Source organism: Oncorhynchus clarkii, chromosome 10, assembly GCF_045791955.1.
Source record: "Oncorhynchus clarkii lewisi isolate Uvic-CL-2024 chromosome 10, UVic_Ocla_1.0, whole genome shotgun sequence".
NCBI lineage: Eukaryota > Metazoa > Chordata > Actinopteri > Salmoniformes > Salmonidae > Oncorhynchus > Oncorhynchus clarkii.
In genome coordinates, this window is record NC_092156.1 from 9,134,506 (window position 1) to 9,206,594 (window position 72,089).

At 42.0% G+C, this 72,089-nt stretch overlaps 2 protein-coding genes and 1 pseudogene across 2 annotated transcripts; 2 read left to right on the top strand and 1 right to left on the bottom strand.

The window, feature by feature from the left end:
- Positions 1 to 15,080: 15,080 nt before the first annotated feature.
- LOC139419418 (T-cell immunoglobulin and mucin domain-containing protein 4-like) lies at positions 15,081 to 22,510 on the top strand. The gene is made up of 7 exons (XM_071169365.1): positions 15,081 to 15,175; positions 15,283 to 15,621; positions 15,767 to 15,841; positions 15,974 to 16,035; positions 16,134 to 16,221; positions 16,304 to 16,340; positions 21,526 to 22,510. Exons 1-7 carry the CDS (start codon positions 15,127 to 15,129, stop codon positions 21,659 to 21,661), a joined length of 786 nt encoding a protein of 261 aa, XP_071025466.1. The 5' UTR covers positions 15,081 to 15,126; the 3' UTR covers positions 21,662 to 22,510.
- A 311-nt stretch (positions 22,511 to 22,821) lies between these two features.
- Positions 22,822 to 27,305, top strand: LOC139419419 (hepatitis A virus cellular receptor 2 homolog; annotated as a pseudogene).
- Positions 27,306 to 61,311: 34,006 nt separating this feature from the next.
- LOC139417983 (early growth response protein 1-like) lies at positions 61,312 to 64,738 on the bottom strand. The gene is made up of 2 exons (XM_071167033.1): positions 64,085 to 64,738; positions 61,312 to 63,694 (listed from the first exon to the last, which is right to left on the bottom strand). The coding sequence occupies exons 1-2, from the start codon at positions 64,293 to 64,295 to the stop codon at positions 62,409 to 62,411; spliced, it is 1,497 nt and encodes a 498-aa protein (XP_071023134.1). The 5' UTR covers positions 64,296 to 64,738; the 3' UTR covers positions 61,312 to 62,408.
- Positions 64,739 to 72,089: the final 7,351 nt, after the last annotated feature.

The following is a 72,089-nucleotide window of genomic DNA, read 5'->3' on the forward strand; positions in this document are numbered from 1 at the left end:
CTGCTGAAGAAAAGCAGGCCCAAACCATGATGCTGCCACCACCATGTTTGACAGTGGGGATGGTGTGTTCAGCTGTGTTGCTTTTACGCCAAACATAACGTTTTGCATTGTTGCCAAAAAGTTCAATTTTGGTTTCATCTGACCAGAGCACCTTCTTCCACATGTTTGGTGTGTCTCCCAGGTGGCTTGTGGCAAACTTTAAACGACACTTTTTATGGATATCTTTAAGAAATGGCTTTCTTCTTGCCACTCTTCCATAAAGGCCAGATTTGTGCAATATACGACTGATTGTTGTCCTATGGACAGAGTCTCCCACCTCAGCTGTAGATCTCTGCAGTTCATCCAGAGTGATCATGGGCCTCTTGGCTGCATCTCTGATCAGTCTTCTCCTTGTATGAGCTGAAAGTTTAGAGGGACGGCCAGGTCTTGGTAGATTTGCAGTGGTCTGATACTCCTTCCATTTCAATATTATCGCTTGCACAGTGCTCCTTGGGATGTTTAAAGCTTGGGAAATCTTTTGTATCCAAATCCGGCTTTAAACTTCTTCACAACAGTATCTCGGACCTGCCTGGTGTGTTCCTTGTTCTTCATGATGCTCTCTGCGCTTTTGACGGACCTCTGAGACTATCACAGTGCAGGTGCATTTATACGGTGACTTGATTACACACAGGTGGATTGTATTTATCATCATTAGTCATTTAGGTCAACATTGGATCATTCAGAGATCCTCACTGAACTTCTGGAGAGAGTTTGCTGCACTGAAAGTAAAGGGGCTGAATAATTTTGCACGCCCAATTTTTCAGTTTTTGATTTGTTAAAAAAGTTTGAAATATCCAATAAATGTCGTTCCACTTCATGATTGTGTCCCACTTGTTGTTGATTCTTCACAAAAAAATACAGTTTTATATCTTTATGTTTGAAGCCTGAAATGTGGCAAAAGGTCGCAAAGTTCAAGGGGGCCGAATACTTTCGCAAGGCACTGTATTACTGTATGTGGGTTATTGATTGAAAGAGACTGGACAACCCAAGGGGCACAAAGGAAAAAAGACTAAATTAGAAAGAAACACAGGAAACCACCCCTAAGGCACAACTTTGCCCGCAGCACTGTTGTGCTGTCTCTACACATCCAGACGTTCCTGTCTGTCGGCCCACATATTCTCATCCACATCACACCGGATATTTTCCCTTCCAATGCAACGTGGAAAGAATCTTTTGGAATGCCTTATCCATCCTCTGCAGGCGTCTACTGTGATGTCCTCACATGCTGCATCCATTGCAGCCAGCAGGGTCATCTGTGTGTGCGGCTGACGATCGTACATCTTCCACCTCCATGCTGAAAATAACTCCTCAATTGGGTTAAGGAATGGTGAATAAGGTGGGAAGAATTCTATGAGCATCCTGGGGTGGGTCACAAACCATTGCCTTATGATGTTTGATCGATGGAAACTCACATTATCACAAATGACCACATACTTTGGCAAATCCTCTCTAAACAGATGCCTCTCATCATCAGGGATGAGAGCCCTGTAGAGAGTCTCTAAAAAGTTGAGTAGATGCTGGGTGTTGTATGGCCCTATAAGGGGGATATGGGTTAGGACACCATGCTCCGAAATAGCAGCACACATGGTGATATTTCCTCCCCGTTGGCCTGGCAAATCCACAGTAGCTCTGTGACCGATGATATTCCGACCCCGCCTTCTGCATTTGGTCAGGTTGAAGCCAGCCTCATCCACGTATACAAAGTTGTGAGAGGGTTCACTTGATTCCAACTCCATTATACGCTATATCCCAGAACACACAGTTGCATTTGTTTTGGTAAGGAAGAGTGACATAAAATGTACATATATTGCATGTTCCTTCCACAGCAATGGAAATGTGTGCAGTCTATGCTTACTGTACTATGTATCACTATAAAATGTTGCTGTAAAGTAGTTACATAGATATATGTTTTACCTGTACATACTGGTACCGTAGCTCCTTAACTCTGTCCTCATTCCTTTGGAATGGTACACGGTACAGCTGTTTCATACTCATCTGGTTTCTATGCAGCACCCTGTCGATGGTTGAGATGCTAACCGTATGGATGTTTTCAAAGACATCGTTGTCTTCTATAATGGTCCTTTGTATTTCCCTGAGTCTCATGGCATTGTTTGCTCGGACCATGGTGCAAATAGCCTCCTCCTGTTGAGGTGTGAAAAGGCGTCCTCTGCCACCGGTTTGAGGTAATCTTGCAGTCCTATGTGGGGAAAAATGCAGTGATGCATCGCACACTTTCACATAGACAAAAACTATGCGAACACACATTTTACTGTAAAACATACAGGTGGGTGCATGTAAGGTGCAGTATGTATCTGTATAGAGTATATTTCTGTATGCTGTGAAATACAAGTGTACTACTGTAATATGAAGCATTGTAGGAAGTATACAGTATACTGCTTATATACAGTAACAGTGCACTGTACATTGGTGGACATACCTGTTCTCTCTTCGAAACGTTTTAACTATTGAGGACACGGTTGATCTCCCAATATTCGGCTGCACCCTTCGACCCGCCTCAGCCATTGTAAGGCCATGATTGACAACATGGTCTACAATAGTGGCCCTTATGTCATCAGATATGCGCCTATGTCCTCTTCTGCCTCTTCCTCTATTTTGCCTTCCACCACGCATCCTTGCTCCTCTTCTTCCTCCTCTTGGCTGTTGACCCTGTTCGTTTCCTGGTCCATCCATTATTGGAAAATTGCAACTCTGTGTTGTGGTCTGTCTATATATGCTTGCCAATTGATTCTTCATGAGATGCACCTTTGAGCAATTCAGACAACTGGTTGATTGTTGATGGAACCAACACTTTACATTCCTTCATGAGTGAGGGTCAATTTCACCTGCACGATTCATCAATTCAGGTTTTTGTACAAAAGGTCTAATAGAAATGTGTAAAACTATGCTTGACAGTTTATGACAAATAGTTTAACAATTTTGCATGTAAAGGCTTATGCAAGGAACTAATGCCTAGATGTTTTGAGGGGTAAGACTATTCAACAGAGAACCATCTACTTACTATATATTGATCAACATGACATGAGCAATTGATAATGTGGGAAAAAGCTGACACTTGTACATTATCAATTGCAATTTGTTTAAAGGAATAAGAAATTGCTTTAATGATGTGCACAAGTGACTAGATTATTTGGAATTTGTACAAGTAGTATCAAGAATTGCACTTTTGATCTAAGAAATGCACCAAAGCAACTGAGAAAAACTGTAATTAGTACTAAACACCAGTCTCAACGTCAACAGTGAAGAGGCGACTCCGGTATGCTGGCCTTCTAGGCAACAGTACATCTGTTAGAGAACCCATCACTATTGCAGACCAACAGTACATATGTTAGAGAACCCATCACTACTGCAGACCAACAGTACATCTGTTAGAGAACCCATCACTATTGCAGACCAACAGTACATCTGTTAGAGAACCCATCACTACTGCAGACCAACAGTACATCTGTTAGAGAACCCGTCACTACTGCAGACCAACAGTACATCTGTTAGAGAACCCATCACTACTGCAGACCAACAGTACATCTGTTAGAGAACCCGTCACTACTGCAGACCAACAGTACATCTGTTAGAGAACCCATCACTACTGCAGACCAACAGTACATCTGTTAGAGAACCTATCACTACTGCAGACCAACAGTACATCTGTTAGAGAACCCATCACTACTGCAGATGAATGGTGTACTACCAGGAAGTATGTCAGTGGTACATTGTACTGGCATAATAAGTGGACTTAATAGAGGAAAAGTCACAAGTATGCAACTACCTAATAAAACAAAACAAAAATATGAGGACAAATGATTGAATTAGCCAATGATCTGAAAGAGAGAGAGAGAGAGAGAGAGAGAGAGAGAGAGAGAGAGAGAGAGAGAGAGAGAGAGAGAGAGAGAGAGAGAGAGAGAGACAGACAGACAGACAGACAGACAGACAGACAGACAGACAGACAGACAGACAGACAGACAGACAGACAGACAGTCTTTTATTTCATATCTTGTTATCCAGGAATGTAATCAGATTAGTGGGACTAACATTCGGGAGAGGGCAGTTTCATGGTGTCCAATCCTACAGTCTACATCACAAGGAGAGGAATAAAGGGACATGTTGTTGTGGATTATTTTCATTGCCAGCAATATTCTTGGTTGTAATGTCTCTGGTTACTGATCTCTCTCTAGTTGGAGAAAGGCGTTTTGTAACCTGTCAAATTCTAAATGCCATTGCCTGTCATTGTGCCTTTGAGCAAGACACTTAGTCCCCCACAACAACACTTTGTCCTGACTGTTACATGGTGCTCCTCTGTCCAGATGAAACTCTGACACATCATGTGGCCTTAGTCTTCTTCATTAGGTTAAACTGCTGATACAGATCCCTTTCAAGATAATAAAGTCTCAAGTTCTGTTTACGAAAATTGCGTAATGTGTTTCTTCAAATTTTATGTTATTAGCAAGAGTTAGAGTGTGACTGCTGCATGTGTTTCTCGTGTGTGTGTGTGCGCGTGTGTTTCTTGTGTGTGTGTGTGTGTGTGCGTGGAGCAGGGGGCTTCCACACTGGGCACCAATGGAGGAGTTGTTGTGGTGGACTAAGTGTCTTGCTCAAAGGCACAATGACAGGCAATGGCATTTAAAATTTGATACCACAACCCTGCGGTTTCCAGCTCACTTCCCACCATATTTTTCCCCTCAGACCTGGGTTTCGAACCCTCCAGTTGCCTGCTCGCCGAGCTCTAACCGCTAGGCTACCTGCTGAAGGCCACTCAGGAAGTGTGACCTTCGTTCCAGCCCAATAACAGCTGACTTAGGGTTTCTGTGATGCTTACTGCTGAAGCAAGAGAAAGGAGAAAAGACAGGACCAGAGCAGGGATATATATACTGGGTCTGCTCCAGGGCTTTGTCCATCTAACCCTCTCAAGTGATTTTAATTTAAGAAATCTGTTCCCAAGTATTTCCCACGCATTATAGAGAGATAAGTGATCGTATACACGTGTAAGCAAGGTTTTAAATTATTATGTTTTAGTCAAACATTACATCTGTTTGGGCTTCTTGCAGACAATTGGCCGTCTACTAGAAGTTATTTGTAATTATATTCCGGCCTCCTGACCATCCACTCGAGAAAACAAATCTAGTTGAGGATCCTGAATGGAGACTATAGGGTCCTAACGGTTGAATAATTGCTTGGCATAAAATGGTGAAAACAATTTCAATCCCCAGACTACAGAGGAAGGAAGTTCACATAACAGCCCCAATGTGAAATGACATACAGTGGCTGGTGTAAAATACACCAGGTTTAATTAACAGATTTTTACTGATCAGTGTGTTCTGCATAGTACCATGCTGTACAGTGTGTTCTGCATAGTACCATACTGTACAGTGTGTTCTACAGTGTGTTCTGCATAGTACCATACTGTACAGTGTGTTCTGCATAGTACCATGGTGTACAGTGTGTTCTACAGTGTGTTCTGCATAGTACCATACTGTGCAGTGTGTTCTGCATAGTACCATACTGTGCAGTGTGTTCTGCATAGTACCAGGCTGTACAGTGTGTTCTGCATAGTACCATAATGTACAGTGTGTTCTGCATAGTACCATGCTGTACAGTGTGTTCTGCATAGGACCATGCTGCACAGTGTGTTCTGCATAGTACCATGCTGTACATTGTGTTCTGCATAGTACCATGCTCTACAGTGTGTTCTGCATAGTACCATGCTCTACAGTGTGTTCTGCATAGTACCAGGCTGTACAGTGTGTTCTACATAGGACCATGCTGCACAGTGTGTTTTACATAGTACCATGCTGTACAGTGTGTTCTGCATAGTACCATGCTGTACAGTGTATTCTGCATAGTACCATAATGTACAGTGTGTTCTGCATAGTACCAGGCTGTACAGTGTGTTCTACAGTGTGTTCTGCATAGTACCAGGCTGTACAGTGTGTTCTGCATAGTACCAGGCTGTACAGTGTGTTCTGCATAGTACCATAATGTACAGTGTGTTCTGCATAGTACCATGCTGTACAGTGTGTTCTACAGTGTGTTCTGCATAGTACCATACTGTGCAGTGTGTTCTGCATAGTACCATGCTGTGCAGTGTGTTCTGCATAGTACCATGCTGTACAGTGTGTTCTGCATAGTACCATGCTGTACAGTGTGTTCTGCATAGTACCATGCTGTACAGTGTGTTCTGCATAGTACCATGCTGTACAGTGTGTTCTGCATAGGACCATGCTGTACAGTGTGTTCCACATAGTACCATGCTGTACAGTGTGTTCTGCATAGTACCATGCTGTACAGTGTGTTCTACATAGTACCATGCTGTACAGTGTGTTCTACAGTGTGTTCTGCATAGTACCATACTGTGCAGTGTGTTCTGCATAGTACCATGCTGTACAGTGTGTTCTGCATAGTAACATGCTGTACAGTGTGTTCTACATAGTACTGTTCAACCTGCTGCTGTATCCTTAGCCTGTGGGACTGTGACTATAGTATATTAATACAGAGTACACTGTGTGCATTGTGGAACCATGAAATGAGCAAGACATTCACTGTTAGCAACTGACTGTAAAACACTCTCAAATCCAGTAAAATCCAGTTAGAGACACCAACTTTCATAACCCATCTAAGACACCCCCCCCCCCCTCTTAACTTCTTTCTCAGAACAGGGACCTACTGCTTTTCAGTGTAGGAAAACAACCGTCCCTGTAAACAACAGATCTATTCATAGATCGCTTCTCCACAACTCCCTCAGAGTGTTCATTTGGAACTGTGTGCGTACTGCGTAGCGCTGGCATGCTGGGCCTCGGTGTGGATCCACAGTAAGGCTACATCTATCCCACGTAGCCTCTAGGTCTGCTCTCCTACTTAAATCATCAAATGGTGCAACAGCTGGACAGATTTCAATAAGTAGACCAGTCACATTAGACAAGGGCTATTAAGAGTATCTGAAACCATCTGGGGGGATACACCACTTACTCTTTACAAAGAATCAGACTTTGTTTTAGTTTTTTTCCCTCTTTGAATTCCTATCGATGCACATGAATACATTGCATCCTCCTGTTCTTTAACTCTCAATTTAGTTCCTGTGTGGTTTTTATTCTTACTTTACATTTTTATTATATTTTCTAGTATTATTATCTCTTATTATTATTATTATTATTATTATTATGATCACTACATTGTTGGGAAAGAGCTTTCAAGGTAAGGATTTCACTGTGTTATTTTACACCTGTTGCATTCTACTGTTCTCTAACTCTCAATGTGGTTCTTGTGTGATTTTTTTTTCTCTTTAAATTTATATTCTATTTTCTAGTATTATTATCTCTTATTATTATGATCACTCTATTTTTTGTGAAAGAGTTTTTAAGGTGAGACTTTTACTGCACTCGTTTTAATATCCTGTCCCCACATTACTACGATGAAAAGCACAAGGTAAACATTTGTAGCCGACATGTCTTCCTATCTTAGTTCCACTCCTCCCTAGTGATGTAATAAAGAGACGATAGGTGATTGAGACGATAGGGGATTGAGACGATAGGGGATTGAGATGATAGGGGATTGAGACGATAGGGGATTGAGACAATAGGTGATTGAGACGATAGGGGATTGAGACGATAGGGGATTGAGACAATAGGTGATTGAGACGATAGGTGATTGAGACGATAGGTGATTGAGACGATAGAGGAATTGAGACGATAGGTGATTGAGATGATAGGTGATTGAGACGATAGGTGATTGAGACGATAGGGGATTGAGACAATAGGTGATTGAGACGATAGGTGATTGAGACGATAGAGGAATTGAGACGATAGGTGATTGAGATGATAGGTGATTGAGACGATAGGTGATTGAGACGATAGGTGATTGAGACGATAGGTGATTGAGACGATAGGGGATTGAGACGATAGGGGATTGAGACGATAGGTGATTGAGATGATAGGTGATTGAGACGATAGGTGATTGAGACGATACGTGATTGAGACAATAGGTGATTGAGACGATAGGTGATTGAGACTATAGGTGATTGAGACGATAGGTGATTGAGACGATAGGTTGGAAATTACATACATAGTTATCATGGGAAATCACTTCACAAGGACACTATGACAGACAGATAATTTGGCAAATCATATTCATAGAGATATATATATATATGTATATAATAGTAGTATAATAGTATTAATAGTAATAATATATATATAATAGTAGTATAATAGTATTAATAGTAGTATCATAGTATTTATAGTAATAATATATATGTATATATATAATAGTAGTATAACAGTATTAATAGTAATAATATATATATATATATATATATATATATATATATGATAGTAGTATAATAGTATTAATAGTAATAATATATATATATATAATAGTAGTATAATAGTATTAATAGTAATAATATATATATATATATATATATATATATATATATATAGAATAGTAGTATAATAGTATTAATAGTAATAATATATATATATATAATAGTAGTATAATAGTATTAATAGTAATAATATATATATATATATAATAGTAGTATAATAGTATTAATAGTAATAATATATATATATAATAGTAGTATAATAGTATTAATAGTAATAATATATATATATAATAGTAGTATAATAGTATTAATAGTAATTATATATATATATAATAGTAGTATAATAGTATTAATAGTAATAATATATATATATATATATATATATATTATTATTACTATTATTATTCACTTATTCACTTCACTTACGATCCACAAGTCCATGTTTGAGTATTTGACAGACTTAAAAAGCAGTCTCACTACTCCCCCTGGTGTGTGAATTCTGAGATCTTGGCCAGGCTTGTGGGCGATGCCAGAGAAGTGGTGCGGTGTTTGAGGCTTGATTTGCACATCCTATTGACTGTGACACAGATCTTTGAGAGCCTTTTGATAATCAGTTATAAAGGTAGGTAGTACTAGATAGTGAGACAAAACTGATTTGTCTCTGTTTGATTTCGTTGAACACAACGACAATGCTGTCTATCCTTCATAGTATCAATAAGTTAATACCTTCCTCACGGTCTCTCTGTGGATGTGTAAGTCCTGTCTGTTTCACTCTCTGTCAGCCATTAACCACAGTTAGGTAAAACAGATCTATCAAAAACAAGGAAATCTCTACACACTCTTCTGTTTGTCTGAGACTGGCGTTGAAGTCCCATTTAACATGTGTGATTGTTTATTTCCTGCCCGCAGTGTGTGAGGGCGTCATGGAGACAGTGGATGATATTGCGGGGAGGACAGTATCTTTCTCCTGCAGGTATGATACTGAGACCCTGGTGTGCTGGGGGAAGAGAAGCAGAGCCGTCTCTGTTCGGCTGTGATAACACAGTCACTGATACTAGCGGAGTAGAGGTGACCTACAGGACGACCTACAGACACAGGTTACCAGGTTACCAGGGGAGCTGCAGAGAGATGTCTCTCTCACTATCTACAACGCCAGAGAGGGAGACTGTACTACTGCCGCATGGAGCTGACAGAACTGTTCAACGACCTGATGCACACCAACCTGACGCACAATGACCTGACGCACACCGACCTGACGCACAACGACCTGACGCACACCGACCTGACGCACACCTACCTGACGCACACCGACCTGACGCACAACGACCTGACGCACATCGACCTGACGCACAACGACCTGACGCATACCGACCTGACGCACACCGACCTGACGCACACCGACCTGACGCACACCGACCTGACGCACACCGACCTGACGCACACCGACCTGACGCACACCGACCTGACGCACACCGACCTGACGCACAACGACCTGACGCACACCGACCTGACGCACACCGACCTGACGCACACCGACCTGACGCACAATGACCTGACGCACAACGACCTGACGCACACCGACCTGACGCACACCTACCTGACGCACACCGACCTGACGCACACCGACCTGACGCACACCGACCTGACGCACATCATCCTGACGCACACCGACCTGACGCACAATGACCTGACGCACACCTACCTGACGCACACCGACATGACGCACACCGACCTGACGCACACCGACCTGACGCACAATGACCTGACGCACAATGACCTGATGCACACCTACCTGACGCACACCGACCTGACGCACACCGACCTGACGCACACCGACCTGACGCACATCGACCTGACGCACACCGACCTGACGCACAATGACCTGACGCACATCGACCTGACGCACACCGACCTGACGCACAATGACCTGACGCACACCGACCTGACGCACACCGACCTGACGCACAACGACCTGACGCACACCGACCTGACGCACACCGACCTGACGCACAACAACCTGACGCACAACGACCTGACGCACAACGACCGGACGCACATCGACCTGACGCACAACGACCTGACGCACACCTACCTGACGCACAACGACCTGACGCACACCGACCTGACGCACAACGACCTGACGCACACCGACCTGACGCACACCGACCTGACGCACATCGTTCGTTTAATTGTTCGACAAGGTGATAATATACAACTGGAATCGTGAATATAAAGGTGTGGCTTCTGATTCGTTGATGCATGTGAAATCATGAATGATTATTTCATTACACTAAGAGCCATCGCTAGCTACTATGCAAAATATGTACTTTTTCGAGAAACAACAAGCCTGTGAAGACCATAGTTATAATTTGAAAACGTCTGTAATGTCACCTTATTTGATGAGCTTTTAAACATAAATATGTTATTGTTGTCCTGTAACACCAGATGTTCCAACTGTTGTCCCAATTACGCAAGCAGACCCACTGTCTCAGCACACCCACTGTCTCAGCACACCCACTGTCTCAGCACACCCACTGTCTCAGCACACCCACTGCCCCAGCACACCCACTGTCTCAGCACACCCACTGTCTCAGCACACCCACTGCCCCAGCACACCCACTGTCTCAGCACACCCACTGCCTCAGCACACCCACTGCCCCAGCACAGCCACTGTCTCAGCAGACCACTGTCTCAGCAGACCACTGTCCCAGCACACCCACTGTCTCAGCACACCCACTGTCTCAGCACACCCACTGTCTGAGCACACCCACTGTCTCAGCACACCCACTGTCTCAGCACACCCACTGCCCCAGCACAGCCACTGTCTCAGCACACCCACTGTCTCAGCAGACCACTGCCCCAGCACACCAACTGTCTCAGCACACCACTGTCCCAGCACACCCACTGTCTCAGCACACCCACTGCCTCAGCAGACCACTGCCCCAACACACCCACTGTCTCAGCACACCCACTGTCTCAGCAGACCACTGTCTCAGCAGACCACTGTCCCAGCACACCCACTGTCTCAGCAGACCACTGCCCTAGCACACCCACTGTCTCAGCAGACCACTGTCTCAGCAGACCACTGTCCCAGCACACCCACTGTCTCAGCACACCACTGTCCCAGCACACCCACTGTCTCAGCACACCCACTGCCTCAGCAGACCACTGCCCCAGCACACCCACTGTCTCAGCACACCACTGTCCCAGCACACCCACTGTCTCAGCAGACCACTGCCCCAGCACACCCACTGTCTCAGTATACCCACTGTCTCAGCACACCCACTGTCTCAGCAGACCACTGTCTCAGCAGACCACTGTCTCAGCACACCCACTGTCTCAGCACACCCACTGTCCCAGCACACCCACTGTCCCAGCACACCCACTGCCCCAGCACACACACTGTCTCAGCAGACCACTGCCCCAGCACACCCACTGTCTCAGCAGACCACTGCCCCAGCACACCCACTGTCTCAGCACACCCACTGTCTCACACCAGAGAGGAGTAGTGACCTTAACACCACCACTATCATTATCATTATGAAGATGATAAACCCGCATTGCACATTCAGATCATAAAAAACAACAATACACTTTCTTTCTTTGAAAAATATCCTTTATTTTTATTTATTTAGCAGACGCTCTTATCCAGAGTGACATACAGGAGCAATTAGGGTTAAGTGTCTTGCTCAAGGGCCCATTGACAGATTTTTCACCTAGTCAGCTCGGGGGTTCAAACCAGCAACCTTTCGGTTACTGTGCCAACGCGCTTAAGCGCTAAGCTACCTGCCACCCTTTATGACATCACTACAGGCCCCTGTAATAGGTATTGTCAAGAGAATCAAGGTACTGTAGCGGGTATGAAGTAGATCTTATCCACAGTGTGCGAAAGCTAAGGATACATACAACCAGAATATTGTACATAAAAAACAAATGCCTTTCGTAAATCTTTTTATGTTGCAAAATGCAAATCTTATGCAAATACATTTTCTATTTCAACTTTCTCTTCAACCACAATGCCTGAAACAAAAACTATGACTATAACCCACAGCAGAACATGGCTCCATCCCTGGAAAGGTACATAGGGCACACAGTGAGAGTGGGAGCAATCGTCTCCATCCCTGGAAAGGTACATAGGGCACACAGTGAGAGTGGGAGCAATCGTCTCCATCCCTGGAAAGGTACATAGGGCACACAGTGAGAGTGGGAGCAATCGTCTCCATCCCTGGAAAGGTACATAGGGCACACAGTGAGAGTGGGAGCAATCGTCTCCATCCCTGGAAAGTTACATAGGGCACACAGTGAGAGTGGGAGCAATCGTCTCCATCCCTGTTTTGATCCTAGCACTTCTTCTCACTGAATGGTGAAGCATTTTTAAACTGTCAGGAGAATTACAATTGTTTTCCTTCAATCATTATATGTTACTTGTTACTAGTCTTCTTCAATTCGGGCATTAGCTCAATCCGTGTGTTGCAACTGTCTACTTTTGAGTTCTACTTTAACAATTCTTTGCTTGGGGGGCTAATATTGGCAGCGATATATTTAGCTGTTTCAACAGTTTGTCTCTCAGAGTGGAAGTGAAAGAGGTGACTCATTATTTCTGCTTACTGTGCATTGTTTGTTGTTGTTATTACATGTAAATAAATATGACACAAGAGACCCCTGTCCCTGAGACTTGATTCTAAACAAAGTGGTAGACTGTGTCCTTCCACAGAATTGACAAGAGAAAACGGTTAATTACACGCACAATATTATTATAGAAGTGAAACTAGCTGTGGGGTCAAAACAGTGGAGAAGTTCAGCCTCGCGCTTCAACCTCTTGATTGCGTCACACTGACCTTCTCTGCCTTTCTGATTGCATGGGAAAACACTGCATGGGAAACAACTGACAGCAGATGGGAAGGAAGTCACCTGACACACATCTGACGACCCCATTTATACCTGGAGCTACAGTAATATGCGTCCTGATCTTGTCCACATTCTAATTTTTTTAAATAGGACTTTTTGTACTTTTTTGTATTAATTCGAGCATGGAATTAAGAATGAAGTATATTTTTGCATTTTAGCCACCTTGTAACTTTACATCACCCCATCATGGAGACTCGCTGCATTTAAGGCTGTCCTGTGTCTCAGGGGTTAGGGCCTGGTCCGGGGGGAGCAGTATGTCCTGTGTCTCAGGGGTTAGGGCCTGGTCCGGGTGGAGCAGCATGTCCTGCGTCTCAGGGATTAGGGTCTGGGGGGAGCAGTATGTCCTACGTCTCAGGGATTAGGGTCTGGTCCGGTGGGAGCAGTAGGTCCTGCGTCTCAGGGATTAGGGTCTGGTCCGGTGGGAGCAGTATGTCCTGCATCTCAGGGATTAGGGTCTGGTCCGGTGGGAGCAGTATGTCCTGCATCTCAGGGATTAGGGCCTGGTCTGGGGGGAGCAGTATGTTCTGTGTCTCAGGGGTTAGGGCCTGGTCTGGGGGGAGCAGTATGTCCTGTGTCTCAGGGATTAGGGCCTGGTCCGGGTGGAGCAGTATGTCCTATGTCTCAGGGATTAGGGTCTGGTCCGGTGGGAGCAGTATGTCCTGCGTCTCAGGGATTAGGGTCTGGTCCGGGTGGAGCAGTATGTCCTACGTCTCAGGGATTAGGGTCTGGTCCGGTGGGAGCAGTATGTCCTGTGTCTCCAACTCGTTGAAGTAGAAATCTTCATATAAATCAAGGTTAGTGATCGCTGTTCTGATGTCCAGAAGCTATTTTTGGTAATAAGAAAGAAATACATAAATAGCAGAATTAGCCAGGAGCCCATAAAACAGCTGTGCCATTCTCATACCAATAATGTCTGTGCTTGATTGAGCCTGTTGCAATGAAACCAATAGAAACTTCCTGCTCACCTTAAACTCCAGGAAGGCTAAAGTAAAGTATTTGAAAGATTTCAAATAGTATTTGAAACCAGGTCTGCTACCTGGGCCATTACTAATAATGACTGTTGAAACATTGTCTGCCCCCGCCTCTCTCTTTCTATGCACTGCCACTGTGCATCTATAGGTCGGAGACTGTCAAGGAATAGCCGCACCAGAGGAGAACCAGAGAGAGCCAGCTCCCTGCGTGTCTGCAGCAGGAACATCCCAGTGAAAGAACTCATGTGAGAGGACTTAAGACACCATGCAGATCCACAGAACTATGAAGCTCCTACAGACAAATAGGGTGATCCAAACATACAGTTGAAGTCAGAAGTTTACATACACTTAGGTTGGAGTCATTAAAACTAGTTTTTCAACCTCTCCACAAATTTCTTGTTAACAAACTATAGTTTTGGCATCTACTTTGGGCATGACACAAGTAATTTTCCCAACAATTGTTTACAGACAGATTATTTCACTTATAATTCACTATATCACAATTCCAGTGGTTCAGACTGTGCCTTTAAACAGCTTGGGAAATGATGTCATGGCTTTAGAAGCTTCTGATAGGCTAATTGACATCATTTGAGTCAATTGGAGGTGTACCTGTGGATGTATTTCATACAATCATACACTGGATTTAATTTATTTTCAATAAATTATGAATTATGTGAACTTGCCTAAAACATGTGCAAGTCTGTGTGCAATATTTGGAAGGGTAAAACAGAAGAACACTGACCCTCTTGCTTATCCGAGCGCAAAGGAAACAGCTGTCAGTAGTTGTGAAGGAGAGGAAGTCATGTGACCAGGCGATTTGATTTGAGTTCATTAAAGACCTGACACATGAGAGTGAGAAAGTGACAAAGCCTGATCATGGAGACTCGGTGCATTTCAGGCTGGTTTCTCCTCTGTCTACTTTCAGGTGAGTGATGCTCGATATATCTATTTTAGCCTGGTTAATTTAATAAGTAAATGAATAGGATTTAAAATAAAATTCAGTTCTCACTACTTCTTCGCTCTCATTTTCAGTCAGTGAATGCAGTCAAATCATTGGTATTGAGGGTCAGAATATCACTCTGCCATTTAAATATGATGCCAAATCTCATGGTCTACAACACATTTGCTGGGGGAAAGGAATCATCCCGAGCTCTGGTGGTTGTGACAATGAAATAATCTCAACTGATGGGTCTGAAGTGACACGTAGATCGTCGGTTAGGTATCAGTTATTGGGTGAGCTGAAGACGGGGGACGTCACTCTAACCATCTCCAATATCACAGAGAAAGACTCTGGAACGTATGGATGTCGAGTGCAGTACGTTGGATGGTTCAACGATGAGAAATATCATGTCAGCTTGACCATTGAGAAAGGTAAAGAACGCACGACAGGCCAGGACATAACTTGATGCTTATCGGATGAGAATTGTGAGCCTCTACTAAAGGAATAGTAATGATTTCACAGCATGTATACTTGTTCAAGCTGAGCAGTTAGTGTGTTTTTACTGTCTGAGTTCAGCACGTGTCCCGACAACATCCCAGACATCTGCCAATGTGACCATAACCCCACAGACCATGGACAACCACGACCACGGTACGGAACACAGCCTACCGAATAACGTGATGTCAGTCCATAGAAGTCTTATTTTATTTATATTGTTTTTTTATTTTTATTGCAGTATTATTCTTACATGTGAAAACATACTTTTACTTCCTCATTGTGTAGGTCCTGTGACCACAACATCCACTGACTATTCATCCACGCTATATTACAGCGAATCAAAATCAGTAAGCTTGACAACATACTGCAATTCCTGCAAAAAAAAAATACGAAACACTGCTGTGAGATGCCGTTTTGAACTGATATGAATCTGTGATGTCTACAGGAGACGAGAGGCCACAACCTGGCTGTGATCCTGGGGTCCATTCTGCTTGTTCTGACAGGGGTGGGGATTGTGTCTGTACTCGTCATGAGTAAGTACACACTATCTATATACCATTGCCTGTATAATAAGAACAAATTCTCTCGGTGAACATCTTACTGATGTAATTGCAGGAAAGCGATGGGAAAGAGTTGCTATGGTACTCCAAATGTAAGTAGACTGTTATCATGACTACTATAACTCTTCCAACTGATACAGTAGTTGAATCATCACGATATGCCAAGAGAATGACTGAATCACTGTGCAATATCTATCGATGGAACATGTAGGCCTAATTAGCAAAACCATTACGTCTATGGTAAATGTCTGTGAGGTAATACTGTAATTATGACTAATGAGACCCAAGACCACAACAGATTGAGGAAGTGACCCAAGACCACAACTGACTGAGGAAGTGAAACAATAAGGAGGCTTTAGTGGCTGGAATAGTGGAGAACAATTGGAGGTTTACTCAGTAGCAGTGCAAATAACATGGTACAGCTATATGGGCACTCAATCATTATGGTACTTTTTAATGGTAAGTTTACAAGCATATATAATCATAAATAGAATTGAAATGTGTATCTCATTATTGCAAATGGTGAAATAAGTATAGCCAGTTATAAGTGTAATGGCTTAGCAGATAATAAGACAAGATGATCAGTGATCAATCACCCTCATGCACTTAAGGAAATCACGAATATCATAGACATATTGGAACTAGAGGATAAATGGAGGCTTAAACATTCTGATCTAGTGAAATATACAGTACCAGTCAAAAGTTTGGACACACCTACACATTCCAGGGTTTTTCTTTATTTCTACTATTCTCTACATTGTAGAATAATAGTGAAGACATTAAAGCTATGAAATAACACATATGGAATCATTTAGTAACCAAAAAAGTGTTATATATTTTATATTTGAGATTCTACAAAGTAGCCACCCTTTGCCTTGATGACAGCTTTGCACACTCTTGGCATTCTCTCAACCAGCTTCATGGGGTAGTCACCTGGAATGCATTTCAATTTAATTTATTTTTCCTTTATTTAACTAGGCATGTCAGTTAAGAACTAATTATTATTTTAAATTATGGCTTAGGGACAGTGGGTTAACTGCCTTGTTCAGGGGCAAAACGACAGATTTTTACCTTGTCAGCTCAGGGACTCAATCTTGCAACCTTTCAGTTACTAGTCCAATGTTCTAACCACTAGGCTACCTGCCAATTAACAGATGTGCCTTGTTAAAAGTTAATTTGTGGAATTTCTTTCCTTAATGCGTTTGAGCCAATCAGTTGTGTTATACAGGGTGGTATACAGAAGATAGCCCTATTTGATAAAATACCAAATATTATGGCAAGAACCTCTTAAATAAGCTTAGAGAAACAACAGGCAATCATTATTTTAAGACATGAAAGTCAGTCAATGCGGAAAATTTTAAAAACCTTGAAAGTTTCTTCAAGTGCAGTCGCAAAAACCATCAAGCGCTATGATGAAACTGGCTCTCATGAGGACCGCCACATGAAAGGAAGACCCAGAGTTACCTCTGCTGCAGAGGATAAGTTCATTCGAGTAACCAAACTCAGAAATCGGCAATTAACTGCACCTCAAATTGCACCTCCCAGATTTCAAGTAACAGACACATCTCAACATCAACTGTTCAGAGGAGACAGGCCTTCATGGTCGAATTACTGCAAAGAAACCACTACTAAAGGACAGCAATAATAAGAAGAGACTTGCTTGGGCCAAGAAACACGAGCCATGGACATTAGACCGGTGGAAATCTGTCCTTTGCTCTGATGAGATTTTGGTTTCCAACCGTCGTGTCTTTGTGAGACGGAGAGTAGGTGAACAGATGATCTACGCATGTGTGGTTACCCCCGTGAAGCATGGAGGAGGAGGTGTGGTGTGTGGGCGTGCTTTGCTGGTGACACTCTCTGTGATTGATTTATAATTCAAGGCACACTTTACCGGCATGGCTACCTCAGCATTCTGCAGCGATACACCATCCCATCTGGTTTGCGCTTAGTGGGACTATCATTTGTTTTTCAACAGGACAATGACCCAACACACTTCCAGGCTGTGTAAGGGCTATTTGACCAAGCAACAGTGTGATGGAGTGTTGCATCAGATGACCTGACCTCCACCTGACCTCCACAATCACCTGACCTCAACCCAATTGAGATGGCTTGGGATGAGTTGGACTGCAGAGTGTAGGAAAAGCAGCCAACAAGTGCTCAGCATATGTGGGAACACCTTCAAGACAGTTGGAAAAGCATTCCAGGTGAAGCTGATTGAGAGAATACCAAGAGTGTGAAAAGCTGTCATCAAGGCAAAGGGTGGCTAGTTTGAAGAATCTCGTTTAACACTTTTTTGGTTACTACATGATTCCATTTGTGTTATTTCATAGTTTTGATGTCTTCACTATTATTTTACAATGTACAAAAAAGTAAAAAATAAAGAAAAACCCTTGAATGAGTGGGTGTGGCCCAATTTTGGACTGGTACTGTATGGATTTTCTCGCTGTGTTGATAGATGACAGAATGCGGTCAGACCATCAAAGCATATACAGTGGTTTCTGTAGCTCAGTAGTTTGGACATACAGTGCATTCAGAAAGTATTCCGACCCCTCGACTTTTCCACATTTTGTTATGTTACAGCCTTATTGTAAAATGGATTAGATAAAAATGTGACTCACAAATCTACACACAGTACCCCAATTTTTTGTTAATTTATTAACTACAAAAAACAGAAATACCTTATTTACATAAGTATTCAGACCTTTTGATATGAGACTTGAAATTGAGCTCAGGTGAATCCTGTTTCCATTGATCATCCTTGAGATGTTTCTACAACTTTATTTGAGTCCAGCTGTGGTAAATTCAATTGATTGGACATGATTTGGAAAGGCACACACCTGTCTATATAAGTTCCCACAGTTGACATTGCATATCAGACCAAAAACCAAGCCATGACATCAAAGGAATTGTCCGTAGAGTGCCGAGACATGATTGTGTTCGAGGCACAGATCTGGGGAAGGGTACCTGCAGCATTGAAGGTCTCCAAGAACACAGCGACCTCCATCATTCTTAAATGGAAGAAGTTTGGAACCACCAGGACTCTACCTAGAGCTGGCCGCCAGAGCAATCGGGGGAGAAGGGCCTTGGTCAGGGATGTGACCAAGAACCCGATGGTCACTTTGCCAGAGCCAAGCTTGTAGTGTCATGCCCAAGAAGATTTGAGGCCGTAATCGCTGCCAAAGGTGCTTCAACAAAGTACTGAGCCAATGGTCTGAGTACTTATGCAAATGTGATTTTTCCATATTATAATTTTTTTCTATTTGTAAAAATTTCTAAAAACCTGTTTTTGCTTTGTCATTATGCGGTATTGTATGTAGATTGATGAGGGGGGGAAAGATTTGATCAATGTTAGAACAAGGCTGTAACAACATGATGAAAAAGTAAAGGGGTCTGAATACTTTCCAAATGCACTGTACATTATTCTTACATAATTTCCACGTGGGCGAGGAATTTGGAAATTTAATCAAATCCTATTGGGTGACAAGTTGTTTTTAACCAGGACAGAATTAATTTCTAACAGACTTTTTCTGTCATAACATACGTACAGCAGATCGCTTATTGTAACTAAAATAAATGGAGGAACTTATTCAAGAAAGATCAAGTGGAATATATGATAAAATAAAGCAAACTGGATATTGGGAAAAATGCACCAAATTATTTTTTAATCTTCAGCATAGAAATGCTACCAAAAATAATTGACTGAAACTAATTTTTCTGAAACTAATTTACTGAAACTTACAAATAACGGAGTCACCCATAACTCACCAAACGATCATTTGAAAGAGGAAGCAAAGTAGTTTAAGCACATGTTTTCGTTTCAGTCTCCTCCATCTCCACTAACCAAAGTTAGTTAATTGCAAGGATTATTTCTCTATTAATAATGTAAAATGAACAGCTGTACAGAAAGACTCATGTGAAAGACAAATTACAGAGGATGAACTTGATGCAATTAAAGTCTGGGAAAACTCCAGGGCTGGATGGTATACCAGTTGAAGTATACTAGTTGAAGTACACCAGTTGAAGTACACCAGTTGAAGTACACCAGTTGAAGTACACCAGTTGAAGTACACCAGTTGAAGTATACCAGTTGAAGTACACCAGTTAAAGTACACCATTTGAAGTACACCATTTGAAGTACACCAGTTGAAGTACACCAGTTGAAGTATACCAGTTGAAGTACACCTGTTGAAGTACACCTGTTGAAGTACACCAGTTGAAGTACACCAGTTGAAGTATACCAGTTGAAGTATACCAAACCTTTATTGATGTACTCAGATGACCATTATTATGTTTTATTATGTTTTAACCACTCCTGTACAACTGGTAGATTATCAGATACTCAACCAGAATGTCGGCTTTCATTATTCCTGTAACAGGACCCAAGTGGTGAATACAAAGATCCAGACCACATCACTATTTTAAAACAAGCCATTGAAAGTTGGTTGCAATTTCATTTTAATCCACCAGAAAAGACAGAACAAAATGTTACAACAAATATTATAGTTAAACTCAAATATACTAACTGATTAAAAAAAAACATTATTTTTTAAAACTGTATAATCTTTGTAAATTATATCATAAATAGGAATGGTGGAGTTATGTCACACGTGCAACTAACAAAAATATATGGAAATGTCTGCTCTACCCAAAATTACAACCAACTAATTGCATCATTACCACAAAAATGGAAGAGGCAAGTGGAAGGGGGAGAGTATACCAGTTTCATTTAGGAGCCAAAAATTTGACAGCTGTACCATATAGAGTGAAAAATAGATGGGTAGAGATTTTCGATATACTGATTCCATGGCACATGGTTTATGAACTGATACCCAAAATGACGCCGGATTCTAGTTTTTGGTCACAGGTTCAGGAATGGCTGAAGAACTGGGTTTACTCTGCGAATAGCACTGCTGGGTGATGTGAAAAGTCTTGGTCAATGGATCAATATTATAATAATACTCTTACCTAAAATGTGTTTCTTTACAATCTGTAGAAACTATGAGAATAAGAAAGGTTCAGAACTTTTTGTGAAAACATCACAGCTGAAAAATATATGGGATTCTCAATACTGTACAAAACAAGTAGCCCTGTCCTAAATCAATACAATCAATACAAACTTTATTTGCTATGTCAGATTTTACACCAACACTCCAAAACTTTTCTCAGCATAAATTCAACTGGATCAGAAACTAAGCAGTATAATGTAGAAGGACAATACAGTATGTCAAGCTACAGCGTCTCGCTTAGCTCTGCATTTATTGGTCTTTCCTTTGGCAGACCACAGCGCTCTGGCGGCTCAGTCCTGTACAGAAACTCAGTGTCCAGCTTGGGCCTGCACACACGCGAGACGGCTGTAGAGAACGTCTATCAGATAGAGGACAACGAGAGAGACGACTATGAGGATATCCACTGACGAAGCACGGACACTTCGCCACCACGCTCACGCTGTTAACACGTTGCATAGTGCAGTAGTGCAGTAGCTCTGTGTTACAAGGCTGAGGTTGACTTACAGGCTAATGATTCAGCCGGACAAGACAAAAGTCACTACAGAATCAGTAGTGTTTGCTGATAAGTGAACCAAACAGTTGATTTGTGTTATTGAAAGGTTTATTTTTAAAAAGGGCCTTACTAATATGGCTTCCTTTGTGTATTCAGCTCTAACACTAGAAGCACAAGCATTTCTTTACACATCTGCTAACCATGTGCATGTCATCAATAACATCTGCTAACCATGTGCATGTCAACCAATAACATCTGCTAGCCATGTGCATGTCACCAATAACATCTGCTAACCATGTGCATGTCAACCAATAACATCTGCTAGCCATGTGCATGTCACCAATAACATCTGCTAACCATGTGCATGTCACCAATAACATCTGCTAACCATGTGCATGTCACCAATTACATTTCATTGGATTTGTTAACAGTGTATGTTTCAATTGATTATGATGACCAGATAAGTTTTTTACGTAATAGCCTAAAAGTGACCAAAATAAAAATGGCATCAGCTTTAATGTCTGATGAAATGAAAAGCAATGACTTAGCAGGAAGTGTGCTATGGTTTTCTATCCCCTCCATGTCCTCTAACCAGGACATTTAGCTACACCCATCTGCAACGTCACCCAGGCATACAAAGGCAGTGAAAAGTCACACATAATCGCGACATTCTTCGGAAAATGGTCTTCTTTACCCAATTTTGGGGTATATTGTCTTGTTCAAACCCAATCTGTTGCATGATAATAAAAATTCTAACTTGAAATTCTAATGTGTCTAATTATTCATTGGCTACACAATTGTTGTTCCACTAATACATTGTTAAAAACTACTAAAAGCCTTACAACATCAATTTAAGGATTTTGGGAACTGGCTAGTCATAACCTTTGGCTACGGGTTAGCTTTTAAAAACACATTGTGTACCCTGGGAGATGAGCCTCCTAAATCATCAGTTTGTTTACTCTGGTATATGCAGATGAAAATTCCATCAACAATGGGCCTTTTCTTCGCTCCCAGCCCTGCCATAGGAGGAGGTTAGCAGAGGGGTCACAGTGGCTCTGGCTGTCCTGCCTGGAGATGTCACAAGCAGTGGCCCCCACGAGAACACAGCTGCCCATTCAGATGCCCTGTCTCTGACCCACCCTGCCCGTTCCCAGCACACACCCTCCACTCCTACACACTGGATACACAAGATGGCTGCTAGTTCTGGACCGTTTTTCCCCCGTCGTTGGATCCTCGTCCTCCTAACATTTTCAGGCAAGGAAACGTTATCTAAAACAGTACAAATAATTGGAGTTTAGGCTGTTGAATGATTGGGTACATGGGTGTAGTTCGAGTTGGATGCCCCGCCCCCACAATCTGACTAACACCACAGAAACAGCCTCTCTCTTTGTGTATCCTTTGTTTACTACTAGAGTGACACGGGTCTCCAACGGCTTTGTTCTAGACAGGTTGGCAGCTTTGGCCTTGGCTGGAGGTGTACTGTCCGCAGCTACATTGAGTAGGTCTAACTGTTCAACGTCCGCAGCTACATTGAGCAGGTCTAACTGTTCAACGTCCGCAGCTACATTGAGTAGGTCTAACTGTTCAATGTCCGCAGCTACATTGAGTAGGTCTAACTGTTCAACGTTCGCAGCTACATTGAGCAGGTCTAACTGTTCAACGTCCGCAGCTACATTGAGCAGGTCTAACTGTTCAACGTCCGCAGCTACATTGAGTAGGTCTAACTGTTCAATGTCCGCAGCTACATTGAGTAGGTCTAACTGTTCAACGTTCGCAGCTACATTGAGCAGGTCTAACTGTTCAACGTCCGCAGCTACATTGAGCAGGTCTAACTGTTCAACGTCCGCAGCTACATTGAGTAGGTCTAACTGCTCAACGTTCGCAGCTACATTGAGTAGGTCTAACTGTTCAACGTCCACAGCTACATTGAGTAGGTCTAACTGTTCAACGTCCGCAGCTACATTGAGTAGGTCTAACTGTTCAACGTTCGGCAGCTACATTGAGTAGGTCTAACTGTTCAACGTTCGGCAGCTACATCGAGTAGGTCTAACTGTTCAACGTCCACAGCTACATTGAGTAGGTCTAACTGCTCAACGTTCGCAGCTACATTGAGCAGGTCTAACTGTTCAACGTCCGCAGCTACATTGAGCAGGTCTAACTGTTCAACGTCCGCAGCTACATTGAGTAGGTCTAACTGTTCAATGTCCGCAGCTACATTGAGTAGGTCTAACTGTTCAACGTTCGCAGCTACATTGAGCAGGTCTAACTGTTCAACGTCCGCAGCTACATTGAGCAGGTCTAACTGTTCAACGTCCGCAGCTACATTGAGTAGGTCTAACTGCTCAACGTTCGCAGCTACATTGAGTAGGTCTAACTGTTCAACGTCCACAGCTACATTGAGTAGGTCTAACTGTTCAACGTCCGCAGCTACATTGAGTAGGTCTAACTGTTCAACGTTCGGCAGCTACATTGAGTAGGTCTAACTGTTCAACGTTCGGCAGCTACATCGAGTAGGTCTAACTGTTCAACGTCCACAGCTACATTGAGTAGGTCTAACTGCTCAACGTTCGCAGCTACATTGAGTAGGTCTAACTGTTCAACGTCCGCAGCTACATTGAGTAGGTCTAACTGTTCAACGTCCGCAGCTACATTGAGTAGGTCTAACTGCTCAACGTTCGCAGCTACATTGAGTAGGTCTAACTGTTCAACGTCCGCAGCTACATTGAGTAGGTCTAACTGTTCAACGTCCGCAGCTACATTGAGTAGGTCTAACTGTTCAACGTCCGCAGCTACATTGAGTAGGTCTAACTGTTCAACGTCCACAGCTACATTGAGTAGGTCTAACTGCTCAACGTTCACAGCTACATTGAGTAGGTCTAACTGTTCAACGTCCGCAGCTACATTGAGTAGGTCTAACTGTTCAACGTTATACATGGCTGTTTTCATACAATAATATGTTTTGGTGTTACTTTGAGTTATAATATATGGCTGTGTATTAGTTTTTCCATACCTACATAGGCCTACTGTTTCGAAGATTACTATACTTTTACTATAATTATAGCAACCGAATTGAGATGCGTAGCAAGCTACAAAATATAGCCCTTTGATCAAAACTTGAGGCAAAATTGAGGAAGTTTTGTGGTTGACCTTGGGATGTTGTTAAGATGTGGACGGAATCTTTGGAAGGAGGAAATAGCCTTGTCATACCTGTGTTTATTTCCCCCTGCTCAACAGCCAGGTGTTCAGTGTCAGCATTCAAGGTGATGGAAGGTGCTACTGCGACATTGTCCTGTCAATATTCAGTGAGCCGTTTGGGTTTGAGCCGCGTGTGCTGGGGACGAGAATGTGGCACGTTCTGGTGCAACAACATCCTCGCGCAGACAGACAAACATGGCGTCATCTCCAAGGTGTCGGACAGGTACAGACTGGCAGGTGATGTCCTCGCGGGAGAAATGGACCTGGGAATTCTCGACGTCAAGCGGACAGACAGTGGGCCATACTGTTGCAGAGTGGACATAGATGGCATTTTCAACGACCAAAAAATTATTCAAAACTTAAGGGTCATGAAAGGTAATTGGTGGCGAGATATAATTTATTTTCACTACTCTACACTCTTGGGCAACAATGGGAATCAATTAACTTAGTCTTTCTAGCTTTCTCGTCCACAAAAAAAACACGCCGGCCTTATTTGTTTTATGGCACGTAATTAACTCAAAACTGGCCTATAATGCTCTCCCAAAATGTATGTTTTGAATTTGTGAATTGTTTTCTTAGCTCCAGTGACCGTTTTGCCAACAAGCACCACTGTACATGTTACAGAAGCTCCTCCCACCACAGGTGAGTAAGTGTATAATAGAGTAAGGGGTGAACTCATGGGATCCTGATGTATGTGAGATGCGTATTTCCTATCAAAGATATACAATAAATAGATCAAAGACATACAATAAATAGATCGTATTAATGTCATGTGAACCCTAGAGGAACCTGGGCCTGACCTCCTAACCTCTTGGGTTGTGTTGACGGTCGTAATGATGATTTATGTGTGGTTAAAAATGGAGAAATCCTAACTAGATGGGAACGAAAACGGACTATCACCCTACATTCACACTCCCAGTGTTGTGACATCAATGATCAAACTCCCTGGAACTCGCCTCGCAAAGCTGCTGAATGTGCTCACAAATCAAACGGAGAAACATGATGTTAACAGTTCCTTACATGCCTTACAAACTTTCATTTTCAAAATGAGGACACTTCCCTCTCAGAGAATAGTTTCAGACCAAGATTCTAACTCATTTTCTATGGCTGTTTAATCACAAAGAGCCTCAAACATTTGAAACACATGTTTTCTATGCAGTATTATCTTGAATCACATTGCGCCGCTCAGTGCAATGCAGTCCTCAGTGTATTTCATCGGAAACCACAAGCAAAGGGATGGGGGGAAGTGTTCGAGAGAATCAAGCAGCAGTGGTTGATGATGTCTCAGGGGTGATTGAATGTCAGAATGTCCTGCCAAGTGAGAGATTACCATCCTTCCACATCTTCATTGTGAGGTGTCTCCTTTTCTAGAACACTGGAAAGCTGTTGAATCATCACATCTAGCCATTCCAAGACAGAACACCAGTCTTTTCCCTTCGCAAACACTTGTGAGTATTTTATATACTACTACATAGTAACGCCACTGGCATATAACCGAACATTACTCACCATATGAAAGCCTAACAAATCCCTCCAAGAGTTTAACCCTTCTTCTTCTCTCTGTGCTCTGTAACCAGATGGAGGAGCCTCTTCCCAGCTTCTCTCTCCAGATCAACATCCCAGTGCTCTCTCTCTCCCTCAGTCTGCTCCTACTTATAATGGGGGCCTTGGTCATATTGGGGTTTAAACGTATGTAACTGCAAACTCACATCCTCTGTCGAGAAAAGCCCAGTGTGGTAATGCTCACGTATTCAGACATCTTGCTGTGATGTGAAATGTTTGCCCATTTAGCAGTGTATTACCACTAACTAATTAAGAGTAAGTATTTCATTGTAGTGTTTACAATGTGCTGAATATGCTGTATCCTCCTATGCATATTGACGAATAAACTTTGATTTGAGTTGATTTCAACAATTTATTTTCTTCTCTAGGAGGGATTCACAGAAGAGCTTTAAAGACAGGCTGGTAAGCAAACACATGATGATGCACGACTGACATGTAAACATGTGATTGAACACAAAACATGTTTTTTTAAATTACGAAGACAAATTTGACATATAAATGAACGAAGAATGTATAGGCTTCAATTAGTCCAATTACTTATCATTGATTAGGAATGATCAATGCGTGATGATGTTGTGTCCTTCTAGTTTGTCAGCCAAAGAGCCGCCTCACATCATCTATGAGATCCGCATGAGGAGACCTGTGGAGGAGAACATCTATACTCTGGACTAGGGTGGAAGAGCCAGAGAACTGATCTGTCCAATAGACAGACGGCTGTTAACATGATAGTGAGGACAGCCAGACTGATGTCTGTTTTGTCACAGTGGGTGCGTCCCATAAGGCACCCTGTTCCCTATATATTGCATGACCAGGTAGCTGGGAATAGGGAACAGGGTGCCTTATGGGACGCACCCACACTGTGACAAACAGACATCAGTCTGGCTGTCCTCACTATCTTTTTAACAGCCATCTATCTATTGGACGGATCACTGTTGCCTGACAGCTGCTGTCAGAATGATCACCTCTCTCAGAGAGTCCCCCCCCCCCCCCCCCTATGTAAAATGGATTCACTTTTTTATATATTGTTATTATGTAGTGGTGTGATGTTTTTTAGATGCACAGTATTGGTTGTTAACACAAGCGGTCTAACTTTATGCCTCTTTCTAATAAAACAAAACGACCTAAAAGTAAAACCCAACAAGTCATTTTGTTCATGATTCAACAATTTAGGCACAACTGAATGCATTTAACCGAGATGTGTCTTCCGTATTTAACCCAACTCCTCTGAATCAAAGAGGTGCGGGGGGGGCTTCCTTAACGATGTCATCGGCGCCCGGGGAACAGTCGATATTTGGAGTTTACTAGCTTGCTCAAGGGCAGAACGTAAGATTTTTCCACCTTGGCAGATTTCTCTCAGGGATTTAAACCAGCAGCCTTTCGGTTACTGGCCCAACGCTCTTAATCACTAGGTTACCTGCCACCCCTAATAGTGTTTCCAGAGACTACTCACCTGTGAGTACAAAGATCCTTCAGTCGTCCCTTTTTATAACAAAGGCAGAAGCATAATGAGAGACAGAAATGTGATGTATGCAAAATTCTCCTGATAAATTCTGATTCATAGCCACTTATTTTAAAGATAAATCAATGGTCTCCTTTATGAGTTTTATACATGTTTTACGATGACAGTGGTAGTAAATTCTTGATCGGCATGATTTAGCGTCAGGAGTCAGGACATGACTAAATGTAATATTATTTCTGCCCACATGATGGCAGCACTGTCTTAACTGAGCGTTTGGTAGGCTATCAATGTTTGTGCAAGTTTGTCTCCCTGTCAAATTTATGTCAAAACTGAAGGATTTGTGTCACCCTGGGGATATTTTTCTTAGCTGTACACAAGTTTTTTTGTGTGTTTTTTATATTCCCATTTGCTTCCTTTTGCCATGAACATGAAATCTCCTAAAGGCACTTCTGTTAAACAGTTTTTTATTTAACTAGCCAAGTCAGTTAAGAACAAATTCTTATTTTCAATGACGGCCTAGGAACTGTGCCTTGTTCTGGGGTAAAACAACAGATTTGTACCTTGTCAGCTCAGGGATTTGAACTTTCAACCTTTCGGTTACTAGTCCAATGCTCTAACCACTAGGCTACCCTGCCACCCCTATCAGTTGAGGATACTCACCCAATTTTTTATGATTCATTGTTGAATCTATAATGTTTGCCAGATCTGGCTACTATCATCCAGTTCATTTCCACTGCACACACACTGGTTGAATCAACCTTGTCCCGCACCTATTTTCAATGAAATTACATTGAACCAACGTGGAATAGACATTGAATTGACGTCTGTGCCCAGTGGGTTGTGATTGTGACAGTCATACCGACCAATTCAACTCCTGTCTGGATGTGTCAGATCAGCGTGAGCTAAAAAGCCTCAGTGGCAAACTATATGAATTATGTGAATCAAAAACATTGCTCCTCAGATTCATCCGCAGAAAGACAGTCATGTACTGGAAGGAGATCAGGCAGCCAGGCCTCCTGGGCATCAGGCTGCCAGGTGGGCAGCAGCAGCAGCCGCCACTGAGAGATGGGAGATAAATCAATGCTCAACCATGGAACCGCATGAACCACATGAAGGGAAGTGGAGAATCAACCATGGAACCACATGAAGGGAAGTGGAGAATCAACCATGGAATCACATGAAGAGAAGTGGGGAATCACATGAAGGGAAGTGGGGAATCAACCATGGAATCACATGAAGGGAAGTGGAGAATCAACCATGGAATCACATGAAGGGAAGTGGAGAATCAACCATGGAATCACATGAAGGGAAGTGGGGAACAGGGACAGGATGTGCCACACAACTAGTCTGGGCCCCATTGGAGAAAGGGAGCCTGGCCACAGGACTAGACAGGCAGACAAACACACACACATGCACAGCAGCAGACACGCAAACACACACACACACCCTGCCCAGCGAGGCCTAGAGGAGAAGCCAGATGTGACTTGGTAGCCCAGATGGGAGAGGCCTGGAGTCATTGGAGGCCAGGGAACAGATTGAAATTACAATTAAAATTGGGAGGGGACGATTAAAGAGACCATAAAAAAAGTAATTGACTCTCAAGTAACCGAAATGCCAGACCTGACATACTGAATACATTGACTACGTTACATACTGTACACAAGGAAGCAATGAAATTCTCAAATAGTCACATGAAACGAATCATAAACATCAGCAGACAGCTGCATGGGGTTTCATTTCCTCTCCACATGGATTTCACTTCCTCTTTAAAAATGAATGTCATAAGGATTTGTCAGTTATTTCAGTGTGATCAATTTGTCAATACCCTCTACTTTAATAAATCAGAACAAAGGATTACATCTCTTTCATCCGCCGTCAAAGCAAAATCTCTGCATAAAGCAGCACTGCTCTGTTCCTCTGAAGTGGTGGCTTTAAATGAGAGAGATTCAGCCGGGGCAGTTTGTTGACTCATCATAAACAAACACATCAGGAACAGGCACAACACAAAGGTCATCAGGAAGTAACATTGTGATTTAACAAGAGGAACGCAATGTTGTACAACACATAATAACTAACAAGTAGAGCTTTTGAGGCAGTCACAAATGCTACCACTGTGTCCCTCGGAAGACAAACTTACAGTAAGACTACATAATTATCTCTCCAACGCTTTAGGAAATCAAATGTCTCGTGTGCTCTTTAACCTTTTAGTGGGCTAAGTCAGGGTCACACCGTGTTACTTGGCGGTCTTAAACAAATCTACTTTTAAATAAAAGTATAGACCTCACACACATGGTTATGGTCTTTAAAAAAGAAGACACCTGTACCATGTCAAATATAGAGTTGAAATGTATTACATTTTGCACTTGCATCCCAATATTACACTTTATATACGTCACAGAAGACTGAAATATAACAAAACATTTTGACATAGAAACACAGGATTTTATGTGTTTAAAAATATATATATATATATATATTCCACCCATGAGAGCCCTATAGGGCAATTTGGTCATGTGACTGCAGGAAAGCTACAGTCAGTGATATTAATGTCGGTTATCTGTAGAATTAAAAAAAAATATTGATAGCATATTAACTGACTGTCCCTATGAGGTGTTTGAGGGTGAGTTGTCCTCTCAAGACACACCAGGATATATATCCGGATAGAGTACTTCCCTGAGATAACCGACACCTGCCGGAGTGGAGCTGGGCCACAGCCACCACACCGGTCTGTTCTGTTGCACCACTACATTGAGCTTTGTAACGTGTAGGTCACTGACCCAACTCTTCATCATGGAAAAAGAGAACAACAGAAAGGTGTTTCCCTCTCTTCTCTTCCAAAAGCATACACTTGTTGACATACTTTGTAATGCAGATTTACAGTATTACACTTCATACTGTTATAACGTGTACACATCATTGAGCGATCAGATTGATCAAATAAATTAAGAGTTTCATTCCAAAATGCTACATATCTATTTTCAGAAATGTTTGTAAATTAGCATTTTACTGTTTAAGAACATATGAAAGCGTTAATTAATTGTAGGCAGATCAGTGGAAATGTGGTTATCTGTTGTCTTACTCTGAGGTAATGTTTGATTCATATTGACCCTGACCTCTGACATGACCTCTGACCCTAGACAGCAGTTACTGCCTCCTTGCTTGGTACACCCACTAGAATACGTCTCCATGATCTTTTACCACAACACAACTGTCACAACACCACTGATTGGCTCAAACGCATTAAGAAGGAAAGAAATTCCACAAATGTACTTTTGACAAGGCACACCTGTTAATTGAAATGCATTCCAGGTGACTACCCCATGAAGCTGGTTGAGAGAATTCTAAGGGTGTCATCAAGGCAAAGGATGGCTACTTTGAAGAAGTAGCCACCCTTTGGCTACTATATATATATAAAATATATTTTGATTTGTTTAACACTTTTTTGGTTACTACATGATTCCATATCTGTTACTTTATAGTTTTGATGTCTTCACTATTATTCTACAATGTAGAAAATTGTAAAAAATAAAGAAAAACCCTTGAATGAGTTGGTGTTTTAAAACTTTTGACCTGTAGTGTATTGGTTCAGAATCTATTTCATGTTTTGTTGCAAAACGCTACATATCCGCCTCATTCTCAGATAAGTAAGTGGTACTGTCAGGTTTTACACAATCAAATGTGACAAATGTATATTTTTTTTAAAGAACTGTGCAAATTATACATTTGTGACATTGACATTAATATTTGAAAATGGGTTTTGACATTTTAGTCATTTAGTAGATGATGTTATCCAGAGCGTCTTACAGGGGATTCATCTTCAGATAGTTAGGAGAGACAACCACATATCACAATTAAATCACATTATATTGGTCACATACACATATTTAAAAGATATTACTATAGCAGATTGTAGGGAAATGCTTGTGTTCCTCGCTCCAACAGTGCGGTGATATCTAACAATACACAACGATACACACATCTAAAAGTAAAAGAATGGAATTAAGAAATATATAAATATTAGAATGAGCAATGTCGGAATGGCATTGACTAAAATACATTAGAATACAGTATATACATATGAAATGAGTGAAGCAGTATATACAGAATACGAACATTCCAGCTAAACAATAGATATACACTGAGTATACAAACGTTAGGAACACCTTCCTAATATTGAGTGAGTATTCATCTGGTCAGTCTGGTCAGTCTATGTCATGGAAAGAGCAGGTGTTCAAAATTCTTCGTCAAAGCTCATTTTAATACCCATCCAAAATCTATTCATAAAAAAATATATTTTACACCCACGTGAAGGTACCCATAAACAATCTGATGATTGTCATCTGTTGACAAATGGGATAAATTGGTGGATAGAGCATTTTGGAATTAAACTTTTCAAATGTAATATCATAGTTTGGCTCTAACGTCAGAATCAAGTTTTCACATGTTCCTCTGTTATATTTACGTGACTCGTTCCAATCTGTCTGAGACGTTTCACTAATCACTAATCACCTCATTTCAGGTTGTTGAGGCACTATTTGTGGAATAGCTGTCCACCAAACTATTTATGCCTGGATAATGTGTACTTTCCCCTTTGACAACAGCTGATCAGTGAACTCAAGTAGCTGAAGGCTTACCCACATCAACAGCCATCTTGGTGTGCAGTGACATTTTTTGTGACTAGAAAAGCTGAATAACATACTTTGGGAGTAGAAAACGTTGATAACAATTCCTACAATTCAGGCACTTGATCTCAGTATTGCCTGCAGGTCTCTCTCTCTCTCTCTCTCTCTCTCTCTCTCTCTCTCTCTCTCTCTCTCTCTCTCTCTCTCTCTCTCTCTCTCTCTCTCGCTCTGTCTCTCTCTGTCTCTCTCTCTCTCTCTCTGTCTCTCTCGCACTCTCAGTTTCCATGGAAACAGAATAGGACTTTTATTGGTGCTGTTTGTCAAATATTTGACAGCTTGCTCTGACAATCTGATACTCTTCTAAATGGACTGGAAGTTGAGGTTTGTCACAAGTCCTCCTGCTGATGTGGTCATGTCTATTTCCTGAAAAAGAGCCGCACACTCTAGGAGCTCAGATGCAATAATTTAATAACCTAATATCCAACGTTTCGACAGACAATCTGTCTTCATCAGGGGTATAATAACAAACACTGCGGGGTGACTAGTTTATATAGTGTCAATAATTTAACACTATCACAATTCTAAAGATTATTCCTCTTTCCCCACTACCTCTTTAAAGACTTTGAGGGCAAGGTGTTTTGATAACAGAGCACTGACGGGGCGAAAGGGTGCCAATGGCTTTAAAGGGAGAGACTTTGAGAGCGACGACATCCGGTGTTAATCGATGAGCTGCAATAAGAGGAGAACAGTGTAATCTCATTAACGGATTAACACCAAAGATGAATGAGCACCGTCTTCCTAGATCTGATCTCTCGCTCTCTCTCTCTCTCTCTCGCTCTCTCCCCCCTCTCTCTCTTCCCCCCCCCCCCCCCTCTCTCTCTGCACCCTCCTACTCTCTCACATCTCACAGATGCAATGATGTATCACATCTGCCTCCATGGCAGTTGCACTTAGAGGATTTGCCCCACAGCCATGAACGATTACATGGCTCTTTAATACTCCCTCCATGTGACACTGCAGCTGTATGTCAATCTCTGTGATGTCTTTCCTTGATGGTGAAGGGATTATATTCACACCAAGTAATCACTTTGTCCCAAATGTTGAGATGCAGGTCAGTAGTTTAATTTACCGTTAATTCAATTTTGATGAAGAAATGCAGATAATTTTATTTAACTGGGCAAGTCAGTTAAGAACAAATTCTTATTTTCAATGACGGCCGAGGAACAGTGGGTTAACTGGTCTAGGAACAGTGGGTTAACTGGTCTAGGAACAGTGGGTTAACTGGCCTAGGAACAGTGGGTTAACTGGTCTAGGAACAGTGGGTTAACTGGTCTAGGAACAGTGGGTTAACTGGTCTAGGAACAGTGGGTTAACTGGCCTAGGAACAGTGGGTTAACTGGTCTAGGAACAGTGGGTTAACTGGTCTAGGAACAGTGGGTTAACTGGTCTAGGAACAGTGGGTTAACTGGTCTAGGAACAGTGGGTTAACTGGTCTAGGAACAGTGGGTTAACTGGTCTAGGAACAGTGGGTTAACTGGTCTAGGAACAGTGGGTTAACTGGTCTAGGAACAGTGGGTTAACTGGTCTAGGAACAGTGGGTTAACTGGTCTAGGAACAGTGGGTTAACTGGTCTAGGAACAGTGGGTTAACTGGTCTAGGAACAGTGGGTTAACTGGTCTAGGAACAGTGGGTTAACTGCCTGTTCAGGGGCAGAACGACAGATTTGTACCTTGGGGGTTTGAACTAGCAGCCTTCCGGTTACTAGTCCAACGCTCCAACCACTAGGCTACCCTGCCGCCCCTACACTCTAACCACTAGGCTACCCTGCCGCCCCTACACTCTAACCACTAGGCTACCCTGCCGCCCCTACACTCTAACCACTAGGCTACCCTAGTGCATCAAAGCTGGGACCGAGAGACTGAAAAACAGCTTCTATCTCAAGGCCATCAGACTGTTAAACAGCCACCACTAACACTGAGTGGCTGCTGCCAACACACTGACACTGACTCAACTCCAGCCACTTTAATAATGGGAATTGATGGGAAATGATGTAAATATATCACTAGCCACTTTAAACAATGCTACCTTATATAAATGTTACTTACCCTACATTATTCATCTCATACGCATACGTATATACTGTACTCTATATCATCGACGGTATCCTTATGTAATACATGTATCACTAGCCACTTTATACTATACTATGCCACTTTGTTTACATACTCATCTCATTTGTACATACTGTACCCGATACCATCTACTGTATCTTGCCTATGCTGCTCTGTACCATCACTCATTCATATATCCTTATGTACATATTCTTTATCCCCTTACACTGTGTACAAGACAGTAGTTTGGAATTGTTAGTTAGATTACTTGTTATTACTGCATTGTCGGAACTAGAAGCACAAGCATTTCGCTACACTCGCATTAACATCTGCTAACCATGTGTATGTGACAAATAAAATTTGATTTGATTTGATTTGATTTGATTTACCCTGCCGCCCCTACACTCTAACCACTAGGCTACCCTGTATGTCATTTCAGTAGAGTTAATAGCACAACATGAGATATCACAATGTATATATTCCTTTTTCTACCTCTCTGTTCCCCAACATTTATCATAGTATCATAGTTGAACCTTTAATGCTTCCTGCTGAGCTGAGGGAAATAATGCTATTGGTGCTCTGCCAAGAAGAAATCAGGATTATCCTCTCCCAAAGCAAATGAAATAGGACAGGTTTATACAAGATGGATCAAGACATTCATCATAGACGCATCCCTCCCACACAGTTTGACACAGATACACTACTGCTGCTGCTTTCTTCAGAGAGAGAGAGAGAGAGAGAGAGAGAGAGAGAGAGAGAGAGAGAGAGAGAGAGAGAGCACAGCCCGGCTTCCCAGCACATAGAAAATCTTTCATATTTGTTTTGAAAATGAATCATCAAAGTCATCCTATGGTTAAAACTAACTAAGCTACTGTAAGTGACTCTGTTTGTGCAGTATTGATTTCGCCTCAGCCCCCTGTGACCTTTGACCTAACTGACCTATAACTATACTGCAGTGGTAGGAGCAGAAATGGGTGTGGGGTAACTGAGGTGAGATCACCAGCAGACAGTCAGGCAGCCATTCAACACACCTGGCACATTTATGAGGAGAGGAGAGGAGAGGGGAGATGAGAGGAGAGAAAGGGAGAGGAGAGGAGAAGACGGGATAGGAGAGGAGGGAAGAGGAGAGGAGGGGAGATGAAAGGAGAGGAGAGAGGAGGGGAGGGGAAGGAGGAGGGGAGAGGAGATGAGAAGAGAAGTGAGGAGATGAGGGAAGTGGGGAGATGAAATGAGAGGAGAGGAGAGAAGAGAGGAAGGGGCTATGGAACAGCAAACACAGGGGGTGTCAGACTGGCCCTGTTCAGGTCCTGACACTCTCGCAGGACCCTGAGCCCCTCTGCTCGCCCTCACCTAAACCCAAACCCCCTGAACTGCCAGCCCTGCTCACGACTCCTCCGCAAATATTGACCTGTATTAACCAGAGAGCTAGAAACATAAATCATAACGTGTTTGAGTTGAGCAAATACACTGTTGAGAGCAACTGTGGCAAACGTGTGATAGTCGAGTCGACTCCAGCAACTTGTCTTTACATGGGCAAAGGGTGATGTGTCAATAACTGCCCCCCCGCCATTTCTGACAGTCTTGTGCTGAGTGCGTCATTGACAAATATTGACAAATTATGATACATTTGGTCTTTTTAGATTTTAGGACTGAATGAGAATCACATTAACATGTTCTGTTCCCATTCAGTATAATATCTGCTGTGACGTATCTCTCTCTTTCTGTCTCTCAGGCTCTGCGTTCCATTAGTATCCCAGTTGACTGTCTGTCCCAGTAATATTTCTTGTATGAGACACAGGCATTGAGATATTAAGGGTTCTGTTCAATCTGAAAAGTGTTACAGATTCCGTGATAGATATGTAAAGGTCATTTCCGATTGAGCGTTTACCGTGCATGCAGTCTTTGCCGTTACAGTTAAATCACGCTGTAAAGCTGAACTTCCGCAATGTGGATTGAAAAGAGCCAGGGTTCAAACTGATAGCAGAAAACGCAGCTTCTCTCACTTTCGCAGTAAACGCTGCATGTGTCGGGTCATTCTTTAAAAGCCACTTTGTTGCAACCTGCGATCGGATTGAAACTTGGCCAAAATGTCTTCCAAGATGTCCTCCTCCTTCTGTCGGGTCATTTCCATCTACAAGCAGAATAGACAAGATACACTGATTTATGTGTTACTTTTGTACCCTGATGAGGTGCTTGGGGTTTGTTGTGAGTCGATGTTCAAAACAACACACACACACAAACACACACAAACACATGCACACACTACGAACGTCCTTCTGGCCCCATGTGATTCCGTTAAGTCCAGTATCCTCTTCTGCCTCTTGACATCTGGGAAAAGAGCTGTAATCATCCACGACTGTGGGAAAGAGGGAGAAACCATAGTTCAATCATGTGCTATACCAGAATGGAAGAAAAGCATTGCAACACATGGCTTCTCTCAAGCACACTCCGGATGATGACTTTTCACACAGACCAGCTGGTGACCAAAATAATGTATTTCTGAATGTTCGTCAGCCTAACTGTGATCGACCAAGCGTGACGGAATCACACCGAAAGGCTACTATTTTTAGACCTGCATAGCCACAGAAATGACCAATGGATTACCCAAGTTACTCAGAGCCACTGTAGCCTTGGTGCCTCGCCATGCTGTTAAAGCTGTCTGGATTAGACTAATGAACATGGTCACATCCTTTGGTATGTCAGGCTCAGCCCCTGTCTGTCTAAGATGGTTTTCAGCTCATGCTCATGTCCTAGTGGTTTTGTCTCACAACAGTAAAGGGAAACTTCTTTAATAAGTTTCAGAGTCAGATATTTGGCCTTGACAAGCTTAAACGACAAACAGCTGCTGGAATGGTTCTGGAATCCCAGAGGCTGTGATGGGTCGCATAGATACTTCATCTTGAATGTTTACAATGTGTGTGAATAATCCAGTTAAGTACATTAAGTACTATTGGACAACATGGAAGTTGTATATGGATTCAAAATGTCTCTCCAGCTAAATAATTCCCACTCAAATCATTGTTGCAAAATGCAGATGTAGAATAGTTTTGTGAAGTTAATTCAAAGACATTTACAAATACCGTTGTGTTTATCCATGTGTATGGCTAACTGTTACATGTGAGCCAATGAGTGTGTGGGCTGAAGACTGAACAGTGTAGTAGCAGTGATGAGACAGCACATAATCCCCCAGCAGCCCCAGGTCTGCCGTCTCTGCCCTGCCTGACCTGCTGTAAAACCACACCACAGACTCCTGTGTGTGCAACGCAGAGCAATTTTTCCCAGGCAGAAATCCCCCGGCCCACTCCAAGCCTCAGCCCCTGAGGAATACCAGAGGTGTGACTCAGTAAGCGGAGTGTAACCCTCAGACAAAACCGTTGAGCGTGAGCCAACCCTGGAAAGCCCCCATGTCTCTCCAAAATGACCCCTATCCCTCCCTCTCGCTCTCCGGCAGCGTTTGGGGAGTCAAAACAAACACCCACACCAGTACGGAGTTGTGCGTCACATTGGTTTTGGCTAGCCAGAGCTAATTCAAAAACACCCAGAATAACAGTTTGGTTAGAAAAATCACATATGGAAGGCATGTGTAAATTTAATCGAGAACATAGCACTGAGCAAAACCAATCACCATGTCAAACTGTTTTATAAATGCCTTGTTTTTGCAGTAACTACAGCTTTTTTTTTGTACAATACTCTATTTGATTCATGTTTGAAGTGTTTTACGGTGTTTTTTATTTTTTGGGGCTGCCAGTCTTGGCTGTGGAGGCATGAGGTCAAGTCTTGGACTAACCATACACTGAGTTTGTTTGACATCACACAATGTAACCCTAACAGCATGTCTATTACAACACTATTGTGTCATAGATTAGAACACTATTGTGTAAAAGATTATAACACAATTGTGTCATAGATTAGAACACTTTTGTGTCATGGATTATAACACCATTGTGTAAAAGATTAGAACAAGACTGTGTCAGATTAGAACACAATTGTGTCAAAGATTATAACACTATTGTGTCAGATTAGAACAATAATGTGTGAGATTAGAACACAATTGTGTCAAAGATTATAACACTATTGTGTCAGATTAGAACAATAATGTGTGAGATTAGAACACAATTGTGTCGTAGATTAGAACACTATTGTGTCGTAGATTAGAACACTATTGTGTCGTAGATTAGAACACTATGGTGTCGTAGATTAGAACGCTATTGTGTCAGAATAGATGACAATTGTGTCATAGATTAGAGCACTATTGTGTCAGATTAGAACACTTTTGTTTTATAGATTAGAACACTATTGTGTCATAGATTAGAACAATCAATAAATCAATCAAACGTATTTATAAAGTCCTTTTTACAAAGTCCTTTTTTTAAAGTCACAAAACTGTACAGAAACCCAGCCTAAAACTCCAAACAGCAAGCAATGCAGATGTAGAAGCAAAACTCCCTAGAAAGGCAGGAACCTAGGAAGAATCTAGAGAGGAACCAGGCTCTGAGGGGTGGCCAGTCTTCTTCTGGCTGTGCCGAGTGGAGATTATAACAGTACATGGCCAAGATGTTCAAACGTTCATAGATGACCAGCAAGGTCAAATAATATTGTGTCATAGATTAGAACACTATTAAGTGCTGTTTTGTTTCTATATCACGGTTTTCAGAACAGGCAATAGATCTCTGGAGTCATGGCATTACACCCATGATCACAATTGATTTTAATTCTGGCCACAGCCATATGATTTCCCATCTCCGCCCTGTGTCATATTATGTACACACTTATAAAAGCATATGCAACACACTACTCTCTGGGACAAGATGTCGAATGTATGTCTTTGGTTCTTCTATCAAATCAAATCAAACTTTATTTGTCACGTGAGCCGAATACAACAGGTGTAGACCTTGCAGTGAAATACTTACTTACAGGCTTTAATCAATAGTGCAAAAAATGTATTACGTGAACAATAGGTAAGTAAATAAATAAAACATCAGTGTAAAGACAGTGTAAAACAGTAGTGAGGCTATATACAGTAGTGAGGTTATATACAGTAGTGAGGCTATATACAGTAGCGAGGCTATATACAGTAGTGAGGTTATATACAGTAGTGAGGCTATATACAGTAGTGAGGCTATATACAGTAGCGAGGCTATATACAGTAGTGAGGCTATATACAGTAGCGAGGTTATATACAGTAGTGAGGTTATATACAGTAGTGAGGTTATATACAGTAGCGAGGTTATATACAGTAGAGAGGCTATATACAGTAGAGAGGCTATATACAGTAGCGAGGTTATATACAGTAGAGAGGCTATATACAGTAGTGAGGCTATATACAGTAGTGAGGCTATATACAGTAGCGAGGCTATATACAGTAGTGAGGCTATATACAGTAGTGAGGCTATATGCAGTAGCAAGGCTATAAAAGTAGCGAGGCTATATACAGTAGCGAGGCTATATACAGTAGCGAGGCTATATAAAGTAGCGAGGCTATAAAAGTAGTAGCGAGGCTACATACAGACACCGGTTAGTCAGGCTAATTGAGGATATATGAAGTAGCGAGGCTATATACAGTAGCGAGGCAATAAAAGTAGCGAGGCTATAAAAGTAGCGAGGCTATAAAAGTAGCGAGGCTATAAAAGTAGGGAGGCTATATCAAGTAGCGAGGCTATAAAAGTAGGGAGGCTATATAAAGTAGCGAGGCTATAAAAGTAGCGTGGCTATAAAAGTAGCGAGGCTATAAAAGTAGGGAGGCTATAAAAGTAGCGAGGCTATAAAAGTAGCGAGGCTATAAAAGTAGGGAGGCTATATACAGTAGCAAGGCTATAAAAGTAGGCAGGCTATATACAGTAGCAAGGCTATAAAGTAGCGAGGCTAAAAAAGTAGCGAGGCTATATACAGTAGCGAGGCTATATAAAGTAGCGAGGATATAAAAGTAGCGAGGCTATAAAAGTAGCGAGGCTATATACAGTAGCGAGGCTATAAAAGTAGCGAGGCTATATAAAGTAGCGCAGCTATATACAGTAGCGAGACTATATACAGTAGCGAGGCTATATAAAGTAGCGAGGCTATAAAAGTAGCGAGGCTATATAAAGTAGCGCGGCTACATACAGTAGCGAGGCTACATGCAGTAGCGAGGCTATAAAAGTAGCGAGGCTACAGACAGACACCGGTTAGTCAGGCTGATTGAGGATATATAAAGTAGCGAGGCTATATACAGTAGCGAGTCTATATACAGTAGCGAGGCTACAGACAGACACTGGTTAGTCAGGCTGATTGAGGCTATATACAGTAGCGAGGCTATACACAGTAGCGAGGCTATAAAAGTAGCGAGGCTATACAAGTAGGGAGGCTATATACAGTAGCAAGGCTATAAAAGTAGGCAGGCTCTATACAGTAGCAAGGCTATAAAGTAGCGAGGCTAAAAAAGTAGCGAGGCTATATACAGTAGCGAGGCTATATAAAGTAGCGAGGATATAAAAGTAGCGAGGCTATAAAAGTAGCGAGGCTATATACAGTAGCGAGGCTATAAAAGTAGCGAGGCTATATAAAGTAGCGCAGCTATATACAGTAGCGAGACTATATACAGTAGCGAGGCTATATAAAGTAGCGAGGCTATAAAAGTAGCGAGGCTATATAAAGTAGCGCGGCTACATACAGTAGCGAGGCTACATGCAGTAGCGAGGCTATAAAAGTAGCGAGGCTACAGACAGACACCGGTTAGTCAGGCTGATTGAGGATATATAAAGTAGCGAGGCTATATACAGTAGCGAGGCTATATACAGTAGTGAGGCTACAGACAGACACTGGTTAGTCAGGCTGATTTAGGCTATATACAGTAGCGAGGCTATACACAGTAGCGAGGCTATAAAAGTAGCGAGGCTAAATACAGTAGCGAGGCTATGTAAAGTAGCGAGGCTATAAAAGTCGCGAGGCTAAAAAAGTAGTGAGTCGATATACAGTAGCGAGGCTATAAAAGTAGTGAGGCTATATACAGTAGCGAGGCTACATGCAGTAGCGAGGCTATAAAAGTAGCGAGGCTACAGACAGACACCGGTTAGTCAGGCTGATTGAGGATATATAAAGTAGCGAGGCTATATACAGTAGCGAGGCTATATACAGTAGTGAGGCTACAGACAGACACTGGTTAGTCAGGCTGATTTAGGCTATATACAGTAGCGAGGCTATACACAGTAGCGAGGCTATAAAAGTAGCAGGGCTATATACAGTAGCGAGACTATAAAAGTAGCGAGGCTAAATACAGTAGCGAGGCTATGTAAAGTAGCGAGGCTATAAAAGTCGCGAGGCTAAAAAAGTAGTGAGTCGATATACAGTAGTGAGGCTATAAAAGTAGTGAGGCTATATACAGTAGCGAGGCTACATACAGTAGCGAGGCTACAGACAGACACCGATTAGTTAGGCTGATTGAGGCTATATACAGTAGCGAGGCTATACACAGTAGCGAGGCTATAACAGTAGCGAGGCTATAAAAGTAGCGAGGCTAAAAAAGAAGCGAGGCTGTATACAGTAGCGAGGCTATAAAAGTAGTGAGGCTATATACATTAGGCTGATTGAGGCTATATAAAGTAGTGAGGCTACAGACAGACACCGTTTAGTCAGGCTGATTGAGGCTATATACCGTAGCGAGGCTATACACAGCAGCGAGGCTACAGCCAGACACCGGTTAATCATGCTGATTGAGGCTGTATACAGTAGCGAGGCTACAGACAGACACCCGTTAGTCAGGCTGATTGAGTCTATATACAGTAGCGAGGCTATATAAAGTAGCGAGGCTATATAAAGTAGCGAGACTATATAAAGTAGTGAGGCTATATACAGTAGCAAGGCTATATACAGTAGCGAGGCTATATAAAGTAGCGAGACTATATAAAGTAGTGAGGCTATATACAGTAGCGAGGCTATATACAGTAGCGAGGCTATATACAGTAGCGAGACTATATAAAGTAGTGAGGCTATATACAGTAGCGAGGCTATATACAGTAGCGAGGCTATATAAAGTAGCGAGGCTATATACAGTAGCGAGGCTACAGACAGACACCCGTTAGTCAGGCTGATTGAGTCTATATAAAGTAGTGAGGCTATATACAGTAGTGAGGCTATATACAGTAGCGAGGCTATATACAGTAGCGAGGCTATATAAAGTAGCGAGACTATATACAGTAGCGAGGCTATATACAGTAGCGAGGCTTTATACAGGAGCAAGGCTATATACAGTAGTGAGGCTATATACAGTAGTGAGGCTTTATACAGGAGCAAGGCTATATAAAGTAGTGAGGCTATATACAGTAGCGAGGCTTTATACAGGAGCAAGGCTATATAAAGTAGTGAGGCTATATACAGTAGCGAGGCTTTATACAGGAGCAAGGCTATATACAGTAGCGAGGCTATATACAGTAGTGAGGCTTTATACAGGAGCAAGGCTATATAAAGTAGTGAGGCTATATACAGTAGTGAGGCTATATACAGTAGCGAGACTATATAAAGTAGTGAGGCTATATACAGTAGCGAGGCTATATACAGTAGCGAGGCTATATAAAGTAGCGAGGCTATATACAGTAGCGAGGCTACAGACAGACACCCGTTAGTCAGGCTGATTGAGTCTATATAAAGTAGTGAGGCTATATACAGTAGTGAGGCTATATACAGTAGCGAGGCTATATACAGTAGCGAGGCTATATAAAGTAGCGAGACTATATAAAGTAGTGAGGCTATGTACAGTAGCGAGGCTATATAAAGTAGCGAGACTATATAAAGTAGTGAGGCTATATACAGTAGCGAGGCTATATACAGTAGTGAGGCTATATACAGTAGCGAGGCTATATACAGTAGCGAGGCTATATACAGTAGCGAGGCTATATACAGGAGCAAGGCTATATACAGTAGTGAGGCTATATACAGTAGCGAGGCTTTATACAGTAGCGAGGCTATATACAGTAGCGAGGCTATATCCCACTGTTTATTTGTGCCAGGTTCAACAGCTCCTCAGCTCCAAGTGCTAACCTGAAATGTGTTGTTTCTCACAATGCTGATACCAGGGGCAGACTGAGCATTGCGCCAGTCCCAGGCCTGGGCGCCAGAGTACCGAGGTGCCAGCCACAGACAGCAGGCAGCACAGAATCTATGTCTCCACAAACAAAATAACAGAATCTATGTGTAAGACTGAAATGATTGTATAATTCAATAGAGTGCTTCTCAAACTACATTGCTTCTTTAAAAGTATTTCACAAACCGACCATCTGTTCATACAGTAGAAATAGCCATTGTAGAGTATGTCACACGAGGTAACATCAACGATCTAAACTGAGGCAACTTCCATAATCATCTATAATCCAGGGAATGCAATAGTTATTGTAGAGAACGCTGCAATGCTCTGATGATTCAGTTGGTCTAAATGTAAACTGTGAGCAGTTACTAACAAAGACCTGCGTCATCTTGATGAAACATGCTCAGCACTCACCCACTCACTCAAATGAGGGCACTCCCACCCTGGCACCCATTTAAGGTCATGGTTGTTTTGAACAGTGTATCAACCCCTGATGATATTGCTCACCGTTATTTCATTGTATACAAGCTGCGATGAAGACACACAAACCCTCCTGAACACAAACACTTAATGTCTCCAGTGTGTTGTGGATGGCTGAGCATGTGACTCCTGCAATTTACTCGCAGCGGTACACACAGACCACAGTTCCATATTCATTCTAGCAATAATATGCCAAGACTGGGTTTTGTGTTGAGCGAAATGTCTGAGACCCCCCAAAAGCTGGAACTCAAGCTAGTGGCCAGTAAATCACTGGGAGAGGAGAGGCCTGGTGTCTCATACAGACAGACAAACACATGAACACTGTCTGACCTACACAACACTGTCTGACCTACACAACACTGTCTGACCTACACAACACTGTCTGACCTAAACAACACTGTCTGACCTACACAACACTGACCTACACAACACTGTCTGACCTACACAACACTGTCTGACCTACACAACACTGTCTGACCTACACAACACTGTCTGACCTACACAACACTGACCTACACAACACTGTCTGACCTACACAACACTGTCTGACCTACACAACACTGTCTGACCTACACAACACTATCTGACCTACACAACACTATCTGACCTACACAACACTATCTGACCTACACAACACTGACCTACACAACACTGTCTGACCTACACAACACTGTCTGACCTACACAACACTGTCTGACCTACACAACACTGTCTGACCTTCACACAGACACGTGGCCCAAATGACCACAACATGTCTACTGCGGTCCACCGAAAACAACTGAAATTTAAAAAAAAAAAAACAATAGTATGCATTATACCTACCTTCAAACTCAGTGCTCTTTGCTTGACATCATGGGAAAATCAAAAGAAATCCGCCAAGACGCCAAGAAATAAAACTGTAGACCTCCACAAGTCTGGTTCATCCTTGGGAGCAATTTCCAAATGCCTGAAGGTACCACGTTCATCTTTACAAACAATAGTACGCAAGTATAAACACAAAGTGGGTGGGGTTATATCCTTCTTGTTTGGCCCTGTCCGGGGGTGTCATCGGATGGGGCCACAGTGTCTCCTGACCCCTCCTGTCTCAGCCTCCAGTATTTATGCTGCAGTAGTTTATGTGTCGGGGGGCTAGGGTCAGTTTGTTATATCTGGAGTACTTCTCCTGTCCTATCCGGTGTCCTGTGTGAATTTAAGTATGCTTTCTCTAATTCTCTCTTTCTCTCTTTCTTTCTCTCTCTCGGAGGACCTGAGCCCTAGGACCATGCCTCAGGACTACCTGACATGATGACTCCTTGCTGTCCTCAGTCCACCTGGCCGTGCTGCTGCTCCAGTTTCAACTGTTCTGCCTGTGATTATTATTATTTGACCATGCTGGTCATTTATGAACATTTGAACATCTTGGCCATGTTCTGTTATAATCTCCACCCGGCACAGCCAGAAGAGGACTGGCCACCCCACATAGCCTGGTTCCTCTCTAGGTTTCTTCCTAGGTTTTGGCCTTTCTAGGGAGTTAATCCTAGCCACCATGCTTCTACACCTGCATTTCTTGCTGTTTGGGGTTTTAGGCTGGGTTTCTGTACAGCACTTTGAGATATCAGCTGATGTACGAAGGGCTATATAAATAAATTTGATTTGATTTGATTTGATGGGCCCACGCATCCGTCATAGCGCTCAGGAAGGAAACGTGCTGTCTCCTAGAGAAAAACGTACTTTGGTGTGAAAGTCCAAATCAATCCCAGAACAACAGCAAAGGACCTTGTGGCGATGCTGGAGGAAACAGGTACCAAAGTATCTATATACACAGTAAAACGAGTCCTATATCAACATAACCTGAATGGCCGCTCAGCAAGAAAGAAGCCACTGCTCCAAAACCGCCATAAAAAAGCCAGACTATTGTTTGCAACTGCACATGGGGACAAAGATCGTATTTTTTGGAGAAATGTCCTCTGGTCTGATGAAAAAAAATAGAACTGTTTGGCTGTAATGACCATCGTTATGTTTGGAGGAAAAAGGGGAAGGCTTGCAAGCCGAAGAACACCATCTCAACAGTGAAGCACGGGTGTGGCAGCATCATGTTGTGGGGGTGCTTTGCTGCAGGAGGGACTGGTGCACTTCACAAAATAGATGGCAGGAAAATTATGTGGATATATTGAAGCAACATCTCAAGACATCAGTCAGGAAGTTCAAGCTTGGTCACAAATGGGTCTTCCAAATGGACAATGACCCCAAGCACACTTCCAAAGTTGTGGCAAAATGGCTTAAGGACAACAAAGTCAAGGTATTGGAGTGGCCATCACAAAGCCCTGACCTCAATCCCATAGAGGATTTGTGGGCAGAACTGAAAAAGCGTGTGCGAGCAAGGAGGCCTACAAACCTGACTCAGTTACATCAGCTCTGTCAGGAGGAATGGGCCAAAATGTAGGCTACCCGAAATGTTTGACCCAAGTTAAACAATTTAAAGGCAATGCTACCAAATACTAATTGAGTGTATGTAAACTTCTGACCCACTGGGGATGTGATGAAATAAATAAAAGCTGAAATAAATCATTCTCTACTATTATTCTGACATTTCACATTCTTAAAATAAAGTGGTGATCCTAACTGACCTAAGACAGGGATTTTTACTAGGATTAAATGTCAGCAATTGTAAAAAACTGAGCTGAAATGTATTTGGCTAAGGTGTTTGTAAACTTCAGACTTCAACTGTATGTATTATGCCCCTATTCTGCATTAGCCCTCATTTGAGAGTGTTTTCTGCCACGAGAAGAAAAGTAAAGGGTTCTTATCGAGGTATGCTGAACTACTGTAGCCTTCATGTAAATTCCCAGTCAGAACGCAGTGTAATCTAGTAGTGGACATCGTGAAAAGCAGAGTGACCTCTAGGGGTCAGCAGAGTGACTTCTAGGGGTCAGCAGAGTGACCTCTAGGGGTCAGCAGAGTGGTGCTGTGCCCAGAATTAGGAATTAGAAATATAGGCCTAGATACAATCAGATCAATTAACGTTAACCAGCGATAGCAGACACCCGCATAACAGATGTTTTGGAGGTGTCAGAGGTGAAACTACATTGGACCCGTTAAATTGGTGAGAAGCTGTTCTTGCAATCATTGTCATGAAGCCACACCTGCCCCACTCACATTAGAAGTTGAAAATGAGAAAGTTTAGGCTGTACACATATAATTATACTCAAATTGAAAAATCATTAACCTAAATAATTTGTATTTCTATCACCCTAACTTGTAAACAAGGCTGTATGGGATTCTGTTAATGCAAGTCCGTACAGCCAATGGCAATGTCCGCTTTAGGTATAATGCCGGGCTGTTCCTGTCCTCCTGTGAGCATAGTGATAGGGCAAAGACCCAGGAGCCAGACTGAGACTGACGAGCTCATGGCTCTGTTGAATTGACTAATTACCACAGTGGATGCTGTTCAAATCCCTGTGAAGTGGATGTGAATGGCCTGGATGAAAGACTGCAATTAGTGTGTATAATGTAATTGCTGGTGGACAGAAAACTTAAACAGGCTGCTACTGTGCCTGTGAGTATGTGTGTGTGTGTGTGTGCTTATGAAACAGTATCCTTGTCTCAATATAATAATAACAATAATACTAAAAATTTGAATTAAAATTATAATTATTATAACAATTAGAATTCAATGTATTACATTTGTAAAGCATTTTTTTTCATTATACCGAACAATCTCAAAGTCCATAAAATGTCAAATGTAAACAAAATTGATTTTTTTTTTACAGAATATCATGCGTACCCTTTAGCTAACACATAATTCCCATGATGCTTTTCACACCAACAATACAAAGTCACAGACACACAAAGAGCACACTGTTGGGTAGCTACTCTAGTTCTGCTCTCCATATACCCTCAGAGGACAGACTGTGATAAAACCAAGAACACTGTGAAAGTGTCGCAAAAGTTGTGAAATAGAAGTGCAGGCTGCTTTAAAAATGTCTCATGCAGCTAGTCAGAGGATGGTGTTATAATATCACACTGTAGTGGGAACCTGCTGCCCTTGCACAGTGTGCGGATTAGAAAAGCTGTCTGTTTCTGGATATTAAGCTTGTAAAGTGCATGTGTCGTTAATGATTTTGTAACCTAACGGTAAGAGGCGTAGAAAGACATTTGAGCGGAATTCCCATTTCCGTTATTCAGGGGAAGTGTCACTACAGACCCTGGTTAGATTCCAGGCTGTATCAAAACCGGACGTGATTCGGAGTCCCATAGGGCGGCACACAATTGGCCTAGTGTCATCCAGGTTAGGGTTTGTCCAGGGTAGGCCCACACAGGAAATAAGAATTTGTTCTTAACGGACTTTCCTAGTTAAATAAAGGTTACATTTTTAAAAAAAAAACTGTAATGGACACACAGATACAGGTATTCACAGGACATTCAACGGCATTAATTTAGGAGAAACTTTTGTGACTGTCACACTGTAAAGACAGGACTAAGTCTTGAGACTGTCACACTGTAAAGACAAGACTAAACCTTGAGACTGTCACACTGTAAAGACAAGACTAAACCTTGAGACTGTCACACTGTAAAGACAAGACTAAACCTTGAGACTGTCACACTGTAAAGACAATACTTAGTCTTGAGACTGTCACACTGTAAAGACAGGACTAAACCTTGAGACTGTCACACTGTAAAGACAATACTAAACCTTGAGACTGGTACACTGTAAAGACAATACTTAGTCTTGAGACTGTCACACTGTAAAGACAGGACTAAACCTTGAGACTGTTAGACTGTAAAGACAGGACTAAACCTTGAGACTGTTAGACTGTAAAGACAGGACTAAACCTTGAGACTGTCACACTGTAAAGGCAGGACTAAACCGTGAGACTGTCACACTGTAAGGACTAAGCCTTGAGACTGTTACACTGTAAAGACAGGACTAAACCTTGAGACTGTTACACTGTAAAGACAGGACTAAGTCTTGAGACTGTCACACTGTAAAGACAAGACTAAGTCTTGAGACTGTCACTCTGTAAAGACAAGACTAGACCTTGAGACTGTCACACTGTAAAGACAGGACTAAACCTTGAGACTGTTAGACTGTAAAGACAGGACTAAACCTTGAGACTGTCACACTGTAAAGACAAGACTAAACCTTGAGACTGTTACACTGTAAAGACAGGACTAAACCTTGAGACTGTTAGACTGTAAAGACAGGACTAAACCTTGAGACTGTCACACTGTAAAGACAAGACTAAACCTTGAGACTGTTACACTGTAAAGACAGGACTAAACCTTGAGACTGTCACACTGTAAAGGCAGGACTAAACCTTGAGACTGTCACACTGTAAAGACAGGACTAAACCTTGAGACTGTCACACTGTAAAGACAGGACTAAACCTTGAGACTGTCACACTGTAAAGGCAGGACTAAACCTTGAGACTGTCACACTGTAAAGACAGGACTAAACCTTGAGACTGTCACACTGTAAAGGCAGGACTAAACCTTGAGACTGTTACACTGTAAAGACAGGACTAAACCTTGAGACTTTCACACTGTAAAGGCAGGGCTAAACCTTGAGACTGTCACACTGTAAAGACAGGACTAAATCTTAAGACTGTCACACTGTAAAGACAGGACTAAACCTTGAGACTGTCACACTGTAAAGACAGGACTAAACCTTGAGACTGTCACACTGTAAAGGCAGGACTAAACCTTGAGACTGTCACACTGTAAAGGCAGGGCTAAACCTTGAGACTGTCACACTGTAAAGACAGGACTAAATCTTGAGACTGTCACACTGTAAAGACAGGACTAAACCTTGAGACTGTCACACTGTAAAGGCAGGACTAAACCTTGAGACTGTCACACTGTAAAGACAGGACTAAACCTTGAGACTGTCACACTGTAAAGACAGGACTAAACCTTGAGACTGTCACACTGTAAAGACAAGACTAAGTCTTGAGACTGTCACACTGTAAAGACAAGACTAAGCCTTGAGACTGTCACACTGTAAAGACAAGACTAAGCCTTGAGACGGTCACACTGTAAGGACAGGACTAAACCTTGAGACTGTCACACTGTAAAGACAAGACTAAACCTTGAGACTGTTACACTGTAAAGACAGGACTAAACCTTGAGACTGTTAGACTGTAAAGACAGGACTAAACCTTGAGACTGTCACACTGTAAAGGCAGGACTAAACCGTGAGACTGTCACACTGTAAGGACTAAGCCTTGAGACTGTTACACTGTAAAGACAGGACTAAACCTTGAGACTGTTACACTGTAAAGACAGGACTAAGTCTTGAGACTGTCACACTGTAAAGACAAGACTAAGTCTTGAGACTGTCACTCTGTAAAGACAAGACTAGACCTTGAGACTGTCACACTGTAAAGACAGGACTAAACCTTGAGACTGTTAGACTGTAAAGACAGGACTAAACCTTGAGACTGTCACACTGTAAAGACAAGACTAAACCTTGAGACTGTTACACTGTAAAGACAGGACTAAACCTTGAGACTGTTAGACTGTAAAGACAGGACTAAACCTTGAGACTGTCACACTGTAAAGACAAGACTAAACCTTGAGACTGTTACACTGTAAAGACAGGACTAAACCTTGAGACTGTCACACTGTAAAGGCAGGACTAAACCTTGAGACTGTCACACTGTAAAGACAGGACTAAACCTTGAGACTGTCACACTGTAAAGACAGGACTAAACCTTGAGACTGTCACACTGTAAAGGCAGGACTAAACCTTGAGACTGTCACACTGTAAAGACAGGACTAAACCTTGAGACTGTCACACTGTAAAGGCAGGACTAAACCTTGAGACTGTTACACTGTAAAGACAGGACTAAACCTTGAGACTTTCACACTGTAAAGGCAGGGCTAAACCTTGAGACTGTCACACTGTAAAGACAGGACTAAATCTTAAGACTGTCACACTGTAAAGACAGGACTAAACCTTGAGACTGTCACACTGTAAAGACAGGACTAAACCTTGAGACTGTCACACTGTAAAGGCAGGACTAAACCTTGAGACTGTCACACTGTAAAGGCAGGGCTAAACCTTGAGACTGTCACACTGTAAAGACAGGACTAAATCTTGAGACTGTCACACTGTAAAGACAGGACTAAACCTTGAGACTGTCACACTGTAAAGGCAGGACTAAACCTTGAGACTGTCACACTGTAAAGACAGGACTAAACCTTGAGACTGTCACACTGTAAAGACAGGACTAAACCTTGAGACTGTCACACTGTAAAGACAAGACTAAGTCTTGAGACTGTCACACTGTAAAGACAAGACTAAGCCTTGAGACTGTCACACTGTAAAGACAAGACTAAGCCTTGAGACGGTCACACTGTAAGGACAGGACTAAGCCTTGAGAGTGCATTCTAATCTCACAAGATAGAGTCCCGCTGACATTTATTCCAGTGATTACATGACAGACTGTGCCCGGATGCATAATGATGTTACATAAAGCCTGTGTTGTATTGATCTGTAGCAACATGGAACTGGTTTCCACACATACATACATACATACATACATACATACATATACATACATACATACATACATATATACATACAGTGGGGCAAAAAAGGATTTAGTCAGCCACCAATTGTGCAAGTTCTCCCACTTAAAAAGATGAGAGAGGCCTGTAATTGTCATCATAGGTACACTTCAACTATGACTGAAAATCACATTATAGGATTTTTTATGAATTTATTTGCACAATTGGTGGCTGACTAAATACTTTTTTTGCCCCACTGTACATACATACATACTACTAGCCTAGTGGTTAGAGCATTGGACTAGTAACCGGAAGGTTGCAAGTTCAAATCACTGAGGTGACAAGGTACAAATCTGTCATTCTGCTCCTGAACAGGCAGTTAACCTGCTGTCATTGAAAATAAGAATTTGTTCTTAATTTACTGACTTGCCTAGTTAAATAAAAGTTTTTTATTTTAAATACATACATACATACAGTAACTCTCTATCTCTCTCCATATCCTGGGATAGCCTGTGAGACAAACCCTAGTCTTTGTTCTACATCCTGGCATTCACAAATCATGTTACAAGATCCCCTCTCACTCTTTACACACAAACTCCTCCCCCCATAGGCTAAAACCTGAAAACCCTGTCATCCCAGTTCCTACGACATAGCCAACTCCCATTCCCCTATTTGTTGAGTTGGATAATAATTACCAACAGTCATTCCTTTACACGGCAGCTATCATCTATCTACAATACAATGTTGTTTTTCTCTCCAGTCACAAAAAGAGAAGGGGATAAGGCCTGCACCCGTTTGCCAGGGCAGGCAGCCAAAAGAGCTCAGGAAGCACCATACATAGCCATCAGGATGTCCGACACTGGGACAGGAAGAGCCTTGTATGGGCAGAAAGGTTTCCTGGCTGGCTGGAACAGCCGGTGACATTACCTATGCCTATTGGCTCCTGAGGACTGCTGGGAGGCGGGCTGCAGTGGCAGGCAGGCAGGGACTGACCTGATCCAAAGCCACTCCCCATTCCACAGGCCTGGAGACAGGGAGGGCACAGCCAGGCCACAGACAGGGCTGGGGAGACAGAGAGCCAGGGGGTGGGGCAAGTGGCAAAGGGAGCATACACTTGAAAGGAGAAGAGGTTTAGCAAGTTCGTGCCTCATGTGCACAGTAGACTTGATAATGTAAAGGTCAAGGGAAACAATGAGGTTAAAGTCTAGTGAGGGAAGAGAGTGTACAGGCCTGTATTCCACTGGGGTTTATTAGACTTTGACTTTGTAGGTTTAAACAGCACGCTTCCTTTGAATGCATTTTCTCAAATAACTTGTTAACTAATAACTCATTCTATTTACAGACCTTCTGTATTACTGCTTCTAAAGAAAAGGTATAAATGATTTGGGGTTACTATCACTTTCCATATTGTGAAATGAGCCTTCCAGTAAAAAATAGAAAAGTTTAGGATTCGGATTCCCAGCAACACAAATAAGAGTGTGAATCATTTATGTGTGGAATTAGCCAATATTGCCATGAGTCAATCCTAGTGGTTTCTGATTGATATATGTTGTTTGCCAGTTTAAAAAAAAAACAACACAGTATACATTTTAAAAAACATGACAGGGATATTACAACAACAACAAAAATGTCACAGACTTATTTCCATTGTGATCCCTAAACAAACGATGCAATTGAAAAGTCTTTGATGGAAATGGGAGATTGCAAAAAGCTCTCTAGTAGTCAGTTCCGGATGACAACTTGAGTAGAGGGGGCATTCTAAGAACTATCTGGCATACCAATACTGTGTGTCTTGGAGAAGGCCTTTAGAGCCTAAACCAGGGCAGATTTTGGTACTCCTCTCTTTGGTACTCTGATCTATGAGAAACTGGGGAAGTCCATATTTTATTTATGGCATAATGGTGTGTGGAGTGGAGAGAGAGAGAGTTAGAGTGGTGGTGCTGAACATGGTCAGAATGTCAGGGATTATATATCACCTAGCTGCTGTTTAACAGAGTAACAGAGACAGGAGAGAGACACATACTGAACCATTAAAATACATTTACAAGCACTCTCTCACTAACCTACAGAGAAGAGACTAGCAACTCAGGGACAGGGGATATACAATTTGCAACACCTTTGATTGAGGGCCTCTACATACATTATTATGTACATAAAATGAAGGAAAAAAATTCATTAGAATAATGTTTGATATAAGAAGGGACTACACTGTAACAAGGAAACTGGGCAGGGGGGAAGAAACAGTGATATCATCTGAACGTTCATGCTAAATCTGGTTTCTACAAAAAATAACAGCAATGGTGATGATTGGGTGATAATGTATAATGGAGAATTATAAGATTCCAAGGTGGGGAGAAATCGACTGCGTAAATTACACTTAATGTGGACCTGGTGAGCACAGAGCACCCATGTAATGCAGGTGGCCTAGCAGTTAAGAGCGTTGGGACAGTAACTGATAGGTTGCTGGTTGAAATTCCCGAGCCGGTAAGGTGAGGAAAAATCTGCTGTTCTGCCTTTGAGCATGGCAGTTAACGACAACTGCCCACTTGGTGTTGATGTCATGGACGTCGATTAAGGCAGCACCCTGCACCTCTCTAATCCAATAGGGTTCTACCTGGGACAGCTGACTAACTCTTTTTAGGTTCTAGATAGTCACTTTTTTTTTTACTAAGAGTGTTGATTATGGGTATACCACTCTTCTGTTCTTCAGTGTAACTATCAGAGGCTTCATTAATATTACAGGAAGGAAAGTGGCCAGTGGGAGGGAGGGAGGAGTAACACGTTTGACACACAGTGGTTAGGCCTCCACACTCCAGAGTCTCATCAAAATATTTAATGGAGAGACTAAAAGAGTTCTTCATGGACATCATGAATATCAAAATTATACAAAGCTTTCCAGGGACCAGAGAGAACCTGCACACCCCCACACTTCTGTTCCATAAGAGCTTAGGTTGGTTGACATGGAAACGCAGCTTTCAGAGAGAAATATGGTTGTCAGGGGGGGGGGGGACAGCCCTATAAAAGCATTAAAGAGAAGACAATGCTTTACCCTCATCTTCGCTACAGATGGTGTCAACATTCTATGCTCCTATTACACAACCTCATTATGGGAAAAAATTAGGGGTTCTTCATCAGGGATCAGCCTTGGGGGACAAAACAACTGCCACTGTGTAGACAATACCATGAACTATGAAGAGTTATGGGAATCATCTCAGATGCCAGGCAGCATACTATATACCCAGTCCCGCACCCATATTTCAATATCTGTTGTAGGGACAGCTGAGATGGGTCATTTTTTATATTCTTGAGAGAGGACGTTCCCATCTGTCCAATGATTCTGTAACCGTTTCTTTGTGACATCACTATGCGCGAAACCAACTTTGCAGACTTTGTCATTTTTTTGGGGTCTAAAATTAGCCTGGTCAAATTTCACCAAGATGGGGACAGCTGTAGGTGAGATGGATAGTGGGAGAAGGCCAGACATTTGCACTTGTTCAGTACATTGCAGCCCACCCACTCCTCGTTCACCACAACATAGCTTTAATTGCTGTCAATGCATTTTTATAACTTTTGTTATAACTGCCAATATTCGGTGTGAAAATCTGTGCTTTTCTCCTGTGTGACATATTTCTAAAGATTCATAAAGAGAGCCATACTCACTCACACTGATTTTTAGCTTCTAAATTGGTGATGCACGATGTCATAATTGGCAGAGTCTTATACAAAAAATATGAACAGGCCTTCATTTCAAAGCAGCAGGATCCACACTCTTCAGAACACAGTGCTTACATTGTCTCACGGTGTAATGTGCAATTATTCTCAAGTAATTATATTGCAAATCACAGTTAGGCACAGTTCTATAACCGAAGCATTACTGTGATTCAGACCATCATATACTGTAGTTACTGAGGTTCATATTTGTAACAGGGATCATTTGAGATAATAAAAAAAGAGACCGTAGGCATGTAAGTGTTGTGCCTGATAAAGTATCCTAGAGTGCCAGTTCTATGAGAATGCTACTGTTAATCAGACATTACCAGACATTACAACATGTGTTGCTTACTAAACTTAATTAAAGTTTAAACTTTATTAAACTTGCCTGAACTCATTACCCCAAATAATGAATGATATTCAACTCCCACGGTGTACATTCCCAGAGAAGAGAAGCATAAGAGAAAATAAAGGTAAATTAATAGCTGTGTCTATTAAAGGTTATACGTCATACTACACTATAACACAGCAGAAACGTATGAAAGAGAGTTTACAGAATACTCTATGTATTCCATATTTCTGACCCAAGAGAATAGCCTCCCATCTTTTAAAGATGAGGGAGAATATGTAACATACTGTAAGACTCACAGTGATGGTGTTTGAAAGTTCACCACCGCCTGCAACGCTGCTAAACCGTACAATACAATATTTAGTAGAGTGTGAAAAGCGATCTTAGCAAACAAGCTCTTTGATAGTTGTTGGGTGCCAGACAAAGGGGATGCTCTACCAACCCTAAGGTATAGAAGACCTCATATTCTGCTCTACAACATCAATGAGCACCATTGAGTCCAGTCCAAAAATGTTTTCCCAAATCTTTTTATTTTCTGTGTGTCTGACACCAACGTTGATATCATCCCGATAGACTTGCTTTTGGGCCTGTTGTCGCATGCACCAGAGACATGGACAGGGATTGGAGGGATACCTGTTGTTCAGTTGTTAAATCCATTTTACCTCATTTCTACCAGCATGTCACATGTGCAACTTTACATGTGCAACTTTACCCCTGTACAAATGACCTCGACTAACCTGTACCCCCGCACATTGACTCGGTACCGGTACCCCCTGTATAAAGCCTCATTATTGTTATGTAAACTTATTGCGCTACTTTTTATTTAATTTTCTACTTTAGTTTATTTAGCAAACATTTTCTTAAACTCTATTTCTTCAACTGCATTGTTGGTTAAAGGCTTGTAAAGTAAGCATTTCACAGTAAGATCTACACCTGTTGTATTCTGCATTTCACAGTAAGATCTACACCTGTTGTATTCAGCATTTCACAGTAAGATCTACACCTGTTGTATTCAGCATTTCACAGTAAGATCTACACCTGTTGTATTCAGCATTTCACAGTAAGATCTACACCTGTTGTATTCTGCGTACGTGAAAAATACGATTTGATTTGATTTGATTTGAAAGTACAATCTTGTAAAACTCTGTTTCTAATAGGTTGTGCAATTCCCAGCATGACAAAGCCTTTGCCGTGCCTTGAGTTAGGGCACACGCTGCATACTCCCCGTGTCTGGTTGTGAGTTGAATGGGGCTGCAGGTCAGTGTCGGACCAGAGAGCCTGTGGTTGAGAGGCCCTTGAGGCCCACTTGTTCCTCTGCCAAAAGGAGGGTGGAAAGACCTCCATGGCTCCTCACCCTCTTAATCAGTTATGTAACGGCTCTAGAATCCAGACAAATACTGCAGATGGGAAATATGGCAAAAGCCTAGTGAGGTTTGAGGTGTGGAACAGTTTGAGTATCCCTTCTTCTCTTTAATACAAACACTTTTTTTTCTCTGACATGAACTAATACTGATTCCTGAAAATAATGGCAAGCCAATAGAATAAAATATAAAATTGTGATTTTGCAAATGGTTGTGTGATGGTGACGAAATTCACAAATCTGCCAAGACAGATCTATAATATCAGACCTATTTACACAAACTGTGTCATAAACAAAATCTTGTCCAAACCAATTTGTCATGGATGTTAGTCATTCGATCAAGTCTCCATGGCTATGGGGAAGATTTGACAAGCCTTGTGGTTTATCATTGCAGATATTTCCCTCCATGCGATGTCACGTCCTATTACAACAGAGGGCTATGGTCCCATGTCCACAATGACCCTCTGTGTTCTAGCTCCTGGGATCTAAATCTACTGCAATCATTCATTCAATAAGCAAGTGAAAAGTATGAAATCATTGATTACTGTAAACCCCTCTGTCTTTTACAGTTGTAAATTCCAAGCAGATTATTTAATGGATTGGAAACTTGTCGAGACCCTTGTGATATCCATTACCTAGTCTGGTCACATTATGGGATGGTTTCTGACATAGACTACGTTAAAAAAAAAAGGCTGAATCTAACGTAACATATTCAAGTCTTCCATGCCATATGTTCCCATCACTATAGTGGCTTGATGGAGAGGAATCAGAGTTAGAGCCCAGCGGAGAGTTTCTCCTGTAATGAGGCCATAGTGCTGATAGAAAGCAGACCTGAAAGAAAACAACAGAAATGTATTTTTTGATCTATTTCAAAAGCACATGGTCGTTATAACTTCACGCTACTGTTAGTTTATGAACTTGGAAGTAATACACCTCATTTACATTTTGTTGCCTTGGTTATAGCCTGTTGTTATCCACTGTTTTAGCTGACATTTGGTTTGAGAGATATATTTCACTGCACTGTGGGGGTAATATTAGATCATTTGGAAGGTATCAAAAAAAATTCCAGGTTTATTTGGTCCTCTACATCACCAATCCTTGTGTAATTCTATCGCGTCTATTCTTTCTACTCTGTGATAACTGAAAATGTATCAAACTTTGTAATAAATATTGCAAGTTATTTCTGCCGGCAGCTCCTATAAACTTTAGGGTTCATTTGAATAAGCAGTTCTGCTACATTATTGTGTAACGTAAATGTGTTTGTCTTGATTACACCATTGCTCCTTTAAAACCTTGGTGACAAAAGATTTGTCCACAATCCTTAATGCAACGTTGGTGAAGGGATCCGACAGCAACACAGCGTTATTAAAGGCATCCTTAAAAGAACACTAACAACACTTATACAGTGTCTTCAGAAGGTATTCAGACCCCTTGACTTATTCCACATTTTGTTGTGTTACAGCCCAAATTCAAAATGGAGTAAATTGATTTGTTCCTCATCTACACACAATACCTATATAATGATAAAGTGAACACGTTTTAATACAGTTGAGCAAATTTATTGAAAATTAAATATAGAAATATCTCTTTTGCATAAGTATTCACACCGCTGAGTCAACACATGTTAGAATAACCCCAGGCAGTGATTACAGCAGTGAGGCTTTCTGGGTAAGTCTCTTTTTAAAATTCTTCAAGCTCTTGCAACTTGGTTGTTGATCATTGCAAGACAGCTATTTGCAAGTCTTACCTATAGATTTTCAAGCCGATTTAAGTCAAAATTGAAACTAGGCCACTCAGGAACATTCACTGTCATCCTGGTAAGCAACTCCAGTGTGTATTTGGCCTTGTGTTTTAGATTATTGTCCTGCTGAAAGGTGAATTTGTCTCACCGTGTCTGCTGGAAAGCAGACTGAACAACGCTTTCCATAAGGTTTTTTTTGCCTGTGCTTAGATCCATTCCATTTCTTGTCAAAGACTCTTTGCCTTTGACAAGCATACCTATAACATGATGCAGCCACCACCATGCTTGAAAATATGAAGAGGGGTACTCAGTAATTTGTTGTGTTGGATTTGCCCCAAACATAACACTTTGTATTCAGGACAAAACGTTTCTTTGCCACATATTTTGCAGTACTACTTTAGTGCCTTGTTGCAAACAGGATGGATGTTTTTGGAATATTTTTATTCTGTACAGACTTCCTTCTTTTCACTCTGTCATTTGTATTGTGGAGTAACTCCCATGTTGTTGATCCATACTAATATTTTTCCTATCACAGCCATTTAAACTCAGTAATTGTTTTAAAGTCACCATTGATTGGCCTAATGATGAAATCCCTGAGTGGTTTCCTTCCTCTCGGGCAACTGAGTTAGAAAGGACGCCTGTATCTTCGTAGTGACTGGGTGTATTGATACAACATCCAAAGTGTAATTAATAACTTCACCATGCTCAAAGAGATATTCAATGTCTGATTTTGTATTCTTTTTTCTTTTTTTATACCTGGGGTGGCAGGTAGCCTAGTGGTTAGATTGTAGAGGCGGCAGGGTAGCCTAGTGGTTAGAGTGTAGAGGCGGCAGGGTAGCCTAGTAGTTAGAGTGTAGAGGCGGCAGGGTAGCCTAGTGGTTAGATTGTAGAGGCGGCAGGGTAGCCTAGTGGTTAGATTGTAGAGGCGGCAGGTAGCCTAGTGGTTAGATTGTAGAGGCGGCAGGGTAGCCTAGTGGTTAGATTGTAGAGGCGGCAGGGTAGCCTAGTGGTTAGAGTGTTGGTCCAGTAACCGAAAGGTTGCTAGATTGAATCCCTGAGCTGACAAGGTACAAATCTGTCGTTCTGCCCATGAACAAAGCAGTTAACCCACTGTTCCCCAGTAGGCCGTCATTGTAAAATAAGAATTTGTTCTTAACTGACTTGGTTAAATAATGTAATATACCAATAGGTACCCTTCTTTGTGAGGTATAGCACAACCACCCTGGTTTTTGTGGTTGAATCATCGTTTGAGAATCTCAACTGAGGAACCTTACAGATAATTGTATGTGTGGTGTGCAGAGATGAGGTAGACGTTCAAAAATCACGTTAAACACTATTGTTTCACACAGAGTTCGTTCGTGCTACTTATGTGACTTGTTAAACTTATTTAGGCTTTCCTTAACAAAGGTGTTGAATACTTAATGACTCAAGAAATTGCAGCTTTTCATATTTGATTAATTTGTAAACATTTCTAAAAAACATAATTCCACTTTGACATTATGGGTATCGTGTGTAAGCCAGTGACACAAAATCTAAATTCAGGCTGTATGTGGAATAAGTCAAGGTGCATGAAGACATTGTGAAGGCACTGTAATTGGCTAACAACATCCCACATGGGATCTATGAGCTGACAGTGTGTGTGAGAGTTGACAGAAGCTTGGAAGAGACCTAAAACTGTTGTCTGTTTACAACACCGGATGTCCCCCTAATTGCACCCTTTTCCTTATACACTGACTGTAGAAAACATTAGGAACACGTTCCTAATATTGAGTTGAACACCCCCAACTTTTTACCTCGGAACAGTCTCAATTTGTCAGGTGTGGAAAGTGTTCCCCAGGGATTCTGGCCCATGTTGATTCCAATGCTTCCCACAGTTGTGTCAAGTTGTCTGGATGGCCTTTGGGTGGTTCAACTAAGCAGTGTTGCAGTTCCCAGCAGTGTTGCACCTGGCACCTACTACCGTACTCTGTTCAAAGGCACGGAAATCTGTCTTTCCCCATTCACCCTCTGAATGGCACACATACAAAATCCATGTCTCAATTGTCTCAAGGTTTAAAAAAATCCTTCTTTAACCCCGTCTCCTCCCCTTCATCTTCACTGATTGAAGTGGATTTAACAAGTGACATCAATAAGGGATCATAGCTTTCACCTGGATTGACCTGGTCAGTCTATGTCATGGAAAGAGCCGGTGTTCTTAATGTTTTGTGCACTGTGTATATCACACTACTTACTTTTGACCAGGGCCCTGGGGAATATGGTGCCATTTGGGATACAGCCAGCGTCAGGGAAGCACACATCACGACAACTCGGACTCCTCTCAGATAGCGAGGGAGGAGAAGAGGGCCGCCACTACGCTGCTTCTGCTCTATAAATTATCTAGTGGTATTGGACATAAAATGCCATATTCTGGACTAATGTGCTTTTGCTCAGTTTAAATGACATTATTTTCTTTTCAACAAATACTATTAATGTGTGCTTTTGGAGGTTTCATTTGCTAAAATTAGGCAAATATTGATATAGAACATTTGAATACAAACTCCATTTTATCATAATATATTGATATTTTATTAATATCCCTTTTCTTAAAGGATATCATGTACACCAATATCCTTGGCAGTTAAGCGCATTCAATGTCTTTAGAAACCAAAAACAGTCACTTGGTTTTACAATTACAACTGACCACAAAATAATGAACTGCATGTAAATAACATGCAAAAATCCCATGCCTACTCAGTAGGTAACAACGTTTTGACTGCTGAATATGTACATATTTACGCTTTCAATTATAAAAATATATATTTTTTTCACTTATATTCTTGTGTAAGCTATGACCTCGGTTCCCTCCAAATCATCCCTTACAATCCGTGAAGAATACACTTCACATTCTAAGGCTACTTCAGATGCAACGCATCCAAATCACAAACAGAGTTTAGTTTGCTGAGCTTCACCAAAAGGCACAAAAAATGTTAATAATGAAAAATTATTTTTTTCATGAATCCATGTTGAAAAAGGAACAGGGAAGAGAGTACCAATGGGTAATATACAAAGCAATAGAAACAAATGTGTCTTACAGTAAACATGCTCGAGTACTTCTCCAATAAAATGTGGTTTCACCATTGTTACTACATACGAGAAAACGTATTCAGAGAAACATGGTGCCAACAAGTTCCCATGATACCATGTAAAGAACAATCATCTACAAAGTCAAAAAAGACACAGATACACTGATACACGGTGCGGTCTGCGTATCATCAGTCTTTTTGAATTTCAGGCTGTCAGTATCAAAAAGTCCCACCAAAATCCTAATATCCTTTGCTCTCTACATATCAGAAGACTCGTTGAAGTACTGGGGTTGAGTTGAAGAGAGAAACCGTTCCCTTTCCATCCTCTGTCGCTATCGGTCACGTTTCATGATCATTAAGTGCTGTACGAACACAGGGGGAGAAAAAGTGCCTTCGAAAAGGTAACAATGATGTTTGCTTGTTCTTTTCAAACAGAAATAAATGATAAGTAAAGATATGAAAGTCTTAGTAGATGTCAATGTTCTTTGGAGAGAGGGTGGACTGCAGGTCTGACTGAGGAGTGCCCACAGGGGAGCTGTAAATGTTTGTGGGGGAACCGTACGAGGTGGATACGTGCGTTTGAAATGTACTGGAGGCTGAGGAGTACATGGTGTTGACTGATGGGGAGCCATAGGAGCTGTGCACCGGGGAGGAGTAGCAGGAGGGCACTGGGGAGGGGTATGAGGACGGCACTGGGGAGGGGTATGAGGACGGCACTGGGGAGGGGTATGAGGAGCTGGGAGAGGGGTATGATGTGGAGGGGGAGGAGTACCCTGAGACTGGGGAAGGGATGGCCATGGGGGCGGACCCTGCCTTCTCCACCTTCTTGTCCTTCTGCCTCAAGTGGATCTTGGTGTGCCGTTTTCGTTCATCGCTGCGGGCAAACTTGCGGCCGCAGATGTCGCAGGGGAAGGGCTTCTCGCCCGTGTGCGTGCGGATGTGCGTGGTCAGGTGGTCACTGCGGCTGAAGTTGCGCATGCAGATGCGGCACTGGAAGGGCTTCTGACCCGTGTGGATGCGGATGTGGCGTGTCAGCTCGTCTGAACGGGAGAATCGGCGGACGCATGTTTCCACGGGGCAGGCGTAGGGCCGCTCGTGAGGTGGAGTCTTGCACTGGCGGTTGGGGTACTTGCGCATGCGGCTGGGCTTCACCAGCTGAGACTGGTAGGAGCCCTTCAGGTCCTGAGAACCAGTCTGTGTGGCGAAAGCCTTGATGGTGGAGAGGGGCGTGAGGGAGAGCTGCTGCTGGATGCTCTGACACTGGAAAGGCTTCTGGTCAGGGGGCAGCAAGCTGATCTCACCCTGCTGCTGAGGAAATAGATAGTCTGGTATCATGGGCAGAGACATGTTGGGGGAGCATGTCTTGCTGCTGGGGTAGGCGGGTGGTGGGTACTGGACTGAGCTGTTTGAGGGGCTGGGAAAGGACTGGTTGGAGTCAGGGAAGAGGTCAGGGCTGACGCTGCAGTAGGTGGTGCTGGTGTCGCCGATTTGGATGGGCCAGCTCACGGTGTGGGAGGAGGAGCTGACCGGAGCAGCAGAGGAGCATGGGGCAGCTGAGGTGGGTGGTTGGGACATGCCCATTAGCCCACTGACCAGGCTGTATAATGGCTCTGGCCACAGGCTGTTGCTGCAACTGGTTGCAGGCTCCAGGGTGAACCTCCCTGAGTAGGAGACAGAAGGCAGGCGAGGGGTTGAGTAGGTCTGCTCCATGAGAGACTTCTCACAGCCGATAGAGATATCATGCAATGTATCTGAAACAACAAACAGCGAGCGTTAAACATAACATTGACATTTTCTACAGATGGCAGACCCCCCCCTGCTGTTGGGGGGGGGGGGGGGGGGGCACAGGACAATCCTGCTGGCTCATACAAAATACACCCCACATCACGTTACTAGGAGCAAATGCTGACACATTACAAGATCATTTAAATCATTTTTAAAAAAAATACCAGTATAGCTCTAAGCACTATAATAGTAATAATTATTTTGTAAAGTTATTTATTATTTATCAAAACCTCTTAGCTTATTCATATTTTTTTGCATTGACTGCAGGCTATGTCAGAACTGAAATGCAACCTCATTGATTATACGCATTGCCATGTATAAAACCATAAAGAGTTAGGAGTTGGAGCAGCCCTTACCTCCAGTCAGATGGTTGTATGAGTCTCCTGGCTCCCCGGTACCAAAGCCTACACCGTCTGGTGCAGAGGCAGTCAAGAAGGGGGTCCCTGTTGAGTGGAGCAACATCATCTCCTCCAGCTTGGGGTAGCTGTCCATGGGAGAGTAGGAGAAGCCCAGTGGGTCTGAGATCTGCAGGGCTGAGGGGAGCATCTCTGTCTTGGCTGCAGCCATGGTGCTGTGCTGCCGGTGCTCTGACTGTATGGAGAAACAGAGGAGGTGGAGACGCAGCTGACGCTGCAGCTTTTCGTCTCAGGTGAGAGGAGATTACCAGCCAGCTGAATATGCTGCTGCTGCTCTTGTTGAGGAGGATGGTCTGAGGAATCCAATGCTGTAAGATCTGCAAGACTTTGCTGCATTCAATTTCGCAAAAGTTCCCAGTCTTCAATAACGATCTTGTGGTTCATTCATTCCCATAACGGTAGGAATTAAAACATGTTTTTCTTCTTCTAGTTATCCCGATTTGTAATAAAGAAATGTGTAGTTGTTGTGTTTTCCCTTTTGATGAACTTTTTCGCTTTTAGTTCACGTGTTTGGTACGAATAATTTCGCTAACGTACTACGGTGCTTCCTGCTCTGTACTGACATGGGCTCTGTTAAACTCCGAGGGCTGTTTCACTAGGCTGAGGATTCCCACCACTTTATAAAGCCTTTTGCCGTGACGTAGATGTCCAAATAAGGACAGGAGGAAGACCATATTTAGACAGAGCAGTTGAGGACACCGAAGGCTTGTCGGAGTAAATGGGGAGAGCTGGAGACTGTTTATCAACATATTCTGCAATATTCATAGATTTCACATATTATAACAAAAATAGTTTAAATCTAGAAATACACAACGGTTGCTGCTGCTTTGCCGTGGTTTTCGGAGTAAACGTCCTATCTATGCAGCGCACCGCCATTGCCGGAAACCCCAGCCACGACATGCCATATAAGGTCTTGCCTTCACAAGGATCAGTTCCGGTGGGTTTCCACTTCCTTGTCCTTATTAGGATTTTCCCGGGGAGGGGGGGTAATACTAAACTGAGCAGAGCTCGGCAATAAATGTGAGAGACCTGCTCAGATCCAGCAGGTTTTGAGGAAATAACTCATGTCTGCACCCAAAGCAATGCTGATTTTATTTGTTTATTTATTTATTTCAGCTTTATTTAACCAGGTAGGCTAGTTGAGAACAAGTTCTCATTTACAACTGCGACCTGGCCAAGATAAAGCAAAGCAGTGCGACACAAACAACACCACAGAGTTACACATGGAGTAAAACAAACATACAGTCAATGTCGCGAAATGTTGAGTGGCATTTGATGCACATACATTCCAAGGGGCCATTAAAACTATGCTAATGAGAATTATTGTAAATAGACTACTTTTAAAAATAAAGAATTGTTGTAATCAAATCAAAGTTTATTTGTCATGTGCGCTGAATACAACAAGTCACCTTACAGTGAAATGCTTACTTCCAGGCTCTAACCAATAGTGAAAAAAATGTATTAGGTATACAATAGGTAGGTAAAGAAATAAAACAACAGTAAAAACACAGGCTATATACAGTAGTGAGGCTATATACAGTAGCGAGGCTATAACAGTAGCGAGGCTACATACAGACACCGGTTAGTCAGGCTGATTGAGGTAGTATGTACATGTAGACATGGTTAAAGTGACTATGCATATTTGATGAACAGAGCGTAGCAGTAGCGTAAAAGAGGGGTTGGCTGGTGGTGGGACACAATGCAGATAGCCCGGTTAGCCAATGTGCTGGAGCACTGGTAAAGTGACTATGCATATATGATAAACAGAGAGTAGCAGCATCGTAATGCAATAGATCACAACACAAAGACATTTCACGCGGCTCGGTGACAGGTCAATGATATTTAATCTAAACTTTAAGAAGTAAAATGTGTCAATTTATTTAAATGGCCGCAGAAACATTTCCTTCCACAAAATGTCAACATATTTTTAGGAAGACTCACTCAATGAAATATGCATTGTGAGATGTACAAGGTGGTGCAAGATGTTTTGCGCAAATCAGGTGGCTTATTCTATTCTTGGGCACTTTGTCCCCAAATCAAATCGTATTACATTAAATTGTTCATGACAGATTTGTAGGATGCACAAAATATTTCATTACACAGTACAGTATATCACTAAACCTGTGATCGCATAAGCTTTCTTTATGTACGCTATTGGGTGCCAAATCCTACTCTATTGCAGAGGGGGTTTTCTTGTTCAATACACGAGAGTCCCTTACTCGGCACTATCCATTTATTAGATACTATCTACTGTTGCATGGGAGCAATATGCTGATTAGGTGAGAAAGTGGTGCTGGGGGTTGCCCCGCGTTTGTAGCTCAAACAGTGGAAGAATTATGAAGAGCTCAATATAACTTTACTGCAATCTTTAGGATAATATGTGAGTAAAATGTTTTTATTTTTAAACACAAGTAACAGTGATCGATCCGATAGAGATCTGTTCTGTTCTGCCTCTGTTTTGTTTTCTATGGCGGTTCTCTGAAGTCAAACCGAGGGCGCAATAAAGCCTTCGACCAGCGATGTCTCAACTGAGCATGCTCCCTATTTCAATCTGTTTATCTGGGTCAGAGGTTCCTGGCAGACTTCCTTGATTTTGTGTTTGCGATGGGAAAATAGGCCAAAACAAAGCGGTCACATCTCTTCTAATGCCATCAAATGTTTTTTGACTGCATGAAAAGAGAAAGAAGTTAGAGTCTGGCAGAAGTCTTCCCATGTAGTCCAGTGGATAGGTGAAATAATCGTGCACTTTATGATAAAAGTATCAAACTTGGTACACTAATAATTGATACCTTAAGGAACATTTTAAAGATTGAGTGCAGTCTTGAAACCCTTTTACAGTCAACCATTTTATTAAAATGTTCACCATTCACACCTTCTATTAGGATAAATAGAGTCAAATAATTTAAATCAATATCAAAATGACTTTTTAATGTTGTGTACCTGTAACCGATGTAAAATGGCTAGCTAGTTAGCGGTGGTGCGCGCTAATAGCGTTTCAATCGGTGATGTCACTCGCGCTGAGACCTGAAGTAGTTGTTCCCCTTGCTCTGCAAGGGCCGTGGCTTTTGTGGCGCGATGTGTAACGATGCTTCGTGGGTAACTGTTGTTGGTGTGTGCAGAGGGTCCCTGGTTCGAGCCCGGGACGATAGTTAAACTGTTACATACCCACTAAATAAACACCACAGACGATATAGACAGTAATTCTGATTATAAAGTACTCTTAAGACCTTAATAGGGGTCATATTGAGATTCTTTTGACCATATTTCAGTGGCTACGCGAACAAACTGTGGACTTTGTGATAGACCCACCAAATTTCACATGGCTAGGGCATGTATAAAGAAGTAGTTTTGGCTGTAGTGCCATCACAGATTTTGTCCATTTATCATTGCAATCTGTAGACTTTAGAGAAAACTAATTTCACAGTTTTAAGTGGTTAATAAATGTAAAATACTGAACATTTGGATGAAATTTAGGGACACTTTTTCACCACTTTTATACAAAATATTTTACAAAATAAATTTATATAGCATACTTATTGTGTTCTCCAGACCCCCTCGTTAGACTAGTAACTGAAAGGTTGCAAGTTCATATCCCCGAGCTGACAAGGTACAAATCTGTCGTTCTGCCCCTGAACAGGCATGCATAGGATCAGAGAGGCCACTGTTCCTAGGCCGTCATTGAAAATAAGAATTTGTTCTTAACTGACTTGCCTAGTTAAATAAAGAATAAAACAATTATTTATGCAGATATGGTTATGTGAATCCTGCCCAATATCGCCCTAGGGATCTGATTGGCTCCGGAGTAGCGGTCTGCCACGTCATTTCTTCTGAGATTTAATGATGATTGTGCTAAATGGTAATGTTTTTTTTCTCATGATGCGGCATGCGCCATAGGATCAATGTGCTTTGTTGGAAACAATTCAGGTCGTCTGTAGCTTGTTAACACCATCTGCTCTGAAATTCACACACAAAGAGGAGTTACTATCACTCAAGCAGATTTAAATGCATATTCCCATGAAACTGAGTGAGATCAATTGGTTTTGGTTGGCCATTCAGATCCAACTTGGACGTTTCACCCGTAAAACAAGAAGAATTATAATTTTTCAATTGAAAGTGCTTGATGGCATATTTTGAAATGATGTAGGCCTAATTTGGTGTTTGAGGGTATTAAAAATACAAACATGTCTTTGTCAATATGTGTAGGCATATGCAGATACTGCATTTGGATGATGCATTTTATGCATATCAAATTATATTATTCAGTAGGTACAGTGCAAACATTGATTGAGAAATGAAATTAATTATTTTGCTCTCTGGAACCCCCCAAAATAACACTACAGCACTGATAGGTTAAATCTGCAATGACGCTATAGCTAAATATCTTTATTTAGACTTTTCATTACTTGTGAAGGCTGAAAGGTCTCATCATAAAAACATTTTGTTATCATGGGTTACCAGTCTTTCTGCTTGACGTAATGCATTCCTATGGGATTTTACCTAAAGTGATGTGTACACTTAGAAAAAAATAATCTAAAAGTGTTCTTCGGCTGTCCCCACAGGAGAACCCTTTGAATAACCATTTTTGGTTCCAGGTAGAACCCTTTTTGAGTTCCATCTAGAACACTTTACAAAGACTTCTACCTGGAACCAAAAATGTTTCTACTTGGAACCAAAAAGGGTTCTTCTATATGGACAGCGGAAGAACCCTTTTGGAACCCTTTTTCTAAGAGTGTACAGGGCAGGTTTCCTGTCACATTTCTTAAAATTGACACAAAACAGAATATCATACACTACTGTATATATACAAAAGTATGTGGACATCCCTTCAAATTAGCGGATTCTACTATTTCAGCCACACCCGTTGTTGTATAAAACAGGTGTATAAAATCAAACACACAGCCATGCAATCTTCATAGACAAACATTGGCAGTAGACTGGCCTTACTTAAGAACTCATTTACTTTCAACGTGGCACCATCATATGATGTCACATTTCCAACAAGTCCGTTCGTCAAATTTCTGCCCTGCTAAAGCTGTCCCAGTCAACTGTAAGTGCTGTTATTGTGAAGTGGAAACGTCTAGGCTCAGCCACAAAGTGGTAGACCGCACAAGCTCACAGAGAATGGGACCACCGAGTGCTGAAGCATTTAGTGTGTAAAAATCTTCTGTCCTCAGTTGCATCACCCGCTACCGAGTTCCAAACTTCCTCTGGAAGCACTATAGCCAAAAAATACTTCTTAAGACATGCCATTTTTTTTGGTTTAGTAGTTGGACTATCATCAAAATGACCTCAATATGAACCCCCATTAATGTTTATTTAGTGGGTAGATAACATTAAAAAGTCATTTTGATTTTGTTTGGAATTATTTTACCCTATTTTCTTCTAAAAGAACATCTGAATGGCAGCCATTTTATTAAAATGGCCACCCTGGTTGACTGACAAGTTTTCCAGACTGCCTCCAATCTTTAAAATGTTCCTTAAAGTATCTAGTAATAATGTACCAAGTTTGATACTTTTATCATGAAGTGCATGATCTAGGATATATTTGGGTATATCTGCTGGACTAATAGGTTAGTGTTTCTGCAGTAGGCTGCTACGTGACTAATCTCGTTCCTAGACACTTCCGCCCAAATGCGCTGTGCACAATAACCCTAACCCAAAGGTTGTTATGTCATCTGTCCTACTTTCTGACTCGGGTCCAGTCCAGGGATTCACTCTCAAGCATTAGTCTATCCGGTCTGTCAGCCATTAGTCTATACAGCCTCTGGAGTTCTAAAATGGATTAAATCGTTTTTTTCCCCTCATCAATCTACACACAATCACTCATAATGACAAAGCAAAAACAGGTTTTATACATTTTTGCAAATGTATTAAAAATTTAAAAAACGGAAATATAACATTTACATAAATATTCAGACCCTTTCCTCAGTACTTTGTTGAAGCACCTTTGGCAGTGATTACAGCCTCAAGTCTTCTTGGGTATGACACTACAAGGTTGGCACACCTGTATTTGGGGAGTTTCTCCCATTCTTCTCTGCAGATCATGTCTTGGCTGTGTGCTTAGGGTCGTTGTCCTGATGAAAGGTGAACCTTTGCCCAGTCTGAGGTCCTGAGCACTCTGGAGCAGGTTTTCATCAGGGATCTCTCTGTACTTTGCTCCATTCATCTTTCCCCTCGATCCTGACTAGTCTCCCAGTCCCTGCCACTGAAAAACATCCCCACAGCATGATGCTGCCACCACCATGCTTCACCGTAGGGATGGTGCCAGGTTTCTTCCAGATGTGACGCTTGGCATTCAGGCCAAAGTGTTCAATCTTGTTTTCATCAGACCAGAGAATATTGTTTCTCATGGTCTGAGAGTCCTTTAGGTGTCTTTTGGCAAACTCCAAGCGGACTGCAATGTGCCTTTTACTGAGGAGTGGCTTCCGTCTGGCCACTCTACCATAAAGGCCTGATAGGTGGAGTGCTGCAGAGATGGTTGTCCTTCTGGAAGGTTCGGGAGCTTTGTCATATTGACCATTGGGTTCTTGGTCAGCTCCCTGATCAAGGCCCTTGTCCCCTGATTGCTCAGGGGAAGTCTTCCTGGTAGTTCTTCCAGTTAAGAATGATGGAGGCCACTGTTTTGGTACCCGTCCCCAGATCTGTGTCTCGACACAATCCTGTCTTGGAGCTCTTGACAAACAACTCCTTCGACCTCATGACTTGGTTTTTGCTCTGACATGCACGGTCAACTGTGGGACCTTATAGACAGGTGTGTGCCTTTCCAAATCATGTCCAATCATTTGAATTGATCCCAGGTGGACTCCAATCAAGTTGTAGAAACATCTCAAGGGTGATCAATGGAAAAAGGATGCACCTGAGCTCAAGTCTAATAGCAAGGGTCTGAATACTTATGCAAATAAGGTATTTCTGTTTTTATTTGTAATACATTTGCAAAAAAAATCTAAAACCCTGTTTTCACTTTGTCATTATGGGGTATTGTGTGTAAATGTATGATAATTTTATTTTATTCATTTTCAAATAGGGCTGTAATGTAACAAAATGTGGAAAAAGTCAAGGGGTCTGAATACTTTCCGAATTCTTTGTATGTGAGGAAATGTCCAGCATTTTGGCGATGCAATAGGTTTCTGATAGTTTTCTGAACAGTAATAATCTATTAAGTTCCCTCCAGGACATCTACAGCACTCAGTGTCACAGAAAGGCCAAGAAGATCATCAAGGACTTCAGCCATCCGAGCCATACCCTGTTCAACGTCTAGAAGGTGAAAACATAACCTTTTTTGCACTATTGGTTATAGCCAATCACTCCACCGTTTCCTGGCTGCAAAAATGTGAATAGTTTGCCTAATTTCAGTTTATGTATGGTATAGTATAGTGTATAGAATCATTGTACCATCTAAATATCTTTTCCATTACCAAAAATATTGTATTTTCAGCTGTTTGAAGCTGGTGTGCAAAACCAAAAGTAAAAGCCACAATACCAAAATGGGAAGCATAGAAATGGCACACGTACAGTAGAACCAATCTACCACTTATTAGACTTGCTTTCAATGAGAATGACAGATCTATAACACACATTTCTATGTGAATTTGGTTGAGTCGCCCAAAAAGTTACATATTGCAGCTTTAAATACATGTCATTTTGTCCTTGAAACATTTACTTGAAATACAATAGAATTCTATTCATTACTATGGAGTACTGCTCCTACTGGGGAGTACCAATATGGCCGACCGGTGGCTTCAAAGCCTCTCAATGGCCAATACATAGAATCTGCAAGGGTTTATATACATCATTGGTCAATACACACCATTCACATTCATATATATTTATGTATATTCCGGACTCTGATATTGCTAATTCTGATATGTCTTAATTTCTTGTTATTTTTTGTAACTTTTAGATTATGTGTGCATTGTTATTGTATTGCTAGATATTCCTGCAATGT

What these genes read in the sequence shown, in the direction of transcription:
- LOC139419418 (XM_071169365.1), top strand. Translation starts at nt 15,127, where the DNA reads ATGGAGACTCGGTGCATTTCAGGCTGGTTTCTCCTCTGTCTACTTTCA. An exon ending in CAGCTTGACCATTGAGAAAG is followed by an intron (nt 15,622 to 15,766) that starts GTAAAGAACGCA and finishes GTCTGAGTTCAG; the next exon opens with CACGTGTCCCGACAACATCC. An exon ending in ATTACAGCGAATCAAAATCA is followed by an intron (nt 16,036 to 16,133) that starts GTAAGCTTGACA and finishes TGATGTCTACAG; the next exon opens with GAGACGAGAGGCCACAACCT.
- LOC139417983 (XM_071167033.1), bottom strand. Translation starts at nt 64,295, where the DNA reads ATGGCTGCAGCCAAGACAGAGATGCTCCCCTCAGCCCTGCAGATCTCA. An exon ending in ATACAACCATCTGACTGGAG is followed by an intron (nt 63,695 to 64,084) that starts GTAAGGGCTGCT and finishes TTGTTGTTTCAG; the next exon opens with ATACATTGCATGATATCTCT.